The following is a 55,637-nucleotide window of genomic DNA, read 5'->3' on the forward strand; positions in this document are numbered from 1 at the left end:
TCTTATCTTATCTAGCATTGGGTTTTAGTCAAATTTACTAGAAGGCAGTTATTATTGTGTCTTTAGGAACATTCGTATATTGAAAATTGAATTTGAATGCAGATATTTGTTTGTTTAATTTTGAATTTGATTGAAAACGTTTGTAATCTTGTAAACCGTTAGTTTTTTAACATCTAATAGTCTACCTATGTTTTTCCTTAATATCTATAAACCACGATTTCCTTAGTTATTTGTTCAATGTTGCCTAGAAAATATTCTAAAATCAACAACAAAATAATAATAAAATGTTTTCAATTTTATTCATTTTTAACATTTATGTGACCATTTGAGCATAATAACCAACAAACTATAATACACAGTAATTTACATACAAATGTACATACCACGAATTAAAGAACACAAACTTAACAGTCCAGCATAGCTTAAACTTAAAAGATTTCATGTGGTCCCTGATTTTCCAGACACAAGACATAATTATGACCAAACAAATTATTTTTTCAGACATGCCTAAGCTACAATATTAAAGGAACAATTTTGCCTAACAAAACTGTAGATTTTTTTGAATTTATATCTTATTATTGTGTTAATGAGGTATGGAAAACTTCCACCATAAAATAGCAGAGAACAATAGGTCCAGATTTTTTTAATGAAGACTGCATTTTTATAAGACAGGAGGAATTTATTCCCTGACGTAGCTTGAAAACGAGCTGGTTGATCTATAACTTGTAAGATATTTTTAGAGAAAGGGTGATATGATGAGCGTTGTGACGAGGTATTATTCACTCATTATTTGTTTATACCCCATACTACTTTTATCGAATAAAAAGTTATCTGCAACTGATACTGTAACATATCAGCAGCATATAACAAATTCGCCGTTTCAGAATCTAATGCATCCTGGGTAATATTTTCAAAAGCGTACACCAAAGCGTTTTGATTGGTTTAAAACGTTATAAACAATGGAAATTCTTCAACCAATGACGTAACGTTATTTTCTCTTTGGGGTACGAACAATGAAATTACCCATGATGCTTTAGATTCTGAAACGGCGAATTAAGCTCATAGAAAAGCTCAAAAGAGATTCAAAATGTGTCGAGCAGCTAATATATTACAATACCAAAAAGATGAAAGTCGGAAAATCGTTATTGTGGGGGATTATATCTAGTGTATTTCATGATATAAACAATAGTTTATCTTTGCTTTACATGCAAACAGGAAGTAAACTTGATAAGGTTGTGTCAATTATTTTGACGTCGGAAATAAATCTGGGTTTTGGACAAGCATATTTAACGTCACAATGCAATTTGATGTAGAGAAGAGCAGGGTGATATAGACATATGAAAACATACAAAATCAAAGGTTTTACTTTTAAATTATATATACGTTGATTTGTCTTCCGCAGAATGTTACATAGCATGTACAATATCCAGTCTAATTACATACATTCAGAACTATATGCAACAATGTAACATTATATCAGAATACTAATTATATATTTAATATAGCGGTAAATCATCCATTACTGTAAACAAAACCAGTAACAATAAATTGCCATTACCACAGTGACAAAAAAGTTTTAACTGTAGCATAATTTGCAATGATTGCCAAATAAATACTGGTCATAAAAAGACAATACAATTTCTACAATGACAACAGTTTTATATCATATATAAAGGCTCTATGTTAATTGACTAAACCTAGAATTAATCCGCAGACAGTAATCCTATGATATAAATATATCACACAATATTTTTCATATAGGGAGGATTGGTTTCACAGAGTATTTGGTTGGCAAATAATTTTTAAAAAAGGATGATTTTCTGTATAGCTTTTAAACAATTCAATTACATATTTATTTTTATTACAAGGTTAAATTTTAAAGGACGGCACTACTTTAAAAAATTTCCAGCAAGATTTAATTTGTGACATCTTTAAAAAAAAAAAAAATTAATTTAAAAGTAAATATCGACTTGGTGTCGTCAACAATACGAGCATTTGAATTTATAAAAAAAAAGCCTGTTAGTGTTAGTGAACAAAGAATGGATTATACAAAATATAAATGTTTTGGATTGATTTGTTGATTTGTATTAAATTGAATAAAAATAAAAATTGGTAAATCAAAACACAGGTCACTGTCTTTATTTGTAATACTGGTATATAAAATGATACTTGTGTTTTTCCCTTTCTATTAACACTTAAAAATTTAATTTATTTTTTAAAATGACTTTACTTCATGTTAATCTTTCTGTTGCATACAAGAAACCATATGTGATGGCCATTTTTTTTTAAAGAAAAGAAAGCCATCGTGTGTAAATACCTGTTGGATAAGTTCAATGTTTTTGTCGCATATTTATCTTTCACTACAAATTCTACCCGCATTATCCAGTTCTATATCTATCCTTCACCGATATTAAGTAGAGCTATGTTGATTAGAACTCGGAAGCTCAATCATTATAATGCTGAAGTGCTAAAGAAGTAAATACCGTCATCTGTATGGTCGATAGATCCGGACGACTCTTTGTGGTCAATTAGTTTCGACATTATTTTGCTATCGATAAGTCCCGACTACTCTATGTGGTCGATAAGTCCAGGCTTCTCTTTTTGATCGACAATGTCCGCCTACTCTGTGTGGTCGATAAGTTCCGACTACTCTTTGTGGTCGACAATTACCGAATACTCTGTGTGGTCGATAAGTTCCGACATATATTTGTTGTCGATAAGTCGCGACTACTATTTGTCGTCGATAAGTTTTGACATTCATTTGTCGTCGATGAGTACCGACTACACTTTATCGTCGATGAGTTCCGACTACTTTTTGTGGTTGATAAGATTACAATTTTTTGTGGTCGATAAGTTTCGAAATCTATTTATGGGCGATAATTCCCGACTCCTCTTTGTCGTCCATATGTTTTGACTTCTCCTTGTGGTCTATAAAGTAACTAATTTTGTGGTCAATAAGTCCATGCTTCGTGTTGATGTCCCAATGATATTTATCCAGACTAAATGACTCTGTGATCAGTACATACCATTATAATGAGGATCCCAACTTGGTGATGAATATATACCTAAAATGATTCACTTATACCGGTGCATCGAAGGAAGATAAATTAAATGTCCGCTATATAATTTGATAGAATAAACAGATATTTGTGATTAAAGCCTTCTTCCATTATTCATTTCAGGTCTAGAACTGCAAATTGGTTTCCCTCTTCCTTCCTTCCAAATAATTTTAAGTTGAAATTTTTAAACCGTACGTAGTTCTACTTTCACAACTGGAAAGTATTATGAAACAGTTCATTTCGATTACAAGGTTTTCAAAGTTTCTATATCAAAAAAGGAATTATATATTTCCCACTTGACAAATAATTGTTCTTTTTACAGGAAATAGAATGGCGATTTAATTTTTGGCCATTTGAGTTGATGCATGTTATATTTTACCTGAATGGTATTTGGTGAGATATGTATGAATATGAGATGAATATGTTGATGATCCTAATGCAATGAGTTACAATCCCTTATCCATCAGCTAACTTTATCATTTTCTCATCATGGCTGTATATAAGGCGTCCATTTTAGTTGACATATCTGAAAGTTTAGATTCCATATTGTTAACTTGATCTTTCAATTCTTTATTCGTATCCTCCATTTTTTCCACGATTTCATAGACGTCATTGACAGATTTGGATATTTCTATAACACCTATAGCACTCTCGCCAATAGATGATTTCTCATTTTTAGCCTCTCTCATATTGGAAATAGCTTGCAACAGTTTTCCATGTAATCGAATTCTCTTTCTGTCGCTGACTTCGCTATGTTTTTTCATTCGCCATAACTGTATGACGTATTTAATAACATCAGACGCCGCGTGTTTTCTTTCTTTATCTAACTGAGCTCTATAAACAAAATTGTGTACGTATTTTTCAGCTCTAGATTGTTCTAATTTCTGAGCTAGGACAGCCACTAACAGCGCAGTTGTTCCAACGCCCATTAAACCAGTCGATACAGCGACAAATCTACCACAGTAAGAGTTGGGGTAAATATCACCATATCCAACGGTTAAAAATGTAATGGCTATCATCCACATGCAGTTGAAGAATGTTGAATGCTCTGGATCAGGATGGTAGTAGATTTCGCAGGTGCGCATTGCCCACGTGCTAGAGAGTAGAATTGCAATCATGATAAATATAAGGATCGTACCTGGCATAGTGGACATTAACGCTTTGAAAATAAAAACTGTATTGATCTTGACTTTGTTTAATGCCCCCAGACTCTGTGTAGCTGTATTAGTAAGAAGTCGACTGTGCACCACCAGAAATTTCCCTACTAAATAAAATCTCATCAGCATGAGAATTGATAAAATAGCATCTATAGAAACATCATGACCTTCACTTTTAGGATCGGTCACGTGTGTTGTTATATTGCCTGGGATTGGATGAATAGCACATACCATCAGCTCGATTAAGATTTTCAAAAATGTAAAGGGAAAGTTAACTGCTAGTCGCCAGTCTTCTAGACTATTGTCGGTCATGTGCAGTTGTATGCCAATCGCGTGGTATCCAATTACAGCCATTAAAAGTAAGAGGGTCGATACGGATACACCGCTCTTTAAAATTATAGATACTGCATCTGCTTTTGTTATCTTGTGTGCAAATATAAGTTCATTTTCTACTAACATGACAATGACCCCTATCAAGGCCAGTGTGCATTCTATATTCACACAAATCCGACGTCGTTTGATCAGTAACTTTCGTCGACTTAGTCGATAACTAATATTATCAAATTTCCCAGGAGGCCCCAGTGCTGATAGATCTGCATGACTTCCGTTCTGGCTGTCGTCTTGCACGTATTTATTATATTTCCCATTCCGGCGGTCTACTAGTGGAATTCCCGGATCTTCCACCACAGTACTACCACTCATTTTATTCTGAAACACAAAAAGAGGAAAATATAGAAAAAAGAAAAATTGCTTTTCAATTTGAAACAAAAAAAAAGTGTAATAAATAAAACATAAGTTCAAGTTACAGCTTATTTATTCCATCAAGGAAATTGGGGATAATACCAATGTTTTTGGAGATACTCTTTGCAGTTTCCTCTCAAAACTATTATGTGACCAAATATGATTTTACTACATATTGGGTGCTCGAATGCATGAAGTTGGTTGCACGTGAGATTTTAAATGTCTTGTTTTAGACATTATTTGTGGGTAGAGGTACGCATGTGGTAACTACAAAATGTATTCAATGTCGCATATGTTTGATACGAATACATAACCAATATCAGATTATATTTGGATTAGACTTTCATTATTAATAAGAAAATGATCCAAAGTGAATCCTTTCTCAAATTAATGAAAAAGTAAATCTACATTGCAATTCAATTGACAAACCAAAAACGTCCTATTTCAGTTAAATCAGTTAAATATTTATACTTTTATTGATAGTTATCATTTTAAAAGCACATGACACCATCGATACATTGTGAATAGTAGATGATTATGAACGAATATCAATAAAAAATATAATCAATACAGAGTATATTGTATAAATATTCTGTACTAATTAATTCAGCAAGTGAATGAATATGTTATGGTCATCAAAGGTACCAGGATTAAAATTATACCATAATATGTATGTCAAATCAATAAGAAAGCAAATAAAGCGACACTTGTAAGTATACTGGCGTTGCGCTTCGTGCAAAATATGTTAGGACTCTTCTTTTCAAAATACAAAACCCTCGTTGATACATATATTAAATTATATTGATGCACTCTATTTATGGTGTACAATTATATTTTCTAAAAGTTTATAAACCAATCATAAATTATTTTGTAATTATTTTTTTTTCAAAACATCATAAATCATACGTCATTTTTGTCATATTTAAAATCTGCTTGTTCAGCATTTATAAATCTGCAGCAGCTGTATCAGTACAATGTTTTAATCTATATTAGAAAACTGTTAACGTGGACGTAATGTCAATTTAATTCTCCTGTCATAAAAATCCATTCGATCTCACATTTGAACTGGTATAAAACTGTCTTTCATATACAGTAAGAATTCTATATAAACATTAATCTGTCTTAACGATTCTTATCGTTTTTTTATTTTTTATTTTCTATATTTTTGCTTTTGAATGCTTTTGTTTAACTTAAACCTTTGCTATTTTATACTTTATATCATCCTTAGAATAGCAACGCAAAACTCCATGCTTCTTCGTATGGATAATTGTACTATGCATCAAATTACCCAAGCAGAACAAAATCAAAAGATGTCAAAGGACAGCCTGCGGTCTACAGATTCTCAAAAATGTACACAACATTGCATAGAAATAAGGAAATAACGACGTACTCTTTGAAAACATGTTTCTATTGTTTTGATTACATTAGAATTGATGTATGTTTACAATAAAACCAGGAAATAATTCCTCTTCCGGGGAGGTTTTATTCCAGGGCTGGCTTACAAAGGATCAGGATTTGTCCTATGGAAGACCAAACATTATACAATATAAAAAGAAGATGTGGTATGATTGCCAATGAGACAACTCTCCACAAAAGACTAAAATGACACAGAAATTAACAATTATAGGTCACCTTACGGACTTAAACAATGAGCAAAGCAAGGTGGTTTTTAACTACGATACAATATTTTGAAACAAAGAGGTTTCCTTATTATATGTCATAAACATTTCAAGTAGTCTTCAATCCTTCTTCTCTAGTTATAGGTATCTCAGGCAAAGATCAGATAATTCTCATCTGTTCAGGAGTAAAGGGATAGATATAAAGATCACAGGATGGCTATGATAACTATATAGATATAGGAAGGTGTGGTATGAGCGCCAATGAGACAACTCTCCGTCTAAGTCACAGTATAAAAATGAACCATTATATGTCAAGGTACGGTTTTCAACACGGAGCCTTGACTCGCACCGAACAGCAAGCTATAAAGAGCCAATAACTATGTTTTTTATAAACATAAAGACTATGGCTTATGACTGTACAAAGTACAGACGAGGTGTCTCACTGGAATTCATACCACATCTTCTTTTTTTATATAGAATGTTTATTCCGTATGTGTTTTGGGTTGATACCCTGTCCGCTCCTATGTCATTTGGTTAATACAGGGTCACACGGGCCGTGCAGATTAAATGATATATATACCGTCTTGCTTGGTCATTGACTATAACATAATTGCACATATAAAATGTTCTCAAAGCTTTCATGGGTTTAATCTTGGACGGTTGATGGGGGTATACAAAATATTAAATCGGAACTGAAATGTCAACCAAAAATCAATTGTATGTCCATTCTTTGATCTGAAAAGCAATTATATTTTAAAATATTTCCAACTAACAATCTCTGACAGAATTTAGCATGTTATATGACTAAATCACTACAGCTATTAACTTACATGTCAAATATGATTAAAAAATTACATGTGCTGAACAATTGATCACGGTTTTTTAATTATTGGTTTCAAACGAAAACGCATTCAGTGTATTGTTTTTGACATACTGCTATAATCAATGTTAAATAATCAAAACTTGCTTAATTATAAAACAATATCATAGCTCATTTCTTCTGTATTTGCATTCAAAGATTTCCTTAGGTTAAATTGAGTATTACCATCTTATAAACAAACTGGTCCATCGACGGCTAACCCCGTCGAAAAGGGGACGTGCATTTGTTTGTTTATAGTGGGGGACAGGAGGCTTTTGAGGATTTCTGATAAGTGCTAAAAATATATATATATATATATAACCTAAACCCAACAAAATGCATAATATTAATGTGTACACAGAACACGACAACCATACGCTTTATTATAGACTCGGAAATCAAAATAGTGTTAGATAACATCCTCCTCTCTCTAAAGACTGTTGTAGTGTACGTTTGAAGAAAAAAATGTCAAACGAATACACCATTTGTATTGTGAGGGTGGTAAAGGGTTATTTTCGTGCAACGTTTTTGGCCTTTTTATTTCACATGTTTTCGTGTTTTGACGTTTTATTTCTCGTTTTCTCGTGTTTGGTTCGACGTGCGTGCTTAGTGTTTTCCTTTATTTATTTTCCGTGTTTCGTGTCGGTACTCTTAATTTCTCGTGCTTTTCCCGCATTTGATTAAAAGTAAACCAGGACTAAATTCAAAGTCAGTCCGCAGATTGTAAAATTGGCTACCAAATTAATTATTATGAATAATATTTTTCTCTCAAATTATTTGCACCTATAGGAGACGCTGACAGGTGACTGCAGGGTCATCATGTCCATTATATATATCTCTAATGAATAGATGATCTCCAAGAACGGCTGATTAATAAATTACTTAACTTTTTACATTAATATTTACGATTTTATTTCTCGTGCTTCGTTTTTTCAGATTTTTATTTTCCGTGCAACGTTTTCGCGATTTTTATTTCACGTGTTTCCGTGTTCAAGGCCCCCCTTTACCACCCTCTATTGTCGTATAACGACATAAAAATGAAAAATATGTTCATAGAGTTGTAGTTTAACGTGAATTTTCACTGAATTATGGTACACGTATTTATTTAGGGGCCAGCTGAAGCCCGACCGGCTACGGGATTTTCTTGAACACATCCATTCTCAATTTTACAATTTAATTTACTTATATACGCGGACAATTTCAGATATATTCGGCTGTTTCAATTCACGCAGTCACGATTAACAACACCATGGTCATATGCTTACCCATACCTAACCGTAACACTCGCCCTAACCATAAAACCTAACACTAACCTACAATTTCCTCTATAAACCTAACAATTACCATGAATGAACCCTACCTCTAAAGTATAGGGACCCTTAAAGTAAAAGAAGGCCCAACTTTCCCTGAAGGAACATCTGTAATTATTGGACATTATTTCATAAAAAAAAAAACCATCACGGTTTACAGGACAGTCTTTTGAAAAATCAAAAAGCAATTGTCCCAAGCGCTTCCGTATTGTATGTATGCCAAGACAATATTTGGAAAGAAATACGCTCGTTTTAACCGAAGAAGAGAATAAAAATATTTTGGAATGTGTAAAGGAGTAGGTTCAGTATAAGACCCCTTTTTGGCCCCAAAATATATCCGTTTTACAAAATTGTTAAAATGTAAACTTTTAGTTATTTATTGGATAGTAGAATGGTTCTGCTACATACATATGGGCTGATTTGGCATTACAATGCACATATATTGGGTACTAGCACCATTAATTCATGCTAAATTACTGAAATCTTAACAATTCCAGCATTTTACTTAAATTTTAGACGGTTTCCGTTTAAAACGAAAGTGGCCGCATCTGTGTTCATCCAAAATATTGAAATGGAAGTTGTATTTGATGATAATACATAACATATATAAAGATTGAGGATGAACACGATGCGGCCACTTTCGTTTTTGACAAATAACATCTGAAAAGTTACATTTTTTCGCATATTTGGTAGATTTTACATTTTTTAGCTTGAATCAGATCGTTTTTAATGACTTAATAAGTTAAAATCTTTCACATAAATTAATTAAATCATATGAAATAGACACTTAAGTGTTTAAAAAGTGGTAAAAATCTTTCGTCAGATGAAACTGAAATTTGAGGCCAATATCGGTCCTTACCGGACCTACTCCTTTATGTTATCTGCTTCATTAACATTCATTTGACATTTATATTGTGCCACGGCTTCGTAATGTGTCACGGCACAGCACAGGATCCTGTGCCGTGACATTACTTTAGTGTCATGTGATTTTCTCTCGAGTAAATAAAATTGAGAATGGAAATGGGGAATGTATCAAAGAGACAACAACCCGACTAGAGAAAAAAACAATATCAGAAGGTCACCAACAGGTCTTCAATGTAACGAGAAATTCCCGCACCCGGAGGCGTCCTTCAGATGGCCCCTAAAAAAAATTAATTTTGCATTTCTCTTAAATATCACAAACAATGAACTCATTGTTTAATACACGATTCATCTAACGCGAGAAAAAAAGATAAATTACGCGTCATACATTTCTAAATCACTTCTCTTAATATCAATTGGAGAAATAAAATAAAATTTTAAAATCTTGAATGTAATAGATATTATTGCTTTGGACAATATTGGATCAATAGAGAGAAAATCACATGACACTTAAGTACATCTTTACTTAAACTGTATTCTAAGGAACAGCAAATTATTTCGTTGAGAAAGAAAGAATGCGCCAAATGAAAACAATTAAATAAGATATCATCAACGACAAGCACAGGTACATGAGATAGAGAGAAAATAAATACACAACAAATACAGAACAAAGTAAAACATAAAATATGAATTGAGAATTGAAACGGGGTATGTCAACAACCCGACGAATTAAAGAGAAGACAGCAGCCGAAGGCCACCAATGCAGCGAGAAATTCCTGCACCCGGAGGCGAGCCTTTTATAACCACCCCATTCCCCAAAAATCAAACTTGGCAAACAAATACTGTCATTGTAGAATTTTGACAGATATTAAAGTCTTACAATCTTTGAAAATACGCAAAAGTTAATTTGTTTAACTACTTTAAGGTTGATATAAAAAAAAACATTATACCGGACCTCCCTACAACCATATTTAAAGTCAAAATAAAAAGATCAAGTATTAAAAAAATCTATAACATAATAAAAAAAATCTTAGTTTTTTTCAACCGGTAAACATTATTTTAAAACAAATTGTGCATGAATGCATACGCGTGGATTTGAATGTAGCGTAAATCCCACAATTTCCGTCCTTTTCACAAAACATCATACGCATTTATCTTATATTTCCTTTGTCTAGAGGTCACCTGGCATACACCCATATCTCCTTTCATTAACTGAAAACCAAGTGTTTAACGAATATATACCTGACGTCAATATTACAAAACGTCTATATTATAGGATTTTGACGTTAATATACGACGTTACCAAAAGTGACACCAACATCGAGCGTAACGTCTGAAGAATGTAAGAGAAATCTGCATATCTTCTATGAATGAAATCCACCAAACAATTAAAAATAATAACTAAAACATGGTGTTAGTTAATGTAATCGTTAAATGATTTGATACAACAACTAAAACAGGTTAATGATTTACGTAGTGTGATGGGATTTTCTGGAGTATAATGTAATAATAATTGTCTACTTGGTAAATATTTGGTTATTTCAATTATTTTATCAGAAATATAAGGGAGCGTAGTGAGACAATCAAATGTAAACAGAATTGAATTGACAGGATCGATTTTCTAACGTTTATAGAATCTAACAAACGAATTCAAAGTTATCAATGGAAAACCATAAACACAAACATTCCTGATAACACACCTTTTATGGACATATTTACTGGTGATTAATTAACACTGCAGTGATAATTATAGCTTTAAAAATGCCATTATCTCCATTTATTTCAGCAAACTGGATTTATCCAGACGTTAAATTTAAATGTTCGAATTATGTCGGATGTTTTTGTGTCGAAGGATTGTCGTCCCATTTATGTCAAGTCCATGTATGCAAAATAACATTCATGCAGAGAGCAAAAAAATGTTCAAAATATTTTTTTCTAATTTCCTAGCTTTCCAGCCTCAGGTTTACCAAATACATAGAATTGACCCCTCTTCTGTGCTTACTTAGTTGCCAGGCGGGCATGGTGGAATGCTAATATCATGTATTAAACTTTGCTTACAATTTCTCTCTTTTTGCTTTTTTTTTGTATTTAAATCTGGAATTGACCTGAGATCACATTGTAAAGATATTCGTTTATTACGGCCCTCATATTGCCACTCATTGAGTTAAATAATTAGCTTATAAAAAAGAAGATGTGCCGTTTATGATTGCCAATGAGACAACTATCCACAAAAGACCAAAATGACACAAAAATTAACAACTATAGGTCACCGTACGTGGTGTACGGCCTTCAACAATGAGCAAACCCCATACCGTATAGTCAGCTATAAGAATTAGATTAGCTGAACTTTTTGTTGTAAACAATCTGAATCGTTAATTTTGTAAATATATTATTTCGATCATTGGAAACCTATTCAATATTTTCAAGGCGCTTTTTATAGAAATGAAACAAAAATCAAACAGTGGGAAATGCCCCTAAAAAATGTAATTGCTACATGAAGTCGTCCAAAAAAATAGATTGGCATCCAGATAGATCATTTCCGCCAGCTACATCACTGTAAAGATATCGTTGACCACAAAGATCATGATTAGTTTATTTACAATTTTTCAATATTTTCTTTTTGTCTTTCAAGATAATCATAAAACAAAACCACATACCTTAATTTGGAACTCTATTTAATTCTTGAAGGTTTACAATGTTTTCAGTTGTCCCAACAAATAACGATAAAGACATCAGGGTTACAATTTATTTTGACATGCATATAATTTTATTACATCTGTTAGGTTAAAAAAAATCCATGAGTTCATTCATACACGTTCAATCGTTTACCGTTAATACCAATTGCTATTATTTATATTAATATAATTATTATACAATAATATTGTTATGTTAGCTACAACCACTTATGGTCATTCTCGATGTCAGTCTAATATAAAATTGATAAAGATTATATAATTCATTGCATTGATTCAATTAACTTACGATCAACTTAAACAGTTAGAACCATTGGAATCGTCAGTGAGCCATGTCTAACGCTTAAAACTCCCTTACCACGTCACAGGCGGACATCTTTTTCAGGCAAACGATAAATGAAAATCTGATTTTTCTATGATGAAATTTAACTAACTATCTATCGTATGTAGCAGCTGTTTAATCCTTTACAAAGTTCACATACACAATAAAAAAAAATATACTGAACATATGGTGGAAAAAAGAAAGACCATTTATTTTAAGAAGGCTGTTACAATCCTAAAAGTTGTCAATTACTAATTGATTGATTGATTGATTGATTGATTGATTGATTGGTTGGTGTTTTAAAAATCCACATCAACAGTTTCAGCTATTTATGGCAGTTTGTTGTTAGAGGACGCCATGATGCTCTTGGAGAACCACAGACATTCAGCAGAAAAAATAACACTCCTAGTCAATTAAGATTTTAGTCGAACGCACCTGTATCGATCGGGGTTCGAACTTACAACATCGGTGTTGTCAGGTTGATGGTACAGCAGTTGAACATCTCCATTCTGCTGTCGAAGCCCGAGTTATCATGAAGGTATTTAAAAAACATAAACCATACAAAAGCGTGTTTTAAAAGGTTTATAAGTTAACCCTTTCTGTAGCCATGTAAATTTCGAAATATTCAAACTGCAAAAATAGTTGACAATAAACCGGGCCATTTTATAAATACAACAAAGTGAAATTTCGTGCAAAGCATAATTAATTATTGTTGAATCGCATGTAATAAAAAATTTGGATTTTATGGTAAATAAAACCATGATTTTGTATAAAGTCGTCAAGACTTTCATACAGATTTTCAGAGAAAAAAACATAGGTTACTCACTCGTTTGTCCATCATTCATGATGTTGTAGCGTTTATTTTTTACAAAAAGTTCTAAATAGCCTCTATATTCTAGTCGAGGGCACCCTAGAAAGGTGTACTTGAATTTGTCCATATCTTTCTTTGTTTAAACCAATATCTTAATTTAAAACTTAAAAGAAAATCATTGCTAGCACTGCATGCAATAATCCTATATCTTATTGTCAAATATTCAGAGTACAGGGAAAAGGCTGGGGATAAACTTTCCTTATGTTTATATGGGTAACATTCATGATGTTCTAGCGTTTATTTTTTACAAAAAGTTCCAAATAGCCTCTATATTCTAGTCGAGCGCACCCTAGAAAGGTGTACTTGAATTTGTCCATATCTTTCTTTGTTTCAACCAATATCTTAATTTAAAACTTAAAAGAAAATCATTGCTAGCACTGCATGCAATAATCCTATATCTTATTGTCAAATATTCAGAGTACAGGGAAAAGGCTGGGGATAAACATTCCTTATGTTTATATGGGTAACATTCATGATGTTCTAGCGTTTATTTTTTACAAAAAGTTCCAAATAGCCTCTATATTCTAGTCGAGCGCACCCTAGAAAGGTGTACTTGAATTTGTCCATATCTTTCTTTGTTTCAACCAATATCTTAATTTAAAACTTAAAAGAAAATCATTGCTAGCACTGCATGCAATAATCCTATATCTTATTGTCAAATATTCAGAGTACAGGGGAAAAGCTGGGGATAAACATTCAGTGGCGGATCCAGAGGGGGGGTTCCGGGGGTCCGCACCCCCCCTTTATTTTGGCCGATCAATGCATTTGAATCGGGACATATGTTTGCACCCCCCCCTGCACCCCCCCTTTGCCCTGGGCTAGCACCCCCCCCCTTTCGAAAATTCCTGCATCCGCCACTGACATTCCTTATGTTTATATGGGTACACAATACTCAACACTGAATGCGAACGGATCAGATGCTTTGTGATAATGAATTCTTACCACTAAGACTTGTTCTACACATGTGTACATTATGCAATAGTTTTTCTCTATGACGGAATCCTGTTACGATCGTGACGTTCGAATAATAAAACTGACAAATTCTAACTAGACTCATGTGGAGACCAATTCCAAATGATACACAAGTCTGTCGAGTGCACCTTCTGTAAACATGGTAAATGAAACCAAAACCCCTATCATAATGAATTAAGTATTAAGTGGTCGGTTCAGGTTATTAACAGTTATTAATCTAAATACTAATAACTAGGCGGGCAGGCTTTTCTTTTGATAAGTATGTGACAAGTACAAATATGGATTTATTCAAACACATCTTTAAGGGTACACTCGTCTTTCGTGACTCTGTATGAAAACTTTTTAATTTCACTGATCATACTGATACTGTAACAATTAAGTTTTTTGGACTGATAATGTCGCACTGCCTTTCGCTAAACTTGGTCGCAGTTATGTAAAAATAAGCCAGTAAAGTATATTTAAAGTTTAAAAAGAAAATAATCCCTATAATAACATTCGTTGCTTTCTACAAAATCCGTATTTTCGAAAGAAATAAAACTAATTTTCTCTGTGAATGTTCCTTATAATTGTCAAGTTAGGCTGTGTCGACCTTGTGTATTTTGTCTTTCGTCTTTGTGTTTTCCGATAGGAACTGAAGAAGAGAAGCAAGGCGATGCGCTTACTCAAATCAGGTCAATGTATGATACTAATAGTAAATTTATACGTCATAGTAAACACTATGTGTTTGATGTTAGCCATGTTTTTTACGTCTGTATTGCAGTATGCCAGTCACAATTGATATCCCTGATGGACACGATTGTCTGAGAAAGTCTAAGAAACTACATCTTATCTTGTCATATAAACATGTCTGTCTCGTTCAAGCTTACATAAGTAACATTTACGGAGAAAATCTGCCATATAAGTTATTACTTCTAATGCCATAAGCTGAATATTCTGACAATTAATGTAAGCTATAATGCCATCGAATCATTTTACTTTATTTATTCTTATTCTGAATATGTTCAATAAAAGTATATTTTGAAATTAGGACAGGTACATCTTAGAACTTAACAATAAACGAAATATATAGAGAACACGTGTTTGATTTATACATTTATAAATATTTGAAAACGTTATAAGAAATTGAAATGAAAGATGAAGATGCTGTATGGTGTTTTTTTTTATAATTAAACTTCAACCAATATAAGTATTTGCAGTAACCCCCCCCCCCCCCCAAAAAAAAAGAAATGTGACCCAAAGTAAAAGACACGAAGGTGCTAAAACTCTTCGTTGTCATCAATGAGTTTTCAAAAATATAAATCGATTTTTATTTTTGTTTTAAACTGAAGGAGTCAAAATAAAATAGTTCTTCAGTGCTAAAAATATAACAAAAAAAGATAAATACATTGAAAGAAACCAAAGATGTATCATCTATCAACCGAATAAGAATGACAACTGGTAAAAGGCAATCAAACACACCCTAAGTATAGAGAGGTATATGTGCACTAAATCAAATAAGCCCGAAGCTAATGCAAGAATACAAGTGGATAATACAGCTTGCACATCAAAAATGATTTATGGTAAAAGGAAATTGATTTTGTCAAAAGAACATAGTCCGTGATTAACTCGGTGACAATCAAAATAACTATTACCATAAGTGTCGCATTCTCTATGGAATCAATAACAGGCTTATCGCCAAACAGTTCAAGTCATTCTGAAGGATTGAGAATAAACACCCTTAAAGGAGAATAAACTTCCCACGTCTAACGAGAACACAAACAGTCTTTGACCAACTCATTTAGACGCCACTATTTAAGTAGACAAAAAATCAACGGCATAAACTTAAAATATTCTTGATGGCCGTTATCGTTAGATGAGACAAAGACAGACATTAAATCATAATTGCTAAAAAGGTGAAGTTATCCCGATCAAGTAAAATTCGAATACTCAAAAATGTTAACTTGCCAAATAGCAAATGCTTTGAAACTGACAAAGTATATTGCAGAACAAGATGAGATTTGCTATAATCGTAAATTTAGTTTATGACTATTTTATTTGATCAATCAACACAAACAGACTTTGGTCAACTCATTTAGACACCATGCACTTTTGAAGTACGCAAAAACTTAACCATTCTTGGTAACCGTTATCAGTGTAACAGACTGAGACACACATTAACTCATAATTGCTATAAAAAAAGGTATAATAATTCAGGGCAGGCTTCTGATAATGATTGTTTGCCCAATAGCAAATGCTTTGAAACTGACAAAGTATGTTGCAGAATAAGATGAGAAATGCTATAAAATTCAATTTATGTTATTACTATTTTATTTGATCAATGATACAAATAGGATGAGACACACGTCTTAACAACTTATGAAGTCTTCCCTTGTACATACGATATGATAACAGTATTAAATTAAATCGAGCATGAACATACAAAACTAATAAGTTCTAACAAATATGAATTAAGTAATTACTGGAATGGCTATAGTTATTGGTTTCGGAAAGTAAACAGGGGAAAAGAAAAAGCGGATGAAAAGTTAAGCTTCGGAAGTTAGATTAAGAGAGTGTTTAACTGAAGGTAGTAAGGAGCTAAGAAACTATTTAAATCATTTCACTTAAGGCAGAGAGACAGCAATTTGCTAAAACCAGAGTTTTGTCTTCGTATGTTATTTTGCCATGCTTTTAATATTCCTGGGAAGTTTTCACTTCGATGAAAAAAGTTGTCGTATTCCGAGGTTTGAACTTTCATCCCGATGCGTAGGTGTTCTACAGCGGGGTTTTGCGTTGTTTTATGTCTGTAGATCTTCAGATATTAAATACTAGTATATGGTTTCGATTTATGTATATGTAATGGTGCCTCAAATTAATTTCAATATCTTTTAATGCATGGATTTTATTTTACATAGAACATAGAGCACAGAATATACATTCAAAACATTATCTTGAACACAGAGCATACATTTAACACATTACCTTGAACACAGAGCATACATTTAACACATTACCTTGAACACAGAGCATACATTTAACACATGAAATTGAACACAGAGAAAACATTACCTTGAACACAGAGCATACATTTAACACATTACCTTGAACACAGAGCATACATTTAACACATGAAATTGAACACAGAGAAAACATTACCTTGAACACAGAGCATATATTTAACACATTACCTTGAACACAGAGCATACATTTAACACATGAAATTGAACACAGAGAAAACATTACCTTGAACACAGAGCATACATTTAACACATTACCTTGAACACAGAGCATACATTTAACACATGAAATTGAACACAGAGAAAACATTACCTTGAACACAGAGCATACATTTAACACATGAAATTGAACACAGAGAAAACATTACCTTGAACACAGAGCATACATTTAACACATGAAATCGAACACAGAGAAAACATTTTATGCGATGAACACAGAGCAAACCTATCAACATACAACTTTTAACACAGAATTCATATTAATACATGACCTTGAGCACAGAGTAAAACTGGTAACATATGACCTTGAACATAGTATTCACAGTAACACATGACCTCGAAATTTATTATTTTAACAAATGACCTTGAACATTGAGTATACATATTAGCAATTGACCATCAACAAACAGTAAACATATTAATTCATGACCTTGAACTGAGAATACACATTATCATATGACCTTGGAAACAGATACATATAAAACCCTGAACACAGATAATATATATCAACTTTTGAACTTGAACACAAGATGATATACAGAGTATGCATCTAGTTTATACAGCTTTTGAAATAAAGCGCATCAAAACTTAAAATTCAGACAAGAAACATACATTTTCACCAACGTTTATAATCATTATTATCGAAGATAAATACAGTTATCAAAGGTCTTATGACAATTCAAATTAAAACGATTCGGTAATGGTAAATACGATATAATTGTTTTTCAGTCTCGCAGTGTATAATATGGGGAACTCGCCAAGTAAACATTCGACAAATTAAATTTACCAAACACCATTTGACAAATTTACAGCTGTCCCTGTGTTCGCATATCATTTTTTTTTTTAAATGAGTTTATTCCAACTGTAATAAATATATTCATCATTATTCTATTCTGAAAATCATTCTAAATATCTGAAAGTGTCATTGAATACAATTTTTCAAGGACAAGTGAAGAAAATTGGATCGTTCTTTCGTTGTTGATAAAGATTGACGAAAGAATATGCTTAATGTATTGGAAATGACATTATAAGGCTGATTTAAAAACTCTCCAGTTTACTAAAGAAATTAAAGACATAATAGTTCTTTGAAGAGGAAACGAATTCGTTCATCATGCATCCCATGGGCTGTTTAAAAAATGTTATTTAGATTTTGAATTGAAGCAGAAAATAGAAAAGAAAGAAAATAATAGCATGCATCAATCTTGATGTGATACTATTGTTTATTCATTTCTAGTGGTACCTTAGAAATTGTCGGGAAATCGAAATGTATTTTCTTTAGTGGGCGGAGACACTGAATCAATATTTGTATGAAGTATTCTAGGTTTTCTAAATAGTAACAAGTATCTATTCGATTATGTTGGATATTTAAATTTTTACTACTTGAGATCGGGGGCTTGTGTTGAAAACCTGTCGATTTTGGTTTTAAGTTCATTTAGATGTAAGTGTTTAAAACTTGTAACTAGTCAAATTGATTTCCAAGGTGTTTGTCGTTACTATGATTAAAATGGAAATCCATTTGAGTTTTTATCCACTATTTCAACTTTTAGTTGCATTTACAGTTCAAACACTAAGACTATACGATTTGGTTAACCATATGATCAAAGGTTTTATTCCTGAGGAAATTCAGGGAGGCACAAAATAAACAATATATTATGCACCACTGTTGAGTACTTGAATTTCTTTTAGTTTTTAGTTATATAATAGAATGTTAATCGACAGTTTGTATAAAATATTATTGGTAAAATTACAATATGTTTACAAAATTTCATTTCTGATGAAATATATTGCGCGGAACAAAACTTTTTGAAGCCTGTTCAGCTAGCCGAGTTAAGCACTATTTGTGACTGCTTTTAAAATACACTATGCTCTTTAAAAGTAATAGTAAAAAATAGAGTCCCCAGGAAACAGTATTAACGCCAAAACCTTACACTTCACATGAAGTAAACTCATAAAACAAATTATGTAAAACGAAATATTGAAAAACAAGTATCTTTTAGACTTGCTAGAATCTCATTTTCTAGTTTTAAAACCTCGATTTTATCTATTGAGATCATAAATGTCAAAAGTGAAACACATAATGAAAAAGATTCTGGGGGAAATGTTAGTTTTAAGCTATTACACATAACATCATAGGTCGAATGTCCGAATTTTATGTTTCCTCTATAGTCAGCCTTCTGATAACTGTATGAATTATGATGCTAATATTTAGTATGATCAAAGTGTTCATAATGCAAATAAACAGTGTACTTTTACAAATCAGGTACGACGTTATTTTTTAATTAGGAAAACCTAAAAGAAATTAATCTACAAGGTATGAGTCTTGTAGAATTGGTATGATAGAAACTTTACATCATTTTATAGTGAAATGTAAAAAAAAAATAGGTAGTTGCATCATCCTGTACTTTTTTTAAAATTTTGCCTTTAAACCAATCTGAATAGTTGAAATCCAAAATAATAATGATAATAATAAAATTCTTTATTAGGTCCCCGCCGAATGGCGGACACCCTATAGTGATCAGTAACGAATTGTGTTCGTTCTATATCCAGAAAACCGTTATGATTTCAAAGTTTAAACTTGACATGTGTATAAAACAAAACTAGAGGGTGTATCATAATGTGTGTACAATTTCCAAGGTCAAAGGTCAAGGTAAAAACTGGTTTTATTTGACAACCCCAATAGGGCCATGTCCTATGGTAAAGATCGTGTCCGTTCTTTATCGTGAGAACCGTTATGATTGTACAGTTTATATTTGCCATGTATATAAACCAACACAAGAGGGAGAGTTATAATTTATGTACAGATTTCTACGTTAAAGGTCAAGGTCAACACCTTTGGTTTCATTTGAAAACCCCATGTCCAATTGTAAAGATACATTTTTTTACCACACATTATTCACAGCAAGACCTACAGAGATTGCTTCCATCTCAATGATATCTAGTTTAACGAATGAACTCATTTAACAATGACATGTTCATCTTCCCTGATGCCTTCAAAACTTATCAATACAAAAAGAAAGGGGGGGGGGGAATACAAAAAAAATACATATTACATTTATAAAGCAGCTTAAATATTGAAAAATTACATTTGCATGCACATGGCAACACGAAACGATATACGTTTTAGATCAGAGCTCCAACGCACGCGCATAAGGATACCGTACGTGTTAAGTTAATATTATAATTAAATGCATGTGACAACTTGGGAAGGATACCAAGAAGATAATAAAATAAAACGATAACCCAATGACGAGTAGAACACAGCAAGGTGATACGAACAGACAAATGGCAGTCTTGAAAACTGTACTGAAATTAAAAACCTTGAATAAACGGTGTGAAACCAATAGCCTCTTCATGAAAGATAAGTCTTGAGCGCATACCTCGGCGCATACGAACCACGGTCTTGTGCATTGACATCCATAATATACGTTAAGACTGAAAATAAACGCATATTATTCAGAATACGTAATTTTATCAACTTTTATCGGACTACAAGGTTAACTTTAGTCATTTTCATGACTATTAATATACAGTAGCTGTTTTATTCACTTATTCAAAATTATATATTAGTTTTACAAGACATAAGAGTACAGTAACTTACAATTGCATTAATGAAAACTTGTCTGATTCGTAGTCTGGTGTCCATATACTTCTCAGCCATAATTAATTTCTGACTAGGAATCCGATTCTTATATATCTTGAAACAATTTTTTTTAGATTTTGTATGTATTTTCCACACAACACTAGCAAAAAACTGTTTTCGCCAGAAAAAGACGATAGTTAAGTTAATATGATATTAGGTATCCCATAGCCAAATTTATTCCATTTTTTTACACACATGTTAATTCACAAAATTCAGTCATTTTTGTATTTCAATTATGTAAAACTCACTTTAAAAACATGTCTCAATTCTAAACTGAATTCCACTTAGATTTCAATTTCAACACTGTTTTATCAGATTTATGAATGGAAATTGATTTTGCTATCGACATAATTCATGCCATGCGCCTGAGAAAATGCCACTCAAAAGACCATAATTAGCTAGTAACGGAATCTGAAAACTAAAACCAATACTGATTCTTTGTGACAATTTTAAAATCAAACAAATACTTTACAATTAGTAAATTTCCGATACAAGTTTACGTTAACAAATTGAGATTTCAGCAGGTGCTTGTTTTACAGAAATAACATATCTAACTATGACAATAAAATCACAGACACGTTATGATTAATATTTAATTGACTATATAAGTATATTAGATATATCATTGTAAGACTATTTTGTTACCCCGGATATGTCTGCAGGGAATATTACAACAAAACATATATATAAAAAAGAAGATATTGTATGGTTGCTAATGAGACAACTATCCACAAAGGACCAAAATGACACAGACATTAACAACTATAGGTCACCATACGGCCTTCAACAATGAGCAATGCCCATACCGCATAGTCAGCTATAAAAAAAAACCGATAAGACAATGTAAAACAATTCAAACAAGAAAACTAACGGCCTGATTTATGTAAAAAAAATATTTAAAAGAAAGAACTAATGGGTAGATTGAAACTGGAATAAAACGTTTCGATGTTTTTACTTCTGTGAATGTTAATAATGTTTTTGAAGTTTTTAGAAGTAAAAAAGGCATTAAGGAACATTAAAGAAAACTTTTTTAATATTTTTGCTGATGAAGGAGTTACTGCCAGCGTTATCGTCACTTATGTTCACGGTATTGCCAGTCGTAACACCACTAATGATCATGGTTTTATGACAACTAGATTGCCATAAATGCTCACGGTTTAATGTTAACTAGATTGCCACTAAAGCTTTCGTTTTAATGCCAGCGATATTGTCGCTTATGCCCAAGAATAAAAGTCAATAGTATTGCCACTAAGGCTTTCGTTTTAATGCCAGCGGCATTGTCACTTATGCCCAAGAATAAAAGTCAATAGTATTGCCACTAAGGCTTTCGTTTTAATGCCAGCGGCATTGTCACTTATGCCCAAGAATAAAAGTCAATAGTATTGCCACTAAGGCTTTCGTTTTAATGCCAGCGGCATTGTCACTTATGCCCAAGAATAAAAGTCAATAGTATTGCCACTAAGGCTTTCGTTTTAATGCCAGCGGCATTGTCACTTATGCCCAAGAATAAAAGTCAATAGTATTGCCACTAAGGCTTTCGTTTTAATGCCTGCGGCATTGTCACTTATGCCCAAGAATAAAAGTCAATAGTATTGCCACTAAGGCTTTCGTTTTAATGCCTGCGGCATTGTCACTTATGCCCAAGAATAAAAGTCAATAGTATTGCCACTAAGGCTTTCGTTTTAATGCCTGCGGCATTGTCACTTATGCCCAAGAATAAAAGTCAATAGTATTGCCACTAAGGCTTTCGTTTTAATGCCAGCGGCATTGTCACTTATGCCCAAGAATAAAAGTCAATAGTATTGCCACTAAGGCTTTCGTTTTAATGCCTGCAGCATTGTCACTTATGCCCAAGAATAAAAGTCAATAGTATTGCCACTAAGGCTTTCGTTTTAATGCCAGCGGCATTGTCACTTATGCCCAAGAATAAAAGTCAATAGTATTGCCACTAAGGCTTTCGTTTTAATGCCAGCGGCATTGTCACTTATGCCCAAGAATAAAAGTCAATAGTATTGCCACTAAGGCTTTCGTTTTAATGCCAGCGGCATTGTCACTTATGCCCAAGAATAAAAGTCAATAGTATTGCCACTAAGGCTTTCGTTTTAATGCCTGCGGCATTGTCACTTATGCCCAAGAATAAAAGTCAATAGTATTGCCACTAAGGCTTTCGTTTTAATGCCAGCGGCATTGTCACTTATGCCCAAGAATAAAAGTCAATAGTATTGTCACTAAGGCTTTCGTTTTAATGCCAGCGGCATTGTCACTTATGCCCAAGAATAAAAGTCAATAGTATTGCCACTAAGACTTTCGTTTTAATGCCAGCGGCATTGTCACTTATGCCCAAGAATAAAAGTCAATAGTATTGCCACTAAGGCTTTCGTTTTAATGCCTGCGGCATTGTCACTTATGCCCAAGAATAAAAGTCAATAGTATTGCCACTAAAGCTTTCGTTTTAATGCCAGCGGCATTGTCACTTATACCCAAGAATAAAAGTCAATAGTATTGCCACTAAGGCTTTCGTTTTAATGCCAGCGGCATTGTCACTTATGCCCAAGAATAAAAGTCAATAGTATTGCCACTAAGGCTTTCGTTTTAATGCCAGCGGCATTGTCACTTATGCCCAAGAATAAAAGTCAATAGTATTGCCACTAAGGCTTTCGTTTTAATGCCAGCGGCATTGTCACTTATGCCCAAGAATAAAAGTCAATAGTATTGCCACTAAGGCTTTCGTTTTAATGCCAGCGGCATTGTCACTTATGCCCAAGAATAAAAGTCAATAGTATTGCCACTAAGGCTTTCGTTTTAATGCCAGCGTCATTGTCACTTATGCCCTAGAATAAAAGTCAATAGTATTGCCACTAAGGCTTTCGTTTTAATGCCAGCGGCATTGTCATTTATGCCCTAGAATAAAAGTCAATAGTATTGCCACTAAGGCTTTCGTTTTAATGCCAGCGGCATTGTCACTTATGCCCAAGAATAAAAGTCAATAGTATTGCCACTAAGGCTTTCGTTTTAATGCCAGCGGCATTGTCACTTATGCCCAAGAATAAAAGTCAATAGTATTGCCACTAAGGCTTTCGTTTTAATGCCAGCGGCATTGTCACTTATGCCCAAGAATAAAAGTCAATAGTATTGCCACTAATGCGCACGGTTTGTTGTTAGCAGTCTCGTCATTATTTCTTGTGGTTTAATGCCAGATGTAATAGTCACCAACGATCAGGGTTGAATGACAGTGGTATTGTTACTTACGCTCAGGGTTTAGTGACAGCGGTAGCATCAATAATATTTATGATTGAATGCCAGATGTATCGTCACCGATGTACAGGGTGTACAATCGTCTGTATCGTCACTGATGCACAGGGTATACAATCGACTGTATCGTCACTGATGCACAGGGTGTACAATCGACTGTATCGTCACTGATGCACAGGGTATACAATCGACTGTATCGTCACTGATGTACAGGGTATACAATCGACTGTATCGTCACTGATGCACAGGGTATACAATCGACTGTATCGTCACTGATGCACAGGGTATACAATCGACTGTATCGTCACTGATGTACAGGGTATACAATCGGCTGTATCGTCACTGATGCACAGGGTATACAATCGGCTGTATCGTCACTGATGCACAGGGTATACAATCGGCTATATCGTCAGTGACGCACAGGGTATACAATCGTCTGTATCGTCACTGATGCACAGGGTATACAATCGACTGTATCGTCAATGATGTACAAGATATACAATCGACTGTATCGACACTGAGTCACAGGGTATACAATCGGCTGTATCGTCACTGATTCACAAGGTATACAATCGACTGTATCGTCACTGATGCACAGGGTATATAATCGACTGTATCGTCACTGATGTACAGGGTATACAATCGGCTGTATCGTCACCGATGCACAGGGTATACAATCGGCTGTATCGTCACTGATGCACAGGGTATACAATCGGCTGTATCGTCACTGATGCACAGGGTATACAATCGACTGTATCGTCTCTGATGCACAAAGTATACAATCGTCTGTATCGTCTCTGATGCACAGGGTATACAATCGACTGTATCGTCACTGATGCACAGGGTATACAATCGGCTGTATCGTCACTGATGCACAGGGTATACAATCGTCTGTATCGTCACTGATGCACAGGGTATACAATCGTCTGTATCGTCACTGATGCACAGGGTAAAAAAAATCGTCTGTATCATCTCTGATGCACAGGGTATACAATCGTCTGTATCGTCCCTACGGTTAAGGGTTTAATGTCAGTGGTATCGTCACCAATGCTCAGTGTTAATACCAGTGTTATCGTCACCAATGAGCAATGTTCAATGACCGTGAGAGAGGACGTTTTTATGCTCAGGGTTTAATGCCAAAAGCATCGTCACAGATACCCACTTTTTATTTGCAAGGGTATCGATAAAGTAACTGCTGATTAGGGTTTAATGCCAGCGGGATCGTCACCCATTGTTTAATATCGTTGATAATGCTTACGAGACCCACGACTTTAATACCCATTAAATTAACTAATTTGAAAAAAAAAGCTGCAACTTATTTAATACAATCAGACAAGAAATTATTTTTCACTTAATCTGCAAAAAAAGACCACCAATCCAACACAACAAAACCAAAACAACATAAAAAAAACATAAAAAAAGGACTACAAATTGTAAATTTGCACTTTTCCATATTATGATAGATATGATCATGAAACAATGCATTATCCTATAGTTTACATAATTGCCTGCAGATACAAGTAACTTGTACGTTTACCGAGATGATTGAGAAGAGAGATGATAAATTGTAACTATCTAACCCCTAAGGATTCACCTCTTTTTCACAAGTATCATTAAAGGTTATTAGCTATGCGCACTTGTTCACAACTGTTCATTAAAACGAATTACAGCAAAAAGACGTATAAAAACGTCAGGAATAAAAGATAAAGTATGTCCCTGGTGATACTGACTTCTAGTTTTAACAACCAATTCTACTCCTGGACAAAAGATGATAATAAAATCAGACACGACTTGGTAGATTTAAATTGATGAGAGCAACAACCTTCCTATTAAAATATTTTAATTCTTAGGTTTTATAATGTTAATTTTTTATATTGATTACTTTCTTCATGCCAGACATTTCAATATTTCCAATAATACCCTCAAATTGTTATGAAATATACATCAATTGCTAATGTGAAGTTGCCAAAAGAAATATGTAGGATTAAATAGTAATTTGACCATTAACAATTCACGAAGAAAAGTGCAGCTGTGTTTGACGTATAATTCATTTCCTCGGAAAAAACTATTCTTTACTGAGAGTTTCCATAATCAAATTATCGAATTATCTTGGAATTTTATCATTGCTCAGAACTAATGCTTACATTGTAATTGTGTATGTGTCTTTTTAGAAAAGGAAAAACTAGCTTAGATATTATTTAAACTTGGGAGGAAAATTTGGTTTCCAAGTATTGCTATCTTTCTGTTTCATCCTCGACATTTTTAACGTTGTGTTTTAATAAACTTTCATCATGAAAAATAAAAAAGTTTTAACGTAAAAAAAGTAAACTTGACAAAAAAGATAACAGCATACCACAAAATAATACTCCAGAATATTTTAACAATGAATCGTAGGATTCAAAAATCAAAGTCAGGAACCGATAATAATTTCAATGAATCGCGATGCATATGTTTGACCTATGACATAGTTTTTACAAGTCACCCCACTTCTTGATAAAGACTTCTCAATTTTTTTTTTTTCAGCTGGTCTTCTTTGGCAGATGATTATAAGTAATCTTAAAAGATTTGGTGTATTGAGCAGATACAATATACACATTCATGCCAGTGGTTAGGTTTCTTTAAGCATATGTTTACATAATGTTTGCATGTTGTGTGAACGTGCAAAACAATAGTTTGGGTGGGTGAGCGGGTAATCTGATCTGAAAGGATAACATAAATGTATCATGGAGTTCTAACAGATGTCTGGAACCATTTTGGTTTCTGAAGATGAGTTGACCAAAATTTTACAACTGGGATTTAGTTTAGTATATGGTCTTGCTAATCTCCACTCCGTAGTTAATTCGCTGACCATCGATTCAATGTATTTGAGGAACTCATTTGCTGTAGTATAATTCTTTTGTGAAAGTCACACGTTTCACCATCTTTCATGGTAAATAATAAATGAGATCAAATATCATTTCTATCATCACAAAATAAAACGACATCATATTTAACTTACAATGTACATTAAAATAAATATATTATTGAGGTATGCCGGTGAGTAATACTAATTATCCTGATTTAGAGTAATTTCTCGCAATTTGATTGGCTGATATTGTCCTAATAAATTTCAGTACAAATTTGTATTACGTCAATGGGAATTATCTCCCTTATTTATTACGTCAATTGGGATTATCTCCCTTCTACCATTGACCTGATAATATGTACAGTACTTACATGTCAAGCGAAAACAGGATAAGTTTATCATTACCAAGTAAATTTCAACCTTATTTTTGGGGGCAATTACTTAATTCATCAAAAGAAATTTTACTGTCTATATGTTTCATTTAGATTATGTCTTTAATGATGCATTGACTAATGAACTTATAACTATGAAATATGTATGTCTATTGTTGACTTATGTCTTGGGTAATTATTTTGAAAAATCATGTTGAACAAACATTTTATGGCTCAATTCTTAAGTGACTCACAAACAAATTAATAACTTTCTAAAATAATGTACAGTTTGTCAATATTACTTCTTTACTATATATATATAGCTGATTAATTATTAAAATTCAAAGAAACTTCAAACTAAAAATATCAAAGCACGTCTTAAATGTCAAATTTCGTTACAATTGTAAATGGCTAATGAAGACAAAAAATAAAAAATAGTTCTGCGCTTTCCGACATCTATCATGTTAAACTGTAATATTCCACGGAATCAATAGTTTACAATTTATCATGAAATCAGTGATACTATTCTCGCAATGATCTAAGTGTCAACTCAAAGGGCTGATGGATGAAAGATATGCTTATATTACATAACGAAGGTGTAAATCTATATAGCTGCATCCAGAAGGGTCAATTTGTAGTTACTTAATACTAAAGTGATATCATGATTTAGCTGCATTGGAAACACAAGCTCTGGGCCTTTGATTCGGCGAGTTTGTATAAGTCAATATTGACTAAGTTCAAGATTTCGTCACGCGCGGCTGTCGTCTGTTTATTCATGTCCCAATGGTAGAGTTAAGCAATTTATTTTTTAAAGTGCATAACAATAAAAGTACAAAAAGTTGTTCATTTAATATTAATATAAGAAGATGTAGTGTGATTGTCAATAAAACAACTATCCATCAGAGACCAAATGAAGTAGATGTCATAGTGCTGCCTTCAACAATGAGAATTACATTTGTTTTAAAATAATTAAAATACCATGAATACTGTCAGTACAAAATGTATCTGCTCAAATTTCATCGAAAGCTCTGCTAAACAAACATACAAAGAAGACCCATTTGTGGCCTTCGGCTGTTAACTGCTCTTTGGTCGGGTTGTTGTCTCTTTGACACATTCCCCATTTCCATTTTCAATTTCAAAGAATATATATATGGTTTTTTAACAAGCTCAGCAATATTATATCGCAATATAAATATTGATATAAGGAGAAATGGACCGTTAATTCATACAGAAAAAAATGAATGAAACATTACATAATATTTGGGGATTCTCATTCAATAGTTTAATACTTAAAGACGAAATCACGAGGGCTAAACATTTCTGTAAATATTTTGACAAACGATTAAACTTTATAATTGGATTATTTCACTTGTCTGTTCAACTCGTTAGTAACTTCCTACAAGGTACACTATATCCGGAGGACTAAAACAGCAAGCAATGGAGTAATCCCATTGTTACAATAATTTCGGCACGTTACAAAAAATGTACTAGGTCATGTCAACTCTTGATGTGGGTCTCATTTGGGGTCTAAGCGTGACGCGGGATTGATGATTTTTCGTAAGCGTGAAAGTCAAATTATTGTGTCATGAAAACGGGAAATGAGCTCTTGCGGGACCCGGGAAATGACAAAACAATGAGAATTGCTTACGTACATAGTGTGAGCGGATAAGGTAATCTGACAAAACAGTAAGCGGGATCCGGGATCGGAACCCCCCAATGAGACCGCCCTTGATGACGTGTCCTTTTCTATAGTAAAGCACAATAATGTACTTATAGATTATCGTTGATCACCTCGAAGAGATTGATTTTCTCGCTTGAGCCGGAACGGCGAAAGCGACAAAGGTAATCGAATTGAGATGACCAATGTTAAATTCCGACTGAAATCAGATGGTTTTAAAGTAATCAAAGGCATATTTTTTTTTATCATACCGGAATTAATATTCTAGAACTGACAGTATATAATTAAATATTCATTTCTGGTGCGAAAATGTGTCTTCAAATCCATTCATTTTCGTACATTTACAAATAAATATAGACGAACACAACTGTTTCAAACTATATAAGACATTCAACAGACAATTCCGGGAACGAATCAGCAGTAAATACTATAGGCAGGACATGTATTAAAGGCCGTAGTGGATGACGATCGTGGAAATATGGACTGCAACTTGAAAACAAGAATATTTTGGATAGGGACCGAAATTTTTTTCTTTTAACAAATCACATACGGACCCCTAAAGAGTTTTAACTAAAATTCTTAACGTGCAGGCATCTGATGTAACATCCACTTTCAGACCGCACGTGGCTGAGTACTTGAACATCCCAGATAGTCAAATGGACGCCCCACTTTTGCGAGGGTTTTATTGCCAGTCGGAAGAAGACAAAAGTAACCATATTTCTAATCCCTAGTCACTCTTTCCTTTATTTTTAATTTTGGTATGTATGCATCATCAAACTTTATTAAACAGTATTTCCAATTTAAATAGGGTTTGTGTTGTGCATTCTAGGGTTTTTGTCATTTGCTGAAGGAATTTATGTTTTGAATTTTCCTTGGATGTCGGCGTGTTTGCTGTTTTACATTTTAACAAGAAGACACCAATAGTAGTGGCAATTTAATACACCATAACACTAAACCTACTCCAAAATATACACATACACTTTAACGGTTTAGACAATATGATTCCTCAACCTACAGATCAATAAGTAGATAAAACAGTGTAGACAAACCCATATAAATCCCTATTTCCTCAAATATATTCCCCAAAAAACATTAATGCCTCTTTTCAACAAATCCCGTCCCCCTAAAAAAAACAAAAACTCCATGAACCTCCAACTCCTCACATTTAACACAATTAATTCGTATACTTCAACCTTTAGATCCACACAGATCTAAAAAAAAAATAATAGTACCCCACACCATTACTTATATAATTGAGAGAATATCTAAGTCATTGTGAGGGTGACGGTGTTTCACCCCTGACAAAATGGTTTTGGACAAAAATAAAATGAAAAGTATATACTATATAAAAATCAGAGTTACAATAAAGAAATTATTGCCAATGAGGCAGATATCCAACAAAGTTCCATTGAAGTGGATACAAGCAATTGTAGGCAACCGTGTGACCTTCAACAGTGAGAAAACACACACGATGTGGTCGGCTATAAAAGGCTCCTACATTATGATTGTGAAAACTAACGGCGTATCAATTAACAAAAAGGTTTTACGAAAAACAAATATGACAGACATGAACTAACGGCAACCACTGAATTACAGACTGTTGACTTGGAATAGGCACTTAAAGAATGTGGCGGGGCTTAACATGTATGACAAATATTTAAAAAGGAATAGAGACCTTAAAAGCAGCGTTATCAAATCTGAGAAATGGAAAGATTCAATGGGGAAATATAATTATGTCAAAGTATTTAGGTTCGAGCTATTATCACACACAAATTACATTTATAGTTATCTAAATGTATAAGATAAACTTACAAAATCTTATTAACAGTGGGGTTTTTTTTAATCATAGAATTCTATGAATATATCTTAAGAAATAACTTCTGTGCTTTTTATAACTTATATAAATAAGATATCCACTAGAGAAAAAATGACGTACAAAATTTTACCTTTATATTTTAATTTCTTTAATCTGTCAATCGTCTGCTCTGTGAGTCTTTATTGATTAGTATATATATGTACATTATGGTTTATCTTTTCTATTGTAAGATGATATTTAAGATCGATATAAACCTTAGATGTCTACGATTGGTATACCAGATGATGATTTTTATTGATGGATATTTAACGTCCAGTGGCAAATTAAATGCAAAATGAATACAAGACGAGAAGATGATAACGGAGTAACCATTTAACTTCAAAGGACGAAAGTTACCTTTAAAGAATAAACAAGGAATAGTAAATGAACTAGTTCACAGCTTTTGTTACAATTTACATTTTGATCTTCCACTTAAACTGGAAAAAAAACATCTATTAATTTTTTGTTTCTCTTTCTGGAATTTGATGCGACCGTTATACAAGTGAGATGTTTATCTATCTGTATATAAAGCCAGATTTAATCCACCATTTTCGAGATAAAATGTCTGTACTAATTCAGGAATATGACAGTTGTTATCCATATCCACAGTTCGATTTTCTGTAGCCAGACCGTCTTTGCTTTGCAGTGGGAGTACACTCCAGTCAAAGTAGTGGTCTTCGTGTAAAACACTAAAAGCACTTTTTTTTTTAAATCTATAAATAGGGTTTTTTTTTAATATTTAAGATATTAAGAAAAAGTTTAAAAGCCAATTTCAGGATTTAATTTCTTTAATAATTTCTCCTAAGTTGATGGCATTCATTCGATAGAATTTCGGTGAAAAAAGTGGAAAAATGCATTATTTTTTCGATTTTAGTTATAATAGTTCAACATTCCATAGTTAGATGCAAAATCTTGTAAAAAAATCTGTGATAGGACCCATTTACGGTAATCAAAGCTGTTGAATGGTATTAAAAAAATAACCTGTTTTTTTATGTAATTCTGAACTAAGATTAAGTTATAGTTATTGACCAAGCAAGTCGGTATATGGGATTTAATCTGCACAGCACGAGATGACACAATAACCCGAACGACGTAGGAGTTCGGGTTATTGGGTCATCTCGTGCTGTGCAAATTAAATTCCATATACCGATTTGATTGGCCAATAACTGTTTTAACACATGACGCAATCAAATTACGTGAACGTTTTAGAAATGTTGACGTCATTTCGCAATCCACGGATCCTAGGAAAATTTCTTGTAGGATAAAGCAAGGCGAAAATACGACTTTGGTAAGTTTAAAATTTATAATTTTTTTCCATATTTAGACTCATTCTAAAATTGCGATTTAATGGTCAATTTTTTTTTGGTATCGTTTCCACAGGCGCTTGGGTATATGATAAAAAAAAATGTTTTGTTGATTAAAATATTTCCGTTAAATTTATTCCCCATTTTTATTTAATTGGTGACGATTAAGACTTTCACAAACTGTGAACTTTCGGTGTATAAATAAAAAAAAACATAACTGCAAGGGTTATTGAGTTTAAATCAGAATAATTGCTTTTGAATTTCTCAATGATATGCTTAGAGAGAAAAAGAAACGAGGAAGATATTATATTACCTAAATTTAAAATGTATAAAAACAGAAAATACGTTTCTCTTTCAAAACCTTTTACTCCCCGCAACCCCCCCCCCCCCCCCCAATCTCTTTTTATCTTCTGTATTGCGTTTTAAGACACGTCCATCTAAATGAAGTCTGATTGATCTCCAGCTTATCCCCCTGTTTTAAAACAAACTGAAATATGTTCCTCATTAAATTCGATCCAAAAATAGTTCCTTTATATTCGGATATTCAAAAAGTCGTTATAAATTCCATTGAGTCTGAAACTAATCTAAATCAGATTGATTTCTTTATATTCAGACATTCTTAGATACAATCAGAAATTAACAAAGATTGTTTAACTTTCTTTTTTACTTTAAAACACTGATATAGATTTACGTTGTACACAAAATATAATAAAATAGTTTATGTCCCAGCTTAAATTAAAAAAAAATGAAGGAATGAGAAACATTTCTTTTTCCTATTTTGAAACTACGATGATTGTACGAAGTTTATCTTTTTCGTAATTTCATGGCAGATGGCAGATTCGGGGGTGGGGGCGAACAGGTCGTTAACCCTTGGATTTGACAAAGTATCGTGTTTTAGCTTTAAAACGTCAATATTGTCTTTAGTCTCGCTACACTCGGGGATTTTTTTTTAATTTGATAGAATAACGCCCCTTTCAAAATCCAAGAACCGCCCCTAAAGGTAAAAATAGATTTGAACTGTGCAGTTATCTGAGGTAGTTAATGCACACCTTAGGTGTGCATTATCCAGATTATACCACAGTAAGAACAAAGAGATTTTACTCTTGCCATGTGTTAATACCATGTAATTAATTTTCCAGTCCACTAACAAAGGGGATTTTCTTTTAATAAACAATTGTTTAAACAACAAGAGTAGAAGGAAGTATCTTAACATCAAAACAAAGTTAGAATATAAAATACATAGGATTTTTGTAATAGTTGATGCAATTGTAATAGTCTAAAGGATGCATTGTCGTTTTCTCCTAATTTATTTTTCACAATATTTATAAGGGCCAATGTTAAGCATGTCTAATTCTGTATTCTTTAACAACAGATGTGCATTCAATTGCACGTTTCTTCTTTTTCAAATGTAATAAAATTTGCAAGTAAAATTATTTTCATTTTATTTAATCAAAATATGAAAGCTGATATTTGATATTTGAAAAAAAATCTTTTCATTTCACGTTTCTTCAAAGAAAATCTGGCCGCGATCATATATAGCTTTTAAAAGCGTTGAACATCAATCATTCAATCAAAGCTGCCTTTAAATTATGTAATTTTAAAACATAAAATATGGTCGGTAACGTTTCAGGGAAAATAACTTTTAACGCGATAAAGAATTTTCAATATTTCCGTTGTTTCAAGTTCAATATAAACATGATTGCAAATGCGAAAGAAATCATGGAGATACGGTCACATTCAAAGTACGTTTCTACGCAAAAAAAACTAAATTATGAAGTTTTCCATACAGTTCTTTACGGATAACTGAAACAAAGCAAAAATGTTATTAAAATGTTTCAGTTTTTTCTACTTGATATAAGTTTAAACAATATTTTATTTCAAAATAATAATAATACTTTATTCAGAAGCAATACAGCTTATAGAATATACAATTTTACAATATTTTTGAATGCATCAAAAAGTGCACAAAATATAATTTATTTATACAATAAAAATACAGGGATTCGGAAACAAGAAAAACTTAAATAAATTCGTCTCCCTTTAATTTTTTTTACAAAACTAGGAATGTAGTATAAGAAACTCGTATGCTATAATTTTCAATTCTTATTTAACATGTTTATTCTGTGGTTTGCCCGTTTCTCAGAAGTCAGTTTGATCGAAAAATGTGATCAACTCGTTTTTTCATAATTATAGTCCATGTAGCTGAGAAATATGTAAATGTTTCGAAAATAAGGTTACATCAAATAAAGTTTCAACATCTTAATCGACATCGACATAAAAATAATTGTTAAAGACCAAATCTCCCTGTTTCTAGAATAAATCTTTGTACAACTTTAAAAATATTTTCGTTTTCCTCATCACTGATTAGTTCACTATTTGATAATAATGTTTGTATATTATATATTGGTAGTGTAGAAATGGTTTTGATATTAGAGACATGTAGCCATATGTATCTATTTTATATATAAAACCGTTTTGAAAGAGTGTATGGTTATAAATTGTCTATATTTATATTTCTGATCACGAATTTACCATGAATATTGCAATAAATGAGACTTTTATTTACCGTACAGTACTAGTTGCAACAAGAAAATCTATTAACATGAACATTCGTAGGTATTTGAGTGAAAGACAGCTTTGATGCATAGTCAGTTACTGAAAGTCATTGAGTTTACTTTTACCCGCTGCTGGATTTTGTTCATGTCTTTTTTGTTAATGATTTATTCATCTGTTACAATTTTTAATTAATATGTATGTACTTTTTTTAATTTTTAAACACGTGTTGTTCCACTAGTCGATATAACTACATGTTTACATTCCTGTACTTAATCAGGAATCTGGTCAGTGGTCGATATCTCATTATTTTTTAAATCTTATGTTTAAATCGGTTATTCAGTCGTCAAAATTAATTTCATTCAAAAACCAAAAGAACTCCACTATCGCAACTTGAGTTCATCAGAAAAAAATACGTCATGAATTCAAATTCGATTTCGAACGACGGACAAACATCCCGGCATTTAAAGGGAGATTAGGAATATGAAGCTAAATCATATACACTCCGTATTAAATCATATACACTACGTATTAAATCATATACACTACGTATTAAATTATATACACTACGTATTAAATCATATACACTCCGTATTAAATCATATACACTACGTATTAAATCATATACACTACGTATTAAATCGTAAACACTACGTATTAAATCATAAACACTACGTATTAAATCATATACACTACGTATTAAATCATATACACTACGTATTAAATCATATACACTACGTATTAAATCGTAAACACTACGTATTAAATCATATACATATACACTACGTATTAAATCATATACACTACGTATTAAATCATATACACTACGTATTAAATCATAAACACTACGTATTAAATCATATACACTACGTATTAAATCATATACACTACGTATTAAATCATAAACACTACGTATTAAATCATAAACACTACGTATTAAATCATATACATATACACTACGTATTAAATCATATACACTACGTATTAAATCAATACACTACGTATTAAATCATATACACTACGTATTAAATTATATACACTACGTATTAAATCATAAACACTACGTATTAAATCATATACACTACGTATTAAATCATATACATATACACTACGTATTAAATCATATACATATACACTACGTATTAAATCATATACATATACACTACGTATTAAATCATATACATAAACACTACGTATTAAATCATATACATATACACTACTTATTAAATCATATACACTACGTATTAAATCATATACACTACGTATTAAATTATATACACTACGTATTAAATCATAAACACTACGTATTAAATCATATACACTACGTATTAAATCATAAACACTACGTATTAAATCATATACACTACGTATTAAATCATATACACTACGTATTAAATCATAAACACTACGTATTAAATCATAAACACTACGTATTAAATCATATTAAATCATATACATATACACTACGTATTAAATCATATACACTACGTATTAAACCAATACACTACGTATTAAATCATATACACTACGTATTAAATCATATACACTACGTATTAAATTATATACACTACGTATTAAATCATAAACACTACGTATTAAATCATATACACTACGTATTAAATCATATACATATACACTACGTATTAAATCATATACATATACACTACGTATTAAATCATATACATATACACTACGTATTAAATCATATACATAAACACTACGTATTAAATCATATACATATACACTACGTATTAAATCATATACACTACGTATTAAATCATATACACTACGTATTAAATTATATACACTACGTATTAAATCATAAACACTACGTATTAAATCATATACACTACGTATTAAATCATAAACACTACGTATTAAATCATATACACTACGTTTTAAATCTTAATAAAGTTTGAAGAGTCGATTCAAACAAACGATTTCTTTTTAACCACTCAGTCTCTTAATATTAGACAACAAACAATAATATAATGTTGTACTCTTTGTAACAGCTAAAGAGGCTATACAATATATAGACAATTCAGGGGCGTGTCCATGATATTTGAAAGGGGGGCGTAGAATAAAATATTTTGCCGAGCGAAGCGAGGCAAAAAAAATTTTGGACCTTTTTTGGCTTAAAAACATAAAATAATAGAGAATTGCACTAATGTAACGGTTCCTGACTTGGAGCATGTATATTTTATAGTTAAAGTGTCAGGGTGTGACATTTTTTATGCCGAGTTCTCTCCATTAATTGTCTATGGTATATTAAAATGATTGGATGGATCTTAACAGCAGTAGACCAATTACGAAAAATTCCAAACTCAAGGGTATAAGGAGTTACTTAACATTTCAATTCCTAGGCCAGGATTTTATGAACGAGAGGCGTGATTACGGTTGAGGGTCCATGGGGAAGCTCAGAAGCTCCTGAATTTCAACAATTTAGCATCAAATTATGAAGTAATCCCTCTATTTTTTATTAAGTTCGGCACGGTTTCGTTGAACGACACACATGATACAAGACAAATAAACACTGAAGAATAAAGTTCTTTCGTTCTGAGTATTGCTAGTATATATGTACCTTGACGGAAAACCTAAAATGAACACAGAAAAATACTGACGGACTCTCATTTTCAATTACTAGAGTGGATTCATTAGAACCATTTTACGTGGATTTCTCATGGCGTAATCGATTGATGATGACCCATCAGATTGGAAAAACAGTATAAAAAGAAATCAGAGTATGTGTTTAATTAATGAATATGATAAATTGCCATTATTCGATACAATACTAGCAGATTATAACGATAGTTTTTTTTTTTTTTTTTTTTTTTTTTTTTTAAAGGGGGGGGGGGGGGCGTACGCCCAATACGCCCTTACCTGGACCCGCCCCTGCAATTGTAACAGCTAAAGTGGCCATACAATATATAGGCAATTGTAACAGCTAAAGCGGCTATACAGTATATAGACAATTGTAACAGCTAACGCGGATATACAATATATAGGCAATTGTAACAGCTAAAGCGGCTATACAATATATATTTGCAATTGTAACAGCTAAAGCGGCTATATAATATATATGCAATTGTAACAGCTAAAGCGGTCATACAATATATATGCAATTGTAACAGCTAAAGCGGCTATACAATATATATGCAATTGTAAAAGCTAAAGCGGTCATACAATATATATGCAAATGTAACAGCTAAAGCGGCTATACAATATATATGCAATTGTAACAGCTAAAGCGGCCATACTATATATATGCAATTGTAACAGCTAAAGCGGCCATACAATATATATACAATTGTAACAGCTAAAGCGGCTATACAATATATATGCAATTGTAACAGCTAAAGCGGCTATAAAATATATATGCAATTGTAACAGCTAAAGCGGCTATACAATATATATGCAAATGTAACAGCTAAAGCGGCTATACAATATATAGGCAATTGTAACAGCTAAAGCGGCCATACTATATATGTGCAATTGTAACAGCTAAAGCGGCCATACTATATATGTGCAATTGTAACAGCTAAAGCGGCTATACAATATAATGGCAATTGTAACAGCAAAAGCGGCCATACAATATATATGCAATTGTAACATCTAAAGCGGCTACACAATATATAGACAATTGTAACAGCTAAAACGGCTATACAATATATATGCAATTGTAACAGCTAAAGCGGCTATACAATATATGGGCAATTGTAACAGCTAACGCGGCTATACAATATATAGTCAAATGTTTCTTTAACAGTCTTTTACAAAGAATAACAATTTGAAAATATCAAGCTACCATTTTAATAAAAATAAATAACAAATAAGCTTTAGTTTACAACATGTTTATGTCCGAAATGAATGCATTCACAAAATACCAGTGTAGAATATGAACTATGCAAATCCACTTCTTAAATCCTGCCCAAATAAGGAATGCTTCCGACTTACAATGAACGCAGTATAACATGTAGTCCAGCGTCAAAACTAAAAAAATATCAATACGGTTTTATCATTTAAGTCGGAAGTACTCGTTATTTGGGCAGCATTGTGAAAGGAGTAGGCCCAGTAAAACCCCTTTTTGGCCCCAAAATATAGCAGTTTTACAAAATTGTTAAAATGTAAAGATTTAGTTATTTATTGGACAGAAGAATGCTTCTGTTACATAAATATGGGCTGTTTTTGACAATACAATGGACATATATCGGGAAATAGCACCATTAAGTCATGCTAAATTACTGAAATCCTCACAATTCTAGCATTTTAGTTCAATTTTAGACGGTTTCCGTGTAAAACGAAAGTGGCCGCATTCGTGTTCATCCTTAATATTGAAATGTAAGTTTTACTTGATGATAATACATAACGTATATAAAGGTTGAGGATGAACATGGATGCGGCCACTTTCATTTTTGACAAAAACCACCAGAAAAGTGTCGTTTTGTGGCATATTTGGTAGACTTTTCATATTTGAGCTTGAATCGGATCGTTTTAATGACTAAATCAGTTAAAATCTTTTACATTAACTAATTGAATCAAATAAAACAGACACTTTAGTGTTTAAAAAGTGGTCAACATCTTTCGTTAGATGAACTTGAAATTTGAGGGCAAAATCGGTCCTTACCGGACCTACTCCTTTTATGAAAACTCGGATGCTCTTATAATATGATTAATAAATCATATGTAGCATTATACTTGCTAAGATACACCTAGTAAGAAATATGTCAAATAAATCGAATACTGTTTTAAATGCACGCGTGATCAATTAACTTTCTCTATTTTTTTAATACGTATTACGACCTTTTCGAAATTCCTTCGACAGAGTTTGCTTTAATATAAAGTCTTCGGACAGTTTTTCGAGAAACGGAATTTAAATTCATTTAAAAGTGTTTTTTTTTCCAATTTTCATTTTTATTCTAAATATGTAATGATATTTTTTTAATTGATTGTATGTCATTTTTTTTTTATTCGATATTCATATACAGTTCAACGAGTTCTATATACATACAAAATTTCAAAAATGACGAAATACGCGACCCAATAACGTATACCTCGCCTGAAGTATTGATAGTTAATCTATCTAGTCAGGGACCTTATTGAAAATAACTAATTCATCTAGTCACGGACTTTATTGAGACCTTTTTTTTTCTTAAAAGTTTGACTCTTTACACATTGTTGAATATATCATTATTTGTTTCCACTGTGAATGTTTGATTTGTTCTTTTGTACTTATATCTCTTCAAATCTGTTTATTTTTATATCAATTAATATATTCAAATACTAAAAATAGCCTTAAAAATAAAAGTACATGTTTTTTTCACACTGAGTATGTGCAAATGAGACCTAAACTAAACAATGATAGGAAGAGCTTACCGGTTCGGACATCCCGTCCTTCTTCTTACTGTCCAGTCCTAGGATACCAGTCATCCTCTGACCGCCAGTCAGATAAACATATGTCTAACTTGATGTTATTGTTACATCTCAAGTTGACATTTAACATATACAATTCTCGATCAATTCATATAGTTTTCTTTACAACATGTTTTGAGGGTCTTGACTTTTTACAAAACTGAAACAGTTCGAAATTTTTAAAAAATGTGTTCATATATAAGACCATAATGTCATCAAGTGACATCTCTCTTTAAAGACGATCAATGCATGTTAAATTTGGGGCCATTAAAGATTGCTGTTCGGTGTGAGCCAAGGCTCCGTGTTGAAGACCATACTTTAACATATAATGGTATACTTTAATAAATTGTGACTTGGATGGAGAGTAATCTCCTTGGCACTCATACCACACCTTCTTATATCTATTTGAATGGGAACTTAAATTTGTAACGAGACCTCCTTTCATCTGGGTTGGAACCCCTTTTTAAAATTGGCTGGATCTCTAGTATGTTAAATATCATTATATAGTATAAGTGATAACATACGTCCTGTTTATTTGAAAAAAACTAGAACACACCCGCGAAATCGCGGGCATTCAGAGCGTATTTGAAAGGATGTAAAGTGTTGTAGGAAGAATTTTGTAAAAAATTTAATGACTTGAGAATATCAGGAAAAGTATCAAAAGTCATAGGTACTTGGGGACAGGAATTTTTTTTAACCCTCCTCGTTTATTTCTAAAAATTCCAATTTATTGTTTTCTATTAATTTTATTATGAACATACATTTAGTGTACATGTATCATGAACATTCCAGTCAGGAGCCTGTAATTCAGTGGTTCAGTGATAAATGTTTTTCGTTCATTTTTTGTACATAAATAAGGCTGTTAGTTTTCTCATTTGAATTGTTTTACATTGTCATTTCGGGGCCTTTCATATCAGACTATGCAGTATCGGCTTTTGCTTATTGTTGAAGGCCGTAATGTGATCATTACTGAATGTTAACTTCGGTGTCATTTTGGTCTTTTGTGGAAAGCTGTCTCATTGGCGTTCATACCACATCTTCTTTTTTTGTAAAACATTTCGTGACTTGAGAATTTCCAAAAAGGAATCAAAAGTCATAGGTAATTTGGGACAGGATAATTTTTTTCTAGCCCGGCTCCTCCCTTTACCACAAAACAATCCTTTTTTGTTTGTTCTCTGTTAATTTTAATGACACATGAATAATTTTAGCGCTTATCTGTATATTATGAACCTTCATTAAAGGGAGGTCGGGGCAGAGGCGGATTTAGCCCCCCCCCTAATATTCCTAGCTGAATTCGACATTATTAGCTAATATGCCTAGCTGGATTCAACCTAATTACCTAATATGCCTAGCGACTTTATTGACCCGACTTTATTACCTAATATGTCTAGCTAAATTCAACATCATTACCTAATATGCCTAGCTGAATTCAACATCATTAACTAATATGCATGACAGAATTCAACATTATTAGCTAAGAAGCGAAGGCATAAAATGATGTATATATCTTTTTCTCTATAATACGACACGTTTGAAATACATTCTTAAGTACAATTTCTCACGATAATCTAAACTATAGTAAATTATAAAGAAAAGTAATTCTGTCTTATCATTTGTTCTGTATTTGATAGTCCTAATTAGATTAGTAAAAAAAAATTAGGGACAACAAAGATGCCAAAGTTAGGGATACCAGAGTGAAGATACGGACAGGAAGAAGGTAGAAAGCAGAGTTAGCAGTGAAATAAGCTGAGACAAAACTTAGCCACAGTGTCATAGTATGTGCAGGGGATACAAGGGTTTGGTATGACAATTAAACCAAGATTGGATACAGCAGATTAGAATGATAAGAGAGATTTGGTACATTAAGAAGTACGACAGATAGAGAGCAGGAAAATCATGGCGTGAAGCAGCAATATAGCTTGTTAAATCGGAAAGGAGCTAGGACCAGGGCTTATCTTGGAGTGAGATTTGGATTATGGAGGAGTACCGTTTGTGCTTCGGTCCCTTCTGAGATCAGAGTATGCTGTATTACCGATCCCATCAAATCTCTATACATGGGGTTGATAGAATATCCAGTGTGCACATTATGCAACATCTTTGCTAGCCAAGGGTAACGATCCACTCCCGCTCTGTGAAGAGAGCGGGAGTGGATCGTAACCCTTGGCTAGCGAAGATGATTATGCAAAGACAAACCAGCATCTCTACAACATGTGTTGTGGTCATGTCAAGTGGTACTGAAAGATGGAAGGTACACATGGAGACATGATAGTGTACTAAAAACGATTTCAACCAGGTTGGAGATCATCAGGAGGAGGAAGAGAAAGGTCAAGAAAAACATCACTTTCGTTAACTTTGTGAAAGCTGGAGGACAACACAGTTTAAGGCTTTGGGATCCTTGCAAGAGCAACAAACTGCCAATTTACTGCAGATATTCAGCAACGTATGAGCTTCCCACCAGAAAGAGCAGCAACATCGCTAAGACCAGATATGGTTATATGGTCTCAGGGAACTAGACAGACAGTTTTGATGAAACTGACAGTCCCTTAGGGTCAAATGGTGGAGGAGGCATACGAAAGGATGACTGCAAAATACCAACATTTTGTAGAATATTGCCAACAGAAGGGATGGAGAACGTATTGCCTTGCCATTGAAGTAGGGTGCAGGGGGTTTGCGGAACAGACGGTATGGCAAGCTCTCATGACCTTAGGTAGGAGCAGAGAGGAAGAAGCTTATTTTAGAAGTGTGTAGACAAGCAGACGTGTCATCACATTGGATATGGAGGAAGAGTGATCAGATCTGGAAAAGTGGAAATTGTAGAACTAAGACATTTTGTGTAAATAATGGACTTATGATAGAAGAGAACAACTCTGATGAAAACATCAATCAGTGACAGTGCAGCAGTTACATAAGCTGACATATCGGCGGCAATGTTGGCCATCTATTTTCAGTTTCAGACTGTTCATTTGAGTCGGTGCAAACTGGAGGCCACTTAGGTTGTTGTGGATTAGCATCGAAAAGCCAAGGAAGGAGGACCCCACCTGATGTTGGAACTGGATCAGCATTACTACTATTACGATGTTTACAAGGACAAATTATTTGTTCTGTATTTGATAGTCGTAACAATCATAGTAAAAACATGTCTTCACATTAATCATTATTTTAATAAATAATTACAGTAAAAGCTACTAGTAATATAATTTAAAAATAAATCATCATCCGCTAGTATGATGTTTAAAAAAAGTAAAACTAGATTAAAAAGGGGGGAAAGAAATGGTTATACATGTATAACAATATCTACAGATGTTCCTACCTTTTAGAAATAACGTCCGTAATTGAAAACAATAATTAGCCATTCCTTTTTCTTCATGTATCCCCATTATCAAGTTATAAACCCTATTTCACAGTTCGTTCTTCGTGTATGTGTAAGATGTTGTTAATTTCAGGTCTACTATAACCACAGATTACGTCTCACGGGGACAGCGGTTTTGTCGGGTTTGACTATAGCTAATGTAGAAATAATTGTATATTACATTATAGTGTGTTTTAAGTGTGTTTTATCAATAATTAACTTCTCTTGTAGTATTACGTGGGAGGAAGTGTAAGACAATGGACCGATTAAAACACATTTTACTCATTTATAGTAGTAAGACATCATTTGCAGATGGTATACACTTGGAAGAAATAAAGTATATTTTTGCATTTTCGTTTTCGAGTTAATGAGTCGTGTGGTTTTTGAAGACCAAAAATATCGGCTCCTTGCTTTATCGATTGTAGATAATTTGGTTATACTTAACGTTCTGTTTTAAACATATTCTGACAGGCAGAAAAAATATGAACAAGTTAAAAAGTATTAACGGAAAATTCATGTTCACCGATTTGACTCAAATTTTCAAAGGAGTAGGTCCGGTAAGGACTCATTTTGGCCTCTTTCAGTTTCATCTGACGAAAGATTTTGACCACTTTTTAAACACTTAAGTGTCTATTTCACTTGATTCAATTAGTAAATGTGAAAGATTTTAACTGATTTAGTCATTAAAAACGATCCGATTCAAGCTCAAATATGCAAAATCTCTCAAATATGCCACAAAACGTCACTTTTCAGATGTTTTTTGTCAAAAATAAAAGTGGCCGCATCCGTGTTCATCCACAACCTTTATATATGTTATGAATTATTATAAAATACAACTTACATTTCAATATTAAGGATGAACACGAATGCGGCTACTTTCGTTTTACACGGAAACCGTCTAAAATTTAACTAAAATGATAGAATTTTGAAGATTTCAGTAATTTAGCATGACTTAATGGTGCTACAACCCGATATAAGTCAATTGTATGGTAAAACACAGCCCATTTTTATGTAGCAGAAGCATTCAACTGTCCAATAAATAACTTAAAGTTTATATTTTAACTATTTTGAAAAACTGTTATATTTTGGGGCCAAAAAGGGGTCTTACCGGACCTACTCCTTTGATTTATAATATATTAAAACGTACATTCAAATTGGAATAAGTTTGAAATAAACGATAAACAATAATAATAAAATTGAGAATGGAACGCATATATTTGATAAAACATGTCAGAATTTCGTGTATCTTTTAGTCTTGACGCCATCTAATTAACTATCGAGATGACCTCCGAAGACAGCCGATGGTCATATTACCAGATATAAACATAAAAGATAGCGACCTCGTGCAATTGGATTAATCTAGGTCTGTTTGATTATTTGTTATATGTTAATTATAGTTTTTACCTGTAAAACAATAACTTTTATGGATTGAATCAATCAACGAAATGGTTCTCTTTTATTTCACTTTCATTGTTGACATTTCTTTTCTTTTAATGACTGAACAGGACTTATACATGTGCAACCAATCTCTAGCTAACCGGTTTAATTGAAAAATACAAATAACCTGTATTTTTTTAAATACAGAAAACAACAGTATTTAGTAAAGTCCAATTTAGTTTAATATGAACAAGTATACAAAAAAAAGTAAGAACATGTTTAAAACAATCAAAATTCACAGACAGAAGAATTATAGACAACCGCAACGGCAAAACAGACGAAATGACAGACAATAGTCAACAATGTTCCGAATGAAAAAAATACGGAGTAATTATGAACCCTATATCATGTTTTAATTTGGAAATCGATAAACTAAAGTTAAAAAGTATTATATGTAATAGAAATGAAGTTCGGAAGCTTAAGTTCAAATTATATGAACAGACAATATAAAGAGTAACAAATCTTGAGTTTCTTCATTAAAAACAGTTAAGGTAAAATAATGGTCATATTCCTAACTAAGTTCATACATTTGATGGTTAAACTGTTCATATTTGACTTGTTTCAAACATTTGATATTTATGACTCTGGTCATTCATTTTAGGGGAATGCGTCATATTTCTGAGATTTTGAGAGGGACATGTTATATTTTTTACTTTTATTTTCATGACAGTAACATTTGACCGAATGATGATATATTAAAAAAAGCAGCAAAAATATATTACAAACTGATCACAATTATCAAAGAAAGGGCAGCCTAAAAATGTTGAAAATTCGGTTTTACAAATGAACAAATCACGAAAATCAAATGTCCTTTAAACTAAAATTGCAAATGGATTTTGTATTGAGTTATACCAAGGATTTGTACAGTAATACTATGTACACAAATCCTTGATTAAACTACTATTCAAATTAGTTAATTTTTTAATTGCTTTTTCCTGTTTCTGTACATTTAATATCGCAAACAAAAGTAAATTTGTTAAAAGTACATTGTTTAAGAGGTAAAATTTTATATATATGATTTGAATTACAATTTTCTGATATAACGAATCAAGCTCAATTACACAGACGCGGGGTTTGGACGTAAGAAATAAAAGGGTAAACAAATACGATGATTTGTCCTTATTATATGGGAATATATCGGCTGTAACTTAGTCAGAGAAAGACAAAAATATTATTTTCTATATGAATATGGAGACTAATCATATTCGTTATTGATAAAAAAAAAAAAAATCATGTTTGGAAGTAAATTTCTGTTCGGCTTTGCCATCCTACTTTTAATGTTTCAAAGTATTTTCACTTTTCTGTTTTCTTATTTTCTGAATCGTAAAGTATACTGTCGGATAACTTTGATTCGTGGTTCAGCATTGATATAAAAAAAATAGCCGATGAAAAAAATTGAATGCAAATGATATGTACATACGAAGTCTTGTATTATAGACTACCCTTTTAACGCGAAAATTGCAAAATAAGAGGGCACATCACAAAACTCAGCTCATAGTATGTGTCTAGTATGATCAAAACTGTATCGTATGACCTTTATGAAGAAAAAAGCCAGCAACAAAGCTTCAGAACGAACAATCAAAGTAAGCATATCATTTAATTTGTGGCGGAGGGGTATAAAACGTTAGAATTGCTAAGTAAGTCAAAGATAATAAAGGTTGTTATTTATGTGTAATTGTCATTTTGTTTATTTTGTTTGGTTACATCTTCTGACATCAGACTCGGACTTCTCTTGAATTGAATTTTAAATGTACGTATTGTTGTGCGTTTACTTTTCTACATTGGCTAGAGGTATAGGGGGAGGGTTGAGATCTCATAAACATGTTTAACCCCGCCGCATTTTTGCGCGTCCCAAGTCAGGGGCCTCTGATACTTTTCTACATTGGCTAGAGGTATAGGGGGAGGGTTGAGATCTCATAAACATGTTTAACCCCGCCGCATTTTTGCGACTGCCCCACGTCAGGGGCCTCTGATCTTTGTTAGTCTTGTATTATTTTAATTTTAGTTTCTTGTGTACAATTTGGAAATTAGTATGGCGTTCATTATCACTGAACTAGTATATATTTGTTTAGGGGCCAGCTGAAGGACGCCTCCGGGTGCGGGAATTTCTCGTTACATTGAAGACCTGATGGTGACCTTCTGCTGTTGTTTTTTCTATGGTCGGATTCTTGTCTCTTTGATACATTATTCATTTCCATTCTCAATTATATGTCTACCATGAATAGCCTTGTTTCTATGAATGTTTCAAAAAAGGGCACATGTGTTTAACATAATGTAAACAATTTATAAAACACGCCTGGTTAGCTTTTCGGTATTCTTTATCTTTTTCATTACAAAACATTTGTAAATGTTCATTCATCATTTGATTAAATTAAGTATATAACAATGTATAGAGCCACAATTGATAATAAAAGCAATACAAAGTTATGATTTTATATACAGATGTTACCGTATACAGAAACGTCAGATGTTTTGGTCAATACATATCACAGTTGACCTTCAATCGAAGTCAGAAATAGAATTTTTAATGATTTATTTCTGATTTGTTTTCCAATTTTAACGACTGAGGTGATATATTATTAAATTGACCGAAATATGGTACAGCTCAAAACAAAAATACGAAATAAAATCTAAAGAACAAGTAAACGCAAAACAAATCGGTCAACATTGTAAATAAATACAATAACACCCCAGAACTTCACTCTGAATAACGAGTATTGCACAATTTGGTGCAGAAATTGATTTCGCTTTTATGATGTAGATGAGTGTGTGATCTAATTTGATAAACTTAGATTAATCTTGCCACATTTAATTAAGCTTATGCCGCAATAGTAAACGGAAAATTCAGTCAAAGATCGCTTTTATAAAAGCAGGAGGTTTGGTTAGCCACAAAACCAGTTTCAACTCACCATTTTTTTCTTAAAATGTCCTGTACCACGTCAGGAAAATGGCCATTGTTATATTATAGTTTTTTTTTCTCTCTGTGTGTTATATTTTAGTGTTGTGTTTAAAATGTGTCGTACCTCTCCTCTTATATTTGACGTGTTTCTCCTCAGTTTTAGTTTGTAACCCTGATTTTTTTTTCTCAATCGATTTAGGAATTTCGAACAGCGGTATACTGCTGTTGCCGAAATTTATAAAGATAACTCACAAAAACAGTTGTTTTCTTTGGTTTTGGTTTTGGTTGTGTTTTTGTTTTGTTTTTTGTATTGTTATGGGTTAAGTAACCATTATAATTATCTTTTGCGGCCGAAAAGTAGTTGTCGACAAAACAAAACGAAAAAAACAAAATCGGTTAATTTGTAAATTAATCCATGTTTTAAATATCGGATATTAACTCTGTATTATCATTGTAATGACTGCCACCATACTAAATACTGAATGCAAGACAATACTGCACATACAATTACTAAATGCGATTACTGAATACAAGACAATACTGCACATCCAATTACTAAATGCGATTACTGAATACAAGACAATACTGCACATCCAATTACTAAATGCGATTACTGAATACAAGACAATACTGCACATCCAATTACTAAATGCGATTACTGAATACAAGACAATACTGCACATCCAATTACTAATACAAGACAATACTGCACATCCAATTACTAAATGCGATTACTGAATACAAGACAATACTGCACATCCAATTACTAAATGCGATTACTGAATACAAGACAATACTGCACATCCAATTACTAAATGCGATTACTGAATACAAGACAATACTGCACATCCAATTACTAAATGCGATTACTGAATACAAGACAATACTGCACATCCAATTACTAAATGCGATTACTGAATACAAGACAATACTGCACATCCAATTACTAAATGCGATTACTGAATACAAGACAATACTGCACATCCAATTACTAAATGCGATTACTGAATACAAGACAATACTGCACATCCAATTACTAAATGCGATTATCAAATAATCGCCGTACAACCCATTAGTTTGCTAATCAAAAAGATGAACACGTAAATTCTGTTTTGATGTTTTTAAAATCATTCAGACAAAACAACAATATGGACCCTAAAATAATGTTGAATTAGATATCAATAAGGATCAGTTCCAAGTTTGAAAAGAATGTCGAAATGGTAGTCCCTTGACCTCACTTTACCTTTGACCAGTTGTTTCATTGCTTTAAAAGAACACCCTTAAAATAGTATATGTTTGATTATTCCTAACTATGCCGAGTATATTCTTTCTATCTAGTAAATTCATGATTTATGATAATGTCTGTCTCATCTTCGTTTCACTACGTATCATATAATCTACTAAAGAGTACTTTTCCTATGATATTTGATGTAACTATGGGCTGGTATAAAATTCCCTTTAAAGCCTAATTGTCAGTTTCTACTATCGCTTTGTAAGGAAAAGAAGCAACCTTGATCTTATAGTAAACTGCAAAGCGACGCATAATATATTTACAAGTCGATTGATGAGACTGAAGATAATTAAACATGCAAGTTAGTCCTTGTGGAATATACTAAATAATTGTCTGTTTTACGTCAATTAGCCTTTTTGTTATCCACATTTCATAATAATTGTCTGTTTTGCATCAATTAGCCTTTTTGTTATCCACATTTCATAATAATTGTCTGTTTTGCATCAATTGGCCTTTTTGTTATCCACATTTCATTACTAAACACAGATTAAGTTTGATTTACATGAAATTGATAATTTCAAGTTCAAAGAATGTTTTTGTTTTCCAATAATCATTATTTACGACAAGGTGATTTATGATAGGAGAAAATTGATTTGTTATTCATATAATACTTTTTATTTTCAGCATTTTCAGCACATGTCATTTGCAGATTATATATTTTTGCTTACACTGGATTTTTCTTTTTACGACAAGAATCAAACAACACTGGTATCTTTTGGATCACAGGGGCGGATCCAGCCATCTGAAAAAGGGGGATTCCCAACCCACAGTAAAAAGGGGGTTCCAACTATATGTTCCCATTAAAATGCTTTGATCGGCCAAAAAAAAGGGTGTTCCAAAACCAATGGATCAGTACATCTGTGAACGGTAATGTGCAGATAAATGCGACCTGGTTTGCTTAATTGATAGAAAGAGCTTAAAAACTGGGTAAATGTATTACGAAATGACGAATGATAGAGTAAATATTTCAGGAAAACCTTAAACATCAGTTTTATTTCAGTTAGTGATTCACTACCACACATTTGTTCTTTTATATGGCCAATAGAATTTCTATACTTGGTGTCGCTCATGTCTATATGCATATTTAACAAAGGACACTTTATCCAACAATGTAGTCAAAAATAGAATTCATGACAAAAATATCTGTATTATTGATCTTGTAATAATGATCATGCAGTCTGTTTACTCAAAACACAAAAGAGGATAAAACAATCATCATTTAAGTGCAATCACTCATGCAGTTAAGGGCAATCACTCATGCGGTTAAGGGCAATCACTCATGCAGTTAAGGGCAATCACTCATGCATTTAAAGAATGACAATCTACTTATTACATTGGCAAAATTTTAATTGCATTGCTGGTAATCTTTTTTTATGTAAAGTGTATAACTTAATTCTAACCACTGGTATTATATTAAGCAAAATGCAAAAAAATGGTAAGTAAAACGTCGTCATCAAAGGGCAATAACTCCGATAAGGAGTCGACTAGCGATTTTATTTCGACCATGCCAGACTTATTTATAGATTTTAAAAGATAAAATAGAAACAAACAAGAATGCCCCATCCGCACTTTCATTTTTTATGTTCAGTGAACCATGAAATGGAATAAAATGTCCCCCCCCCCCCCATCAAACCTGTATCCGTGACTGCAGTCTTCAAGTTTGTACTTGTTTGGCTTTATAACTATTTTGGTCTGAGCGTCGTCGGCGAGTCTTTTGTAGACGAAACGCGCGTCTGGCATATTAAATTATAATAACAGTTTGCACTATATTAGATAAAATCTGTCAATTTATCCCTATGTTCAATTTTTACCGTGTCAAGTGATGAGAAACGTCCACTTGGCCCATCGCGCTAAAAATGATGAAACTAGTGTGAAGTTATGTTAAGTTTTAAAGCGCCAAACCTGTCATGCTTATATATCAGGCATTAAGTTGTAAAACAAATATAAAAAAGATGATATGGTATGATTGCCAATGAGACAACTATCCACAAAAGACCAAAATGACACAGACATTAACAACTTTAGGTCACCGTACGGCCTTCAACAATGAGCAAAACCTATACCGCATAGTCAGCTATAAAAGGCCCAGACAAAATCCGTTTCAAACAAAGTGAAAGATATATTACTTCACTTACCATCAAAGATCCCCAGTTTCCCTCATTCATTGATGCATTGCACTACTAAAAAAACTTATAAACAGCAAAGTTGTCATTCATAGTCAAATTATAAAGAATGACCTGACTTGTTACATAGTAGGCTAGAATAGCTACGTTTGCATTTATTTCTTTTCATAAAATACGTAATATTCTGTTTTATGAGGTTTGTTTACGGATAGGTTGGCATGCATACCAAATATTGCATGCACCAGTGATCTTAATACTTTGTTGTATTGGTGCTCTTATACTAACACCATTCTGTCTGTGATGCAGAACGCCTTATAATAATACTTTGTGACGAAAAACTATTCACCAGTTGTATAGAAAAAAAACATATATAACTTGTATATTGAGAATGACAGAAATCATGATTTTAACGACTAAACTTACTAAACAGATATTTTCGACCATCGAATAAAAATCGGATATCAGAACATTGTCAAATTCCGTATTACCGTTACCTTCATCCGCAGTACCTGATTGAAATCATCGCTATATCAGTCAATCAATGCACTTCATCATAAATTCAGACCATTAATCGTGGAATAAATCTATGAAATTTTAACATGTACAATACTAAATTATCTCCATTGAATTTCAAATAATAATATTTATTTTCAACTTCAATCAATCAGTCAATCAAATTGACAATTAACCATAACTTCAACCTTCTACGATTTAGCGTATTGCTATTAATTTTCAAATATTTATGCCCCACTTATGGGCATTATGTTTTCCCGTTTATTCCGTTCGTCTGTTCGTCCGTCTGTCCTGCTTCATGTTAAAGTTTTTGGTCGCGGTAGTTTTTGATGAAGTTAAAGTCCAATCAACTTGAAACTTAGTACACATGTTCCCTTTGATATGATCATTCTTATTGTATTGCCAAATTAGAGTTTTTATCCCAATTTCACGTTCTTCTGTGCATAGAAAATGATAATAGTAGTGTGAGTGAGGGATCCGTGTACTATGGGCACATTCTTGTTATATATTCTATATTCACTTTATAAACTATACCTTTATTTATGCACTGGTGGAATAATCCATGCATACAGGGAACATATATATGATACGGTTGTGCTTTAAATAGCCATGTTACAAACCAGGACGAAAGCAGGACAACATATTTATCTATGTATTGCATGCATAAAGTATATAATGTATAATAGATCTATAAATGTCTGCGAAACTTTGCTGTGCATGTTTCGATATAGAAATCGGTCATTACTCGATGAGATCAAAATGTTTGCCATAATCTATTTTGCTACATATACTTACAAAGTCTTCAATATTGGACCATGCTCGCCTTTGGTCATCCTGTCTTATGGTCATCTCAATGAGCACTCTTCTTCTTTCTCCGTTCGCCCCTCCTCAAGGTTTTCCTGGCCCAATACACACTGTTTTCATGATTAATACACGTTTACAATAGTAAATTTAAAAATGTCAGTAATCCTAAATAAAAATAAACTGTCCTAGCATTAAATCGTCCCCTACAACCTGTTTATAAATAAAATATAGCAATTCTTTAAATAAAGACAACAAAGAAAGTGTGACGTAGAATTGTATCGTTGTCATTGATCATTTTAAATCTACTTTTACAACTTTTATAATAGAAACGTGATCATTTAACAACGAAATTAGACAGATTTATCATGAGTTTACTAAATATACTATTAGTATATTTATAACAATTTATTACAGACTTTTTAAGCACTTTTTGTAATTAATCGTGGCCAAAATCTTCGAAAAAAGTTGAATTGATGTTGAAATCTATATCGGACATTGAAATACACCTTGTAGACATTCTTTGAGATGATAGGAATCTTGTTTAATAAGTTTTGAAATATCGTTCAAGCAAGTTGCCAATTGCAAATTATGACAACCCTTAAATTGATCCTTTTGTCGAAATTTGTGTGAAGTGAGAAATATAAGATAAGGTTTCATTTCTTCTTAGATAGTTCATTACATACCCTTGAGGGGAAAAGAGGGGCGAAAAATACCAAACAGACAAATAATACTAGTAGTACAAATGACACAAAATAGAAAACTAAAGACTTAAAAAAAAACAGGAAGTAATCTCAGGTGCTCCAGAAGGATAAGCAGATACTGCTCCACATGTGGCACCCGTCGAGTAGCGCATTTTATTACAAATCAAATAAATATTCTAATTCGGTAGGTTCATTCGTGGTGAAAAGGGAAATGGATTGTAGTTACGACTTGAGGAACATATCCGATATCATCTGTGAAACGTTTATTCCATAACGGTCCGTAATATCCACGAAAGGATGATTTCAACTTCACCATTTGAAACTCTTGGTTTAATAGCTTCCTTGTGAACAGCAACTCTCTATTGAGGAACTCGTGTTAGGAAATACAAGCCCGGGAATATCGTCACAATTGGGAGATATATACTCCGTACTATTTAGAAATGGAAAGTTCACAATTGGGAAGCCAGAATCATCTCTTTTGTCGTTAAGTTTTGTTTTCAACCGACCCTTATTATCAATTTCTAGATGAAAATATATATAAAAGAAAAGAAGATGTGGTTTGATTGACAATGAGACAACTCTCCGCGAGACTAAAATCCAAAGACATTAACAACTATATGTCAACGTATGGCTTTCAGCAATGAACAAAACCCTTAACTAAGTCAAGATATGAGGTAGACAATTGTATCTGTTGTATCCTTTATCTCTATTTCGAGGGGATAGATGCGTTCATCATAGTCACAAAATTTTGAAGTATTTAGTGAGAGAACATCATCTTTATTTGTTTATAGATTGATAGAGAGGAGTAAACTTTAAAAAAAAAATGAACAGCAAGATGATCCTACAAATATGTCAACGACCAAAATAGTGAACGGGTTCCCTTTATGAGTTATTTCCCTCGAGTGATGAATTTGCAATTTGGGCAAAAACTTTGGCGGATAGGGAACCGCCTTTTGTGATATCAGCAAAATAAGATCTAAAATGACGATTTAATTTCACCCGTGAATTCAATGCTATAATTTTGCCAATTATTTCGAAAACTTTAATGGATACGTATAATCTGAGACTAGTCTCAGCATAGATTTATGATACTAGTAGTAAAGATGATCTAAAAACTTACTGCTTTCCAAATCCTCACTTGGTATCAGGTATACACTTTAAATCAATACAAGATCTTCAAAACTGTCAGTAAAGAAGATTTACAAATCAAAAACATAACTGATTGCAATAAAGGCCGTATAAACTGAATATGAACAAGAATGTGTCCAAAGTACACGGATGCCCCACTGGCACTATCATTTTCCATGCTCAATGGACCGTGAAATTGGGTCAAAAGTCTAATTTGGCTTAAAAATTAGAAAGATCATATCATAAGCAGCAAGTGTACTAAGTTTCAAGTTGATCGGACTTCAGCTTCATCAAAAACTACCTTGACCAAAAACTTGAACCTGAAACTCTCATTTTCATTTTCTATGTTCAGTTGACCGTGAAATTAGGGTTAAAAGTTTAACGGACGGACGGACGAACGAATAAACGGAGCCACAGACCAGAAAACATAATGCCCCTCTACTATCGTAGGTGGGGCATAAACATAATGAGTGATTTAGAAGCCTCTTCCTTCGTACACTTCTACAAATATCTTGAAAATATTAAAGAAACTTATCCGTTACTGCACGAGAAGGGAGCTGTTTATTTTGATATCCAACATATAAAATTTTCAGCCAGGCTTGATCACCTTTATTATTGCACTATTCAGTTTTATCATTTGGTCAAAGAATTTGTATTTACCATACAAATCCTTGTTTATTCCAGCTTAAAAATGTATTTTTTTAAATGTGCGCCAATCTGTCAAACAATCTAAAATTAAGAAAATACAAAATACTTTACCTTTGAGTCTAGAGACACGTACATGATATTGAAATGATGTACAAGTACAC

At 32.7% G+C, this 55,637-nt stretch overlaps 1 protein-coding gene across 8 annotated transcripts; it reads right to left on the reverse strand.

Annotated features, from left to right (window-relative positions):
* Nucleotides 1–280: 280 nt before the first annotated feature.
* Nucleotides 281–53,229, reverse strand: LOC134720603 (small conductance calcium-activated potassium channel protein 2-like). Of its 8 annotated transcripts, XM_063582952.1 has the most exons (3): nt 52,991–53,229; nt 43,894–44,087; nt 281–4,924 (listed from the first exon to the last, which is right to left on the reverse strand). In XM_063582952.1, exon 3 carries the CDS (start codon nt 4,916–4,918, stop codon nt 3,536–3,538), a length of 1,383 nt encoding a protein of 460 aa, XP_063439022.1. In that variant the 5' UTR covers nt 4,919–4,924; nt 43,894–44,087; nt 52,991–53,229; the 3' UTR covers nt 281–3,535. The 8 variants fall into 8 exon arrangements, with proteins under 8 accessions (XP_063439022.1, XP_063439017.1, XP_063439018.1 ...); XM_063582947.1 differs by lacking the exon at nt 43,894–44,087; XM_063582948.1 differs by lacking the exons at nt 43,894–44,087; nt 52,991–53,229 and adding an exon at nt 40,548–40,660.
* Between the last annotated feature and the right edge of the window lie 2,408 nt (nt 53,230–55,637).

The sequence above is a fragment of the Mytilus trossulus genome, chromosome 6, assembly GCF_036588685.1.
Source record: "Mytilus trossulus isolate FHL-02 chromosome 6, PNRI_Mtr1.1.1.hap1, whole genome shotgun sequence".
Lineage (NCBI taxonomy): Eukaryota > Metazoa > Mollusca > Bivalvia > Mytilida > Mytilidae > Mytilus > Mytilus trossulus.

What these genes read in the sequence shown, in the direction of transcription:
- LOC134720603 (XM_063582946.1), bottom strand. Translation starts at nt 21,334, where the DNA reads ATGGCTGAGAAGTATATGGACACCAGACTACGAATCAGACAAGTTTTC. An exon ending in AAGTTTTCATTAATGCAATT is followed by an intron (nt 4,925 to 21,274) that starts GTAAGTTACTGT and finishes TTTGTGTTTCAG; the next exon opens with AATAAAATGAGTGGTAGTAC.